The 72,089-nt window shown below is 37.7% G+C and overlaps 2 protein-coding genes and 1 non-coding gene across 9 annotated transcripts; 2 read left to right on the forward strand and 1 right to left on the reverse strand.

Annotated features, from left to right (window-relative positions):
* Positions 1-629: 629 nt before the first annotated feature.
* On the reverse strand, positions 630-30,403 carry LOC137233809 (large proline-rich protein BAG6). 7 transcript variants are annotated; one of them, XM_067757233.1, is made up of 13 exons: positions 29,767-30,403; positions 29,620-29,707; positions 28,818-28,935; positions 21,083-21,282; positions 20,870-20,998; positions 20,165-20,803; positions 19,575-20,103; positions 19,437-19,484; positions 17,971-18,600; positions 16,090-16,722; positions 8,575-8,708; positions 5,756-6,016; positions 630-1,581 (listed from the first exon to the last, which is right to left on the reverse strand). In XM_067757233.1, the coding sequence occupies exons 2-13, from the start codon at positions 29,683-29,685 to the stop codon at positions 1,237-1,239; spliced, it is 3,732 nt and encodes a 1,243-aa protein (XP_067613334.1). In that variant the 5' UTR covers positions 29,686-29,707; positions 29,767-30,403; the 3' UTR covers positions 630-1,236. The 7 variants fall into 7 exon arrangements, with proteins under 7 accessions (XP_067613334.1, XP_067613332.1, XP_067613327.1 ...); XM_067757231.1 differs by having other exon boundaries at positions 16,090-16,725; XM_067757226.1 differs by having other exon boundaries at positions 16,090-16,800.
* A 454-nt stretch (positions 30,404-30,857) lies between these two features.
* Positions 30,858-35,990, forward strand: LOC137254331 (uncharacterized). Its single transcript, XM_067791987.1, has 3 exons — positions 30,858-31,312; positions 31,979-32,299; positions 35,484-35,990. Exons 1-3 carry the CDS (start codon positions 31,070-31,072, stop codon positions 35,988-35,990), a joined length of 1,071 nt encoding a protein of 356 aa, XP_067648088.1. The 5' UTR covers positions 30,858-31,069.
* Positions 35,991-63,140: 27,150 nt separating this feature from the next.
* Positions 63,141-63,222, forward strand: TRNAS-GCU (transfer RNA serine (anticodon GCU)). The gene has a single exon. It is a non-coding gene; the product is annotated as a tRNA-Ser (tRNA).
* The last annotated feature ends 8,867 nt before the right edge of the window (positions 63,223-72,089 follow it).

Consider the following 72,089-nt stretch of genomic DNA (forward strand, 5'->3'; position numbering starts at 1 on the left):
CTAAAAGCTGGAAAAGAATTAGGTAGGTCCTAGGTAGTAGTAATCACACTCCTCATCAATCTAGGGCGTTGATCAGACAATTAAATAAAAGCGTTGGACGCGTCAAATTTCTATTGATAGTCATAAGTAAAACCAACTGAACCTTAATCAGGTTATGCTACGCCTCACATTTTTAGAAATTTCACGCGCCCAACGCTTTTATTTAATTGTCTGATCAACGTCCTAGATTGATTAGGAGTGTGATGACTAGTGCCTAGGATCTACCTAATTATTTTCTAGGTTTTAGTATTATTATTACTTCATGTAAGTATTGTTTTCAATAAAACCGTTTACCTTAAATTTTTTTTTATTATTTTATTTTAAATAACTTTTGAATGGGTGGAAAGAGTTACATTTCGCAATTGGATTCTTATAACTGGCAGTGATGCGCATCCGTAGATACCCCTTTCGACCATATCGGACCAATTTTCGACATGAACAACAAATGGCCTAGACAGTCTTAAATGGGTAGAAAAAATAGTAAGGCGCCGAACGCCGCGCCAATTCGGCGGCGGCGTTTATCGGCAGCGTATATCTCTAGTACGTACCACATCCCAAAGTGTAGAAGAAACAATCTCAACAACTTTCACTTAAAACTGTATTGGATTATATTTTATTTGCCTTATTTTTGTATACTCTATACATAAATGTGAATCTTGTTAGATGTGTTGTAGTTGTTATTCATCTGTTATACTCTCAATAGGGTTGTTGTTGTCTTGCTTAAAGTAACCTAATTTTTATGTTCAATATGCGTGAATTATAGTAGTTTGGTTTTATTATTATTATTTTATATTAATATCGCATGTATAAAGTATAATTTTTATTTCTTTCTATAATTATTCTTTTTGTTTTTTTTTTTGTTGATTAGTAATATCTTTTTTTCTTTACTGTTGTCCATTTCTTTATATTCCGTTGAATGTATGTGTAAAAGCACAAACTTAAAAAAAAAAATGATAAAAATAAAATATTGTTATAATTATTGTTTGTTTTTAACAAATATCAGCAACTCCTTAAGTCATTTAGCTCTTCGATTTTGTTACGTATTTATCAATTAAGTTCCATTTTGAGTTACATTGAATTTGCGTATACATACTATGCATTCTTTTTATTAATGTTAATATTTTTATTTCCTTCTCATTTGCTCTGCAGTCCTTTATCTACATTTGTGTAAAAGCACAAAGCACCAATCTATTAGTTCTATTTATTTATAAATTTCGTAGCATGTGGATATTTATCCGCTTTATAATCTGAATCCTTCTTTAAACGTTCTCGCACATTTAAACGTACTGCTTCTGTGTAGGAGGCATGCACCGCAGCATCGTTGGCGATGGCGTCTGTAATTTCTTCCGCTGTTCGATCGTCAATTACAGCAGCAGCAGTAGTAGATGCACGAGATCCAACCGTTTGTATGGCTTTGCGTACACTTCGTGCGATGAGTGTATTTACATCAGTTGGCGGTCTGTCATTTTGTATCATTTTCCTTCGTTTGGCCGACATGCCTGATATGTACGCATCGGAGAATGGAGTTTGATTTGGCGGATTCTGGTGAAGATAATAAAATAATGAATGATTAGTAGGAAGGAAATGGGCATAGTTCAGTCAAAGATTATTTTGAGAGGCGAAAAAAAATTTTTTTTTTTCTTTGATCCTTCGAAATACAGCCGAAAAGGTATTTTCGTTGTAACCTGGTTATTTGACGTCCGAGTTTTAAACTTGATATATCATTATTTTGGCCTTGAGAAGCTTCACATTTCCGTTTAATGTCCTTTTAAGCTAGGTCAGCTAACAAAATTTATTTAATAACCTTAGTGATGTTAAAATTCGCCACAGTATATTATGTTTAGTTCGTACACATCCCAAATAATAATCATCGGTCGCACGTTCTCTACCCCAGCGGGTTAGGGGGCTTAGAATATACCCGCGGCAGGTATACCTGTCGTAAGAGGCGACTAAAATACCAAATTGATTCAAAGCGTTGTGTAGCGCATCCATCTCAAGAGTTGCCAACGCAATATATAGCTTCTCCAACCCAATTATCAACTATCGCTACTACAACAACAAAAACAATCGCACGTTCTTACTAATTCGAGTTGTTCCAATGTTGAATATGTCGTATTATACTAAGCCCCCGAATTCACATGGTGGATAGTTATTATTGCTATAGCGATAAAGACTCTCCCAAAGGTCTTGGGAGTGTTATACAAGTTCATGGTCCTTTTCCAGATACAGATCCGTTACGTTCCGGTAACAATCGCCATTAAGGTGCAAGCTCGACCATATTAGGAACGATTTAATAAAACCAAATTAACGTCGATGGATATCCTGTCGCCCACCCCCTAGTTCCATGAGAAACTTGGTCGCAAGAGCTTCGCCTGCTAAAGAATTAAGATTCGCCACGGGTAGGTGAGGTTGACAATTGGGGTTGGAGAAGATTTACTTGCGCTTGCAACCCCTTGAAGGGGTTTCATTTCCGGTTTACGGTGGATTATTTTATCGGTACTGATTGCAATTTTTATTTTTGTAGATTAGTATTTTGGTGTTTGATGCTGGTTCGGTTCCGTTTTCGATTCCAATCTCGGTTCCATTTTCAGTTTGGTTAAGGGTTTGGTATTGTTTTTATACTCAGCGTGCTTTGCATACAGAGTATATTAACTTTGATTGGATAACGGTTGGTTGTACAGGTATAAAGGAATCGAGATAGATATAGACTTCCATATATCAAAATTATCAGTGTCGAAAAAAAAATTTTATCTTCACCAAAGTTGGCACACGAGCTTGTCTGGACACAGAATAGATTGGTATTGAAAATGAGCGAAATCGGATGATAACCACGCCCACTTTTTATATATATAACATTTTGGAAAACACAAAAAAACCTGATTATTTAGTAAATAATACACCTAGAATGTTGAAATTTTAGCGTGGACTGATATTGACTCTTGATAAAAATTTGAAAAAAAAAAATTAAAAAATTTTTTAAATGGGCGTGGCACTTCCCACTTGTGATAAAATCAATTTTACAAATATTATTAATCATAAATCAAAAATCATTAAACCTATCGTAACCGAATTCGGCAGAGAGGTTGCCTTTACTAAAAGGAATGCTTTGAAGAAAAATTAACGAAAGGACAACGCCCATATTTATATAAAAGATTTTTAAAAGGGCTGTGGACGAATAAAATAATCTATATCTTTGCAAAAAAGGGCTTTATATCAATGGTATTTCATTTCCCAAGTGGATTTATAACAAAAAATAGGAAAAACTTCAAATTAAAAAAATGGGCGTGGCACCGCCCCTTTTATGACTAAGCAATTTTCTATGTTTCGGGAGCCATAACTCGAAGAAAAATTAAGGGATCGTAATAAAATTGGGTACACAAATTTTCCCTATAGCAGGAAATATTTCTAGAAAAAATAGACAAGATCGGTTAAAGACCACGCCCACTTTTATATAAAAGATTTTTAAAAGGGTTGTGGACGAATAAAATAAGCTATATCTTTGCAAAAAATAGTTTTGAATCAATGAATTTCACGGGCGGTGCCACGTGTTATGTAGAAAAGTAATTTATCTGAAATGAAATTGAAGCTTACGCTGAGTATATTATATTCGGTTACACCCGAACTTAGACACCTTTACTTGTTAGTTCTACACTTGGATCCGAATTTGGTTCCACTTACGATCTGGTATGAGTTTCGGTCCATTTTTGATTTGCTTTGCTTTTTGCGGCCCGATTTCAGTTTCTACTGTTATAAAAAAACTCGGTTTCGGTTGTCGTTCTATGTTTGGTTTTCTTTCAAACTTTGGCTACAGTATTGGTCTCTTTTCCTGTTTTTGCTTAGGTTTTGATTTTACTTCCGATTTCTGTCCCGGGTTTCGTTGCCGGTTCTGGTTCTAGCTCTGTCTACGGTTCAGTTTTCGTAACTGTAAGTACATACCTGTATGTATGTATGTATGTATGTATGTATTTATTTGAAAATTTGTTCCTAGCACAACAATTTTGACAAATTATTTAACAGTGCTAGTCATGAATAGCATGAGCTATAAAAATTGAACATTTATAATAATAATAAATTAGATTAATCAAATTAAATTAAATATAACGGACAATAGTGAAATATTTATGTATGTAAATCTTAAAACTAAAGAAAAGTAATTAATAAATATTAAAAGACAACAGTAGTGATGATAACCTTTGGCTGGTTATAGATTGAATAGTATTTAACAAATAAAGAAAGAAGATACAGAGAAAGGAAAAGGACTTAGAAATGAACATTTTAACAACAAAAATTTGAGATCCAGTTTAAGAGTCGTTAATGATGTTAGCTCTTTTTTGAAGTGCAGAGCATTACTTAAGAGTCGAAGACGGTTTCGGTTTTAGTTTTTTATCGGTTTCAGGTCAAGTGTCGGTTTCGGTTTTAGTTTTTTACCGGTTTCAGGTGAGGTTTTGTTTCGGTTCCCGCTTTGATGCACTCGCTGTGCTCATCCTGTATTCCTCTCTTCTACCTTGTTTTTCTTTCCTTTTTTCTGTAAACCATAACGAATCATTAATCTTTCGACCGGCGCATTCTTTGCACCGTGCTGCAAAACACAAGAACCAGCCCATCAACACCAGGTACTCCGGCAACAGTAGGACAGTACACACGACAAAGCCTAAATCCTTCAAGGCGTATCCATCATTCTCTACGCTTCAGACGGCAGCCAGTTCTATGTACCGAAGCGACTCGGGACTTTTTCCCGACCAGGACTGTAATTTCAGTGTAACCAAATTTAATTCGTTTATTCATTATCACCATCATTATTATAAGGTTCATCTTATCAATCTTACTTAAATTTACCCTTTCTTCCCCATATCACCGTTAACCGATAAGACTTTCTACCTAGGTGTTGCCACTCAGAATGTTTCACAAGGTTGCCACCTATTCGAAATAAAAAAAATTTCATGATATATGCCGATATGGGTATCAAACGAAAGGTATTTCACTCCTCATTACAATAGGGATATTTTTGAGTAGGGTTGCCATTTAGGGTTGCCACCCATTCGAAATTTAAGAAAAAAAATTGCATGTGATCTGCCGATAGGTGTATTAAAGGAAAGGTATTTCGCTCCGTATTACAATAGGGACATTTTTGAGTAGGGTTGTCATTTAGGGTTGCCACCTATTCGAAATAAAAAAAATTGCATGAGATATTCCGATATGGGTATTAAACGAAAGGCATTTCGCTCCGCATTACAAAAGGAAATATATTTAAGTTTTAAGTACGGTTTTAATTTATTATAATAGAAAAAGGCTTTGAAAAATGTGATATAGTGAAACAATGAAAATTTCGCTGATTTTACATAATTTAACTAAATTGCGCATCACTTCAAAATTCTCATTAGAAACCCATTAGAAATTGAGGTTTGAATTCGATTAGAATCCTAGCCCTTTTCTTGATATCGAGAAAGAATTCCCCTTTTTGTCGAGAATGCTATAATTCGTAATATTTCGCAAATCGTCCACTTACCTTCTACCTTAGAGAAATACATTAGAATTGGATTCGTTTTCTAATAGTTTTCTAACCTAAATGTTTGTTGGGAATAAGTTTACTGAATAACTGTTTTAGCTACATACACTGAAGGGTTGATGTAAATTTACATCTATCTTAATTTTTAAATGTCGTTCCAAAACACCGTTAGCACCACTGGGTATAAAAATATTCGAAAACTGTACTTACTTCACTTTGTGTACGTAGATCACGTGCTATTATTGGCAACCAGTCATTCGGGATATTTCTATGCCACGGCTCTGTACCAGGAGTGACACTGGGTAATGTTTCGGCGGGTAAAAGTTCGATTTCCACATCATCATCATCATCTAAATCTATTATGAATTGACCTTGTGGTTTTGCTTCGGATGTTGAGGCCACTTCAACCATTTCAACATCAGTTTCCAAAGGCTGTAATGTAAATAAGGATGGAGGAGAAACAAATGGCCCCTGGTAATTTGTTATTGTTTTAATTTGCAAAAAAAAAAGTTTGAATTAAAGAATATTGAAGAAAATGTTAGCGTTAGCATAGGATCACGACTCAGGTTATTCTTGTTATTATTATTAGGCCCGGCAGCACTGTGACCTTGTGTAGATCTATTGTGCATGACCTTTCAGCCTAATTTTGTATGTCGAGGCTTTTAATGTATTCAGGCTTCTTACTCCATATCACAAGGAGATAAAGAGTCACACCAACTATATGGGAGTCTCTGCCTTGCCAGAGCGACGCATTCGGAGAGAATTTGAACCGGCATTCCATCCTCCAGCTGACAGAAACGACAAATTTGTGTATCGGATAGACTTAACTTACTTAGGTGATATTGTAGACTACAGTGTCCCGTATAGTACCCAGTGAGAGTTCGTAGGTCCTCCCTTTGCCCTGGGTAGTCAATACAGTGAGCCTGAATTGTTTTGTTTCCCAGTTACTTATGGTTTCCCTAAAGTGTGCTTTTGTGAGTCTACAGGAAGGCTCTGAACCATAGAATGTTGCTGTAGCACCCTGCTTTGATAGGTTATATGAATGTTCTTTACCTTCATGCCCTGATGTCCGGGAACCCATCCTAACAAAACCTTGTTTTGGCTACCAGGTCATCAAGGATTTCAATGCAGTCATCGACTAGCTTAGATGTTATTTTATAGGATTGCAAGTAGATGCTCTTCGAGGATTAGCCCCTCCGTAGACATTCTTTACCACAAACATCAGTTGGATGGATTTCTGCCTGAAATATGGTGGGGTGCAGCCTATTGCTATCGATTTCTTGAGGTTCGGCCCATAGATGCCAGTTCTCGTTTTTCCGTCATCGAATTTCGATCGATCTGTGAACCAGACCTCTGAGCCAGGGCCATTATAAGGATTCACCGTTTCTCAGTGGGTTCTGTCCATAATGTACACCACCTCAAAGTTTTGTGAGATTCTGAGCTTAGGGGACATAACGTCACGTGTCATCATGTTTCCTAGCTTCAAATCCGAAATATTTTGAAGTCTTAGTACGCCTAGTGTTGCCTTTTTCTCTATCAGAATAGGGAGGGGACGTATCTCCACTAAAGCACCAAGTGTATCAGCAAGGGATGTTCTCTTCGCACCCATCATGCCAATGCAAACTAGTCCATGCAGTTTGCTTAGTTTTGCTGCTGCCGTTCTTTGCGTGGCCTTCTGTCACCAAACTAGGGAAGCAAAGGTGACTGCTTTACAGCAGTATTAAATGTCCAGTATGCCATTTTTGGAGATATCTCCCATGTTTTGCCATAGAGTGAAGTACAGGCGAAGAAAGCTGTTGTTGTTGTAGCAGTGCATCGCCCCATCCAATAGGTGCGACCGATCACAAATTGTCATCAATATCCTCTAACGGGAGTCCAAGGAAAATTGCAGTTTCAACAGGGGTGGACCATAATGAGAGTGGTGTTAGAGGCGTTGGTTCCACATTACAATTAAAGAGATGATTGGTGTCATGTGGGGACACATTGCAAGCGGGGTATACATTTTGTATGTCGGGGTTGATTCTGGATAGGTAAGAGTTTAACCTGTTAAAGTATCCAGATCGGAGTTGAGCTAGAGTGACTCGTGTTTCCCTGGGGAGTATGCTTTCCTTTTCCACTAGTTTTGGGTACTGTTCTTTGAGTACTGGATTCATCGGGCAATTCCTGGCATAAAGGTCCGACGCCTTTTTGTGGAGTTCGCTGAGGACCTGCTTGTGTTTTTTGGCTTCATACAGCCGAGTTCTCAGGTGCCGTATTTTCTCTAAATGCTTACGGAGATGACTCCCTAAGCCCCTGGCGAAGAAAGCTCTTAGTGCTTTGTTTAGGATAGCATCCATATGAGCATTCCACGTGAGGGTTCTATCTAGTGTTACCCCTAGTTATTTTGCCTCCATTGAGAATTGTATTTTAGTTCCACCCAGGGATGGCTCTAGCATGGATAGTTTCCTTCTCCGGGTGGAAGGCACAAGGACAGTTTTGTTAAGATTAATAGGCAGTCTTCTGGTATCGCACCACCTCTCTATGATGCGAAGGGCTTGTTGCATACGATCTGATATTGATTTCTCGTGTATCCTTGTGATGTAGATAACTGAGATGACCCCATACCTGCATACCTTTGTGTGTGAAATCCCTTGGTTTTCATTAACTGGAGGAGGTCATCTATGACTAGGGTATACAGGAGAGGGGGAGCACACCTCTTGTTGGCATCCTCTTATGGCCGCAATTGATTCAGTTACAAATGGATTTTTCTACTCTTTAACATGGACAACACCCATCTAATAATCCTTGTCAATAATAGCTTGATGTGTTGTGTTATCGAAAGCCCCTGATGTGTCAATAGAAGCGCAGAGGGCTATATTTTTTGATTATAAAGCCATCACAACTCACATAAGTAGAAAGTAACAATAAAGAATATGCCAAAGAACAGTTTATCTTGAAGTGAAGGAAATCGTATCTTGAAGAGTAAGAATTTTCACAAGAAACTAACATTTTCTTTAAAATAATTAATCTTAAAAAATTTTCATACTTACTGTATCAAGTGCAGACTTTATAGAGTCTACTTTTCGATGGACAATAAATTGTTGTGCATCAGCTGTGTCAGTTGTGGATGGAATTACAGTGTTTATGTAGATGCTTAGAAATCGTAAAGCTTCATCCTGGAAATCTAGATTTAAAAAAAGTTAGTATTATTTTTCAAGTTATTTTTACAATGGCTGTCCCTATTCGTCAGGAAAATTTCCGAAATCTGCTTTGTGTTTTTATACTCAGCGTGCTTTGCACACAGAGTATATTGATTGGATAACGGTTGGTTGTACAGGTATAAAGGAACCGAGATAGATATAGACTTCCATATATTAAAATCATCAGTATGGAAATAAATTTTTATTGAGCCATGTCCGTCCGTCCGTCTATCCGTTAACACGATAACTTGAGTAAATTTTGAGGTATCTTGATGAAATTTGGTACGTAGGTTCCTGGGCACTCATCTGAGATCGCTATTTAAAATGAACGATATCGGACTATAACCACGCCCAATTTTTCGATATCGAAAATTTCGAAAAACCGAAAAAGTGTGATAATTCATTACCAAAGACGGATAAAGCGATGAAACTTGGTAGGTGGGTTGACCTTATGAGGCAGAATAGAAAATTAGTAAAATATTGAACAATGGGCGTGGCACCGCCCACTTTTAAAAGAAGGTAATTTAAAAGTTTTGCAAGCTGTAATTTGGCAGTCGTTGAAGATATCATGATGAGATTAGGCAGGAACGTTACACCTATTAGTGTATGTGTGCTAAATAAAAATTAGCAAAATCGGATGAAGAACACGCCCATTTAAAAAAAAAATGTTTTACAAAAAAATTTATATATTTGTATATAAGTAAATACTGTCAACATTCAACTCCAGTAATGATATGGTGCAACAAAATACAAAAATAAAAGAAAGTTTCGAAATAGGCGTGGCTCTGCCCTTTTTCATTTAATTTGTCTAGAATACTTTTAATGCCATAAGTTGAACGAAAATTTCCCAATCCTTGTGAAATTTGGCAGGGGCATAGATTCTAGGACGATGACTGATTTCTGTGAAAATGGGCAAAATCGGTTGAAGCCACGTTTTTTACACAGTCGACCGTCTGTCCTTCCGCTCGGCAGTTACCACGACAACTTGAGCAAAAATCGATATATCTTTACTAAACTAAGTTCACGCACTTATATGAACTCACTTTATCTTGGTATAAAAAATGAACGAAATCCGACTATGACCACGCCCACTTTTTCGATATCGAAAATAACGAAAAATGAAAAAAGCCATAATTATATACCAAATATGAAAAAAGGACGAAACATGGTAATTGGATTGGTTTATTGCCGCAAAATATAACTTTAGAAAAAACTTTGTAAAATGTACCATATTAAGTAGAAGAAAATGAAATCAAAATCCCTTGGGATCTTGGCAGGAATACTGTTCGAGGTATTACATACATACATAAATAAATTAGCGGCACCCGACAGATAATGTTCTGGGTCACCCTGGCCCACATTTTGGTCGATATCTTGAAAACGCCTTCACATATACAACTAAGGGCCACTACCTTTTAAAACCGCCATTAATACCTTTAACCAAACCAAATTTCAAATGGCAATCCTAATCAAGTGTGTGTAAGGAGAAATTTTCGCTGCTAATTTAAGGAGAAAATCTAATAAAAAAAGAACATTTAACATAAAAAAATCTACGGGAATATATTTAAACAGACAGCGAACGGAATAAAGTAAAAAAAAATTGATGCCCGTATCATACAAACACATTCTAGTCACCCCTGGTCCACTTTTATGGTGATTTCTCGAAAAGACGTCCACCTATAGAACTAGGGCCCACTCCCTTTTAAAATAATCACTACCACCTTTCATTTGATACCCATATCGTACAAACACATTCCAGGGTTACCCTAGGTTCATTTTCCTACATAGTGATTTTCCTTATTTTGTCTCCAAAGCTCTCAGCTGAGTATGTAATGTTCGGTTACACCCGAACTTAGCCTTCCTTACTTGTTTTAGTTTTTCTCCATTTTACTACATTCTGTACGAGAAAACAAAATATCGGACGAATAGCCACTTTCATTTACAAATCTGTCAAGCACAAGGATATTTTTCCGGAGGAAATTATTTCAACCCGGTGAAAGGCCTAGAATATTCATGGGGTAAGCATAAGATCTTTGAAACTTGCTACATATTTTAGAGAGCCCGAAGAAAGCGCAAATTGAAGAAGAAACAATTTTGCTAGGTAGCACGGATAGAGGTACTTGGAAAACTACTCCAAATTCGGAAGTTTCGGGGTCGATTTTTATGTAACTTCGTATGTAAAATCTCAGGCGCTGCGCTCACATGTAGGTGAACGCTAATCGGATCAAAATACGGATATGTGGCGCACAGATCGAGATTTAGGCATCCCGTACAGAATTTTGCTACCGGGCTTAAAACTCGTTTCTAGTGAGCTAGGGGCTTGCAGCGGTCGTCCAAACGTAAAGTATAGATTTTTTTCCAAAATTGCTGATGAAAAAATGGGGAATGAGATTTTAGTAACTTCTAATTGAACTACAAAGTTGAAACTAATAATGCCACGGTCAACCTCATTTACTCTTTGCGAATCCGGCTTATTTAGCAGGCAAGAGTCTGGCGACCTAAATTTTCTCCCGAAAGGACGAGGTTGGATGATTTCGAAGGTTCAACGCAATATCAAATCGTTCCCGAGATGGTTGAGCTTGTATCTAAATGGTTTTATTAATCGGAACGCGCCGGATATGTATCAGAGAAAAGACCATTAACATCGATAAAACTCACCAAAATCTTCGGCGAGACTCCTTATCGCTATAGCTATAAAAAAAGAATGCAAGACAAAACAAGTAAGGAAGGTTAAGTTCGGGTGTAACCGAACATTACATACTCAGTTGAGAGCTATGGTGACAACATAAGGGAAAATAGCCATGTAGGAAAATGAACCGAGGGTAACCCTGGAATGTGTTTGTATGACATGCGTATCAAATGAAAGGTATTATTATTATTTAGGGATATAGCCATAAAGGTGGATCAGGGTTGACTCTAGAATGCGTTTGTACGATATGGATATCAAATGAAAGGTGTTAATGAGTATTTTAAAAGGGAGTAATCCTTAGTTCCATAGGTGGACGCCGTTTCGAGATATCGCTATAAAGGTGGACCAGGGGTGACCCTATCATTTGTTTGTACAATATGGGTATCAAAAGAAAGGTATTAATGAGGGTTTTAAAAGAGAGTGGTGGTAGTTGTATAGGTGGTCGCCTTTTCGAGATATCGCCATAAAGGTGGACCAGGGGTGACTCTAGAATGCGTTTGTACAATATGGGTATCAAATGAAAGGTGTTAATTAGTATTTTAAAAGGGAGTGGGCCTTAGTTCTATTGGTGGACGCCGTTTCGAAATATCGCCATAAAGGTGGACCAGGGGTGACTCTAGAATGTGTTTGTACGATATGGGTATGAAATTAAAGGTATTAATGAGGGTTTTAAAAGGGAGTGGTGGTAGTTGTATAGGTGGTCGCCTTTTCGAGATATCGCCATAAAGGTGGACCAGGGGTGACTCTAGAATACGTTTGTACAATATGGGTATCAAACGAAAGGTGTTAATGAGTATTTTAAAAGGGAGTGGGCCTTAGTTCTATAGGTGGACGCCGTTTCGAAATATCGCCATAAAGGTGGACCAGGGGTGACTCTAGAATGTGTTTGTACGATATGGGTATCAAATTAAAGGTATTAATGAGGGTTTTAAAAGGAGTAGTGGTAGTTGTATAGGTGGTCGCCTTTTCGAGATATCGCCATAAAGATGGACCAGGGGTGACTCTAGACTTTGTTTGTACGATCTGGGTATCAAATGAAAGGTGTTAATGAGTATTTTTAAAAGGGAGTGGGCCTTAGTTCTATAGGTGGTCGCCTTTTCGAGATATCGCCATAAAGATGGACCAGGGGTGACTCTAGACTTTGTTTGTACGATCTGGGTATCAAATGAAAGGTGTTAATGAGTATTTTAAAAGGGCGTGGGGCTTATTTCTATAGGTGGACGCCTTTTCGAGATATCGCCATAAAGGTGGACCAGGGGTGACTAGAATGTGTTTGTTCGATATTGGTATCAAATTAAAGGTAATAATGAGAGTTTTAAAAGGGAGTGGTGGTAGCTGTATATGTGAAGTCGTTTTCCAGATCGCGACCAAAATGTGGACCAGGGTGACACAGAACATCATCTGTTGGATACCGCTAATTTATTTATATATGTAATACCTGCCAAGATTTCAAGGGTGTTTTATTTCGCCCTGCAGAACTTTTTCATTTTCTTCTACTTAATATGGTAGGTGTCACACCCATTTTACAATGTTTTTTCTAAAGTTATGTTTCGCGTCAATAAACCAGTCCAATAACCATGTTTCATCCTATTTTTGTATTTGGTATAGAATTATGGCATTTTTTAAATTTTTCGTAATTTTCGATATCGAAAAAGTGGGCGTGGTCATAGTCGGATTTCGTTCATTTTTTATACCAAGATAAAGTGAGTTCATATAAGTACGTGAACTAAGTTCAGTAAAGATATGTCGATTTTTGCTCAAGTTATCGCGTTAACGGCCATGCGGAAGGACAGCCGGACGACTGTGTATAAAAACAGGGCGTGGCTTCAACCGATTTCGCCCATTTTCACAGAAAACAGTTATCGTCATAAAATCTATGCCCCTACCAAAAGGATTGGGAAATTTTTGTTCGACTTATGGCATTAAAAGTATCCTAGACAAAGTAAATGAAAAAGGGCGGAGCCACGCCCATTTTGAAATTTTCTTTATTTTTTGTATTCTGTTGCACCATATCATTACTAGAGTTGAATGTTGACATAATTTACTTATATACTGTAAAGATATTAAATTTTTTGTTAAAACTTTACTTTTAAAAAAAAATTTTTTAAAAGTGGGCGTGGTCCTTCTCCGATTTTGCTAATTTTTGTTAAGCGTACATAAAGTAATAGGAGTAACGTTCCTGCCAAATTTCATCATGATATCTTCAACGTCTGCCAAATTACAGCTTGCAAAAGTTTTAAATTACCTTCTTTTAAAAGTGGGCGGTGCCACACCCATTGTCTAAAATTTTACAAATTTTCTATTCTTCGTCATAAGTTCAACTTACCTACCAAGTTTCATCGCCTTAGCTGTCTTTGGTAATGAATTATTGCACTTTTTCGTTTTTTCGAAATTTTCAATATCGAAAAAGTGGGCGTGGTTATAGTTCGATATCGTTCATTTTAAATAGCGATCTGAGATAAGTGCTCAGGAACCTACATACCAAATTTCATCAAGATATCTCAAAATTTACTCAAGTTATCGTGTTAACGGACGGACGGACATGGCTCAATCAAATTTTTTTTCGATCCTGATGATTTTGATATATGGAAGTCTATATCTATCTCGATCCCTTTATACCTGTACAACCAACCGTTATCCAATCAAACTTAATATACTCTGTGAGCTCTGCTCAACTGAGTATAACAAGTAAAGGTGTCTAAGTTGGGGTGTAACCGAACATTATATACTCAGCGTGAGCTTTAATTGTACATTTCATTTCAGATAAATTACTTTTCTACATAACACGTGGCACCACCCGTTTAAAAAAATGTTCCCCATTTCCTCTTACAATAAAACTAAATAAGTGAAATATCATTGATTCAAAACTATTTTTTGCTAAGTTATAGCTTATTATTCTAGTCTACGACCCTTTTAAACTTGTTTTATATCGAAGTTGCCGTGGTCTTTAACCTATCCCGTCCATTTTTACTAGAAATATTTTCTGCTATAAGAAAAATGTGTGTACACAATTTCAATACGATATGTTAATTTCTCTTCGAGTTATGGCTCCCGAAACATAGAAAATTGCTTAGTCATAAAAAGGTGTCACACCCATTTTCAAAAATTTTAGTGTTTTCCAATTTAATGTTATAATTCAATAGAAAGTAAAATTCTATTGATACAAAGCTCTTTTTCGTTAAGATATAGCTTACTATTTTCGTCCACGACCCTTTTAAAAATCTTTTATATAAAAGTGGGCGTGGTCCTTAACCGATTCCGTTAATTTTTCTTCAAAGCATTCCTTATAGTAAAGGCAACCTCTCTGCCGAATTTTGTTACGATAGGTTTAACGATTTTTGATTTATGATTAATAATATTTGTAAAATTGATTTTATCACAAGTGGGCGGTGCCACGACTATTTTAAAAATGTTTTTAAATTTTTTATCAAGAGTCTCAATATCAGTCCACAGGTCAAATTTCAACAATCTAGGTGTAGTATTTACTAAATAATCAGGTTTTTGTGTTTTCCAAAATGTTATATATATAAAATGTGGGCGTGGTTATCATCCGATTTCGCTCATTTTCAATACCAATCTATTCTGTGTCCAGATAAGCTCGTGTACCAAATTTGGTGAAGATATCTCAATATTTACTCAAGTTATCGTGTTAACGGACAGACGGACGGACATGGCTCAATCAAATTTTTTTTCGGCACTGATGATTTTGATACATGGAAGTATATATCTATCTCGATTTCTTTATACCTGTACAACCAACCGTTATCCAATCAAAGTTAATATACACTGTGTGCAAAGCACGCTGAGTATAAAAAATAGAATTTGGACGAATTGGGAATCGATCGGATTTTTAGTAGCCGATGTGTGAAAACAAATAAATAAATACAAGGCGCGATTTAGTTCCGAAGAAAATTTCGGCCGAGCTTGTCTTCCCGTTTGCGTCGTGCTCCTATTAATTGTTCCTACAAATCGGCGGGACGGGACCTACATGTTTTAATCCGACTCCGAATGGCTTCTACAAGGCAGATGAGTTTTCACTGAAAAACTTTTCATGCTTAGGGGCGACCCCGCTTAGTTTTTTTTTTTTTTTCTTGAACAAAGCCCTAATTGAACTCAATCTTCCATACAAAATACAAATTCTCAATTATCTCATTATTGCTTTATTGAATGCCTAATCGAGTGAAAAATCCAGTCGGTTTTGCTTGGTGCATCGAATTTTATTACCAATGTAACAAATGACAATCAAAAGTAAATTATTTTCAATAACTTACCAAAAATAGAAAAACACGAAAAAATTCTAAATTTTGTTTTCGCTGCATTTGTTGCAAAAGTCAATATGGCTTTTTCAAAAATAGGCATACATTTGGTTAGGTGTAACATCTATGGATAGTTGCCCATTCATTTTATTTTGATTATATTTATAATTAAGAAGGAAACGGCTGCTTTCCATTTTAACTATTTTTTGTAAAAACGAAATATTTTTTGAGGCTGCTGAGAGATTTTCGCTTAATGAAGCAAAAGGCCTTGTATGAAAAAGGGAAACTTAATTTTTTCATTAAATTGTGATTCGTTTAAGATTCTGTGTGAAAACAGTATAAAATAATTAACCATATACATAGTTCAGCGCTTTATTATAAAATATTAAATATTATGCTACTTGCATTTTTTCTACTTACATGATCGTGTAGGCACCCACAACAAACGCATTAAATGAGCCCAATATAATTCAGCATTACTACCACCCACACAAACATTCAAAACACTGTATAAACGCTTAACAAAGTCTTCACAAATCTTTTTCATACGTTCTTCAAACGCTGCTGGATTACTCTGCTCATCACGCACAATCTCAATGAATAGCGGTAACATGTGCCGTAAAATATTAACAACCGAATGGCGCAAATCATACTCGGGTTTCTCATATTGAGGCATTAATAAAAATGATTCACCAAACCAATCAACAGCTCGATTAATAGCTGGCGGGACTGTTTCGTCATTAATTGGTCCACCACCGAATAAACTCTGGTTAACGAAATTTAATAATTGTGTATGTAAATTACGACGATAGGTATCGGTATTGTTGTTGGAAGTGTTGTTTGAAGGTTCAGTTGTGGTTGCGGTTGGCGATGATGGCGTTTGCTGCGATGATGATGATGATGGTGCTGCATTACGATTTGCTGTACCCGGTAATAAATTACGCAAAGAAAAGAAATTTCCACCCGGTAGCCGTGGTGTTAGTGTAGCGGATGGTGGAGCAGTAGAATCAGTGCCCGTACGTGGTGTTGATGTAGGTTGAGCACCACTACCAGCTACTGTTGGTGTAGAACGTACACGTGGCAAAAGATCAGCAAGTGAACGCAATGAACGTGGATTAATTGTATTCGAAGCTAATAGATTAGAAAAAGTTCCACGTGGAGGGTATGTGGATTAAAAATGGCGGTAAAAGTCATTAATATATACTGAGTAACAATATGTGTAAGTAAAGGTGGTTGTGGATTGTTGTTTCAAACATCTACAGGTTAAGTGTTAATTGATTTCCAAGGTAAAATTTTTGATTTACAATTTTAGTTTTAATTGAAATTATTTTCAAATTCACTTTTTAGATAAGTCAATAAGGGAGGATAATACAAAGAGTGATGTAGTTTGGAAAATTATCCGACATTCTATTTCATGAATCAATTTGTTCTTCACCTTATCCTTAATCGTCTCCTTACAATAGCTCTGCACTGTCAACTTCACTGTTGTTGAGAGACAGTGGCAACTGCACCATATGCCTTTTTAAAAAAATTTTTTTTTGTTAATTTGATGTTCTCTGAAACGTCTCCTCCTGCCTAAGCTGCCCGATGGTTGTTAGTGATGTTGACAGGCATCAACAGGCACAGAGGTTTAAGGTAAACCTTCAGCTTGGAAATTGATCGCGGACTGCCTCAAAGGTTTGGATATGTTGGTGCTCTGACGCCAAATACCCTGTTGTTGTTTTGTTGATGTAGCAGTACTTCGCTACCCTTAATGTGCTTTGTATTACATCGCACAGGGTAATTTGCTTCTTGCAGTCGCAAACGTACCTCTGACATCGGATTCCTTTCTCTGAAAACCTCTACAGGAGTTCTCAAACTATTAGGCCCCGCAGTAGGGGTGACAGAACACCCCCTGTGAGAACCCTTTTGTTGGTCATAATTTATGATGTGCCGTCTCCAATCCTAATCGCAATCGGATAGGCTCATGCATCTCTATTCTCTCTAGCGAATTATTCACTGCACCATGCGCTTTTCCTCTATATCTAAAAACGCACATCGCTCTACTCAAGTCACACTCAAGCGCACTTTGAATGTTTTTTGGTCAGCTCAAATTCCAAACTACATCATGCTCTTACATCACAAAATTGAAGTAGTTCGATAGAAATCTTTTAAAAGAACAGCAGCATTATAAAGCAATAAACGCTACAATTGGAAAATAGTTTAGTTAGTATATAGAAAATATATATAAAAAGTGTAAAGCATACTCTTTCCGCCATTTTGAAAACTTAATAACCAATTTAGATATTCCACAATACTCACTTATTATTTGAGGCGTGGCATTATTAGTATTTGTATTAGCACCTGGAGTTGCGGCATTGCTGCCACTACCATTCTCTGATTCGCGTATGTGATGACTATTACAAGGTAGGAAACGATCAAAGGAGGACACCATATTAGCCGGTATAAAGCGTCCATTCCAGCCACCTGCAGGTAAGCCACCAATCTGAAGCTGTGGTCGCGATGTTGAGCGTGTTTGTGTTGATGTGGTTGGTAAGGTACCAATAGCCAAAGAAGCTGAAACAGGACGATGAACAACATTTGCAGCTAAGCCAGTACCTCTTGCTGGTGTTGCATTGTTGCTTGCGTTGCGGTCATTATTGGTATTGTTGGTTGCATCTGCATTACCGCTCGAGCTACTACTACTACTACCACTATTGTTTTCAGTGGCATTATTATTAGCGGAATTATTTTCGATACTATTATTACTAGCTGTTCCTGAAGCTGCGGTTCCTCCTGCTTGGGCACGCTCATTATTTCCATTGTTGGCGCGCGCATTTACTGGTAGACTTACGATGGTTGGTGGTAGTATTTGCACATGAAGTTCGGTATTTATAGGCGCTGAGTTGACCATAGCTTGAATTAGACGCGACATTTGCACTTGTGCATTATCTAAAAAGTATGGTAGAGAGTTTACATAGTAATTAGATGCTGTCACACACTTTTTTGGAAAAATATTTAATTAGTTTTTTAATGCATGATGCAAGTTTTTAATGATCTTAGGTTTCATCTTGAAAAATAGCATTTATATTTTGCGTACAGTATACAAAATAACTGCAGCAGTGTTAAAATATAAATTTGAAACGAAATTAGTAAGAGTTATTGATTAATTCAAAATTGATATACCCCAGAAAACAAAGAGTATATGCGTGATATGAGTGCGGTGTTGATTTTCTAATTTCTATTTTAAATTTGTACTGTAACTGATATAACTATGAGCTCCTGATTGTTTTAACCATCCTAGCTATGAGCTCCTGATTGTTTTAACCAGCCTAAAGTTAATTTATTTAATAATTTAGGTAACATTTAAACACCGTGACATGAATTTCACCAAGGCACATCAGCATTCAACATTGTTTAAATTTTTCCCAGATTACTAAATAAATTAGAAAATAAAAATTGCTTCAAATAAATGTTTTCATACATTTAAAAGCAATCCCCATTTAATTCATACACATAACCTGTTTCAATTGTCCAATTTCTATACTAAACAAATAACTAAGTAAACAAACATATTATATACCCCTAAATAATAGGCGCATACCGGCTTTCAAGTTTTTAGCATAAGAAGAATGAATAAAAATTCGCTCCTATGACACTCATGCTAGTGAACTGCGTATGTCTAAAACCACATAAATTTTTTTTTAGTAAAGTGCAATCATTTACAAATGAACAATAACGATGTGTATCATTTGTAAGAACTTAAAACAAAAACAAAATAAACCTACTGCCAAAATATAGTCCATGTCGCGGTCGGAGCATTATAGTATTATCATCTACAAAATAATATACATAAATTTCAAACAGAATAAAAATTTAAAATACAAAAAGGAATAATCAATTCGAACACACAAGTGTATAATTACCATTGCTTTGTGTAGCTGCATTCGCTGCACCCACAATAATTGGTGTGCTGGGTGTGGTTAAAGGGTCGTCAACAGGATCTTCAATCGAACTAGCACCACTAGCGTTTGCACTTGAATTTGTGCTATTATTTCGATCATTTTCGTTCCTGTTGGTGTCGTTGCCATTATTAGTTGCCGCAGCAGCTGGAGCATTTCCTGGCGTTGTTGCGTTAGCATTACCATTAATTGCTGGAGGATGTATATAGCGTGGTGTTATATAAGTACGCCCACGTGGACGTTGTTGTGCATTGTTGTTGCCTCCTGTTGCGGCAGCAGCAGCAGCTGCGGCTGCAGCAGCTGATAAATAATTATTAGAACTTACATAACCGCTTTGTTCAACCAATATAGGCCGACAAGTAAGGAAACGTGGTGCAGGTTGCGATATGTCCAACATTAGATCTGATATGGCATGCTGAGCATGTGACATATAATGTAGTGCCTCCGAAACACGATTATAAAGTCGTTGAGCATTTTCACGTTCCGTTGTTTGCTGTAAGTTAAAATCAAGGTTAATGAATTATCTCAATTGTTTAGGTATGCACACCACCCACCTCCTCCTCGAAAGTTGGATCATTATTTAATAATTCATAAAATTGTTGTATGAAAGGATTTAAACGTATTTGCACTGTACGCATTTGATCAACCACTTCAGCCAATACACGCGTATTAGTGCGACGGCGTGACGGATTCTCATCGGTATTAGTACCCTGTGTTGTAGACGTATTAGATGTATCGGCTGCTGAAGTATCTGGTGTAGTTAGATTTGGCGATGAGTTAGTATTATTTGCAGTTTCAGTTGCCGACAAATCAGATGAAACGCTAATATTAGCACCCACACTATCGTATGCATCATCAATAACGTCTTCAATAATTACAGCAGCTGAATCAGCATCATTTACCGCACTACCCCCACTATCATTTGTATCCATATTAGTTGCACCAGCTGTTATAGTGCTGTTTGCAGCACCAGCTTCGCCGCCTTCATTCGAACCGAAAACGGTAGGTAATTGCACGACAGTTACATTGGTATTATTGTTACGACGTAATGCTGCAGATACAGCATCCGACACCATTTCAACTATATTTTGATTTTGTGGTATATCAGCAGCAGTAAAGCCCACTTCAACGACAGTAGATTCCATGGTCCAACTACCACGTGCCAAAATATCCAAAGATGTGTTATTGAGACCCTATTTAAGCGTTATTATATATAATATGTAACTCTAAAAGGGGTTTAAGGTGCAATTTATAAATACCCTCTCCGGATCTTCCAAATAAGCTGCAATATTATTAGCACAATCCAACATATGACGAGCTACAGTAATGCGATTCATACTAAACGATGAAGAAGCAGCGAAGGGATTTGGCTGTTGTCCGTTATTTTGCTATTTTTTTTTTTTTTTTTTTTGTTTTTTGCAAAGAAACAATTATTTAAATAAATAAAATTTTGAATATTTTCTTATATTTACAGCAGCGTTCATTGGTATTGCCATTGTACCAAGCACCATGCCATCCAATGCTCGAAATAGTGGTGAATTTCGCATGCCACCACGATTATTAGAGCGTTCGCGAGTATTAGGTGTATCATTCGAAGACGAATTGGAAGTTGATGTGCCACGCTGTGATGGTGGTGGACGTTCAGCCACGTGCACCACCTTACCGTCGACATCTGAAAGTGTTGGCTATGTTATATGTGCTTATTACAAAACGTATAACGAAATTATTTGATAAGCTTTAGATTACAAAATTACTCAAGAAGAAGTTCTGACACCCCACCTGTCAAAAAAAATTCTCAAAAAAGTAGTTCACAGGGAAAGTTTTCTTAAATTGTACTATATGATCTACTCGCCTAGTCATTTGCGCTATGCGGGCGCTTAAATCTTTACCGAAAACGATTTTTAAGAACAGCTCTCGAAAAATTGTCTAGCGTCGTTATATTACCTTGTTGATTCATCCCTAAAGACTCTCAGCCAAAGATAATACCATTGATGCAGGGTTAAGGGTTATCATCAGTTCATTGTAGACTTTCAAGAGAGTTTAATGCTCTTGATAAACAGTTATACAATCAATACATCGCCCGGTATGAAGTTGAACCTAAATCCAACCCGAAATCTTTTTGGAATTTCATACGTTCAAAAAAGGGTTGCACAAACATTCCCACCTGTGTGACTTTCGATGATAAGCATTCTCAGTGTTTATCTGATACCGCTAATTTATTTGCCGATTTTTTTAGTTCAAATTTTGTCCATGACAGTGGAAGTGCCTCAAATACCAGTTGTTCTCCAAGTTCTCTTGACCTTGGAACAATGACGGTATCTAAGCTTGATATTATGAACAGCATTTCATCTTTACAACCCTAAACAAAAACAGATTTGGATGGTTTTTCCCCATTTTTACTAAAAAAAGTGCTGTTCCTCCTTGTGTGCCTTTAAAGCATATTTTTAATCTTTCCCTTGCCAAAGGTGATTTTATTGATCGGTGGAAAATTGTATCAGACTCTCCGATGTTCAAATCTGGTAACAAAAATGATGTACGAAACTTTAGGCCTATTTCTAAACTCACCACCTGCTCTAAACTTTTTGAAAAGGTGGTGAACGATAAACTGTATTTCCTTGTAAAAAAAAAAAAATTGATCCGCATGAGCATGGGTTTGTCTGCGGTCGCTCCACAGTTAGAAACCTTGCTGAATTTTCCAAATATTGCATCTCAGCCTTTAAATCTCGTCATCAAGTTGTTGTTGTTGTTGTTGTTGTAGCGATAAGGTTGCTCCCCGAAGGCTTTGGGGAGTGTTATCGATGTGATGGTCCTTTGCCGGATACAAATCCGGTACGCTCCGGTAGCATAGCACCATTAAGGTGCTAGCCCGACCATCTCGGGAACGATTTATGTGGCCACATTAAACCTTCAGGCCATTCCCTCCCTCCCTACCCCCAAGTTCCATGAGGAGCTTGGGGTCGCCAGGGCCTCGTCTGTTAGTGAAACAGGATTCACCGCGGATAGGTGAGGTTGATAATTGGGTTTACTTACTTACTTACTTAATTGCTTGGGTGAGCATAAGCATACACAATGCATAAAGGATGCAGTAAACAAGTGCATTAACTGCATACGAGCAAACAAGCAGCTGAATCTAGGACTTGACGAAAACCATGATACTCTGGATAGAACTTGTCCCGTATACCAACAAAAGCTAGATGCAAGGAAAAGGAAAGTTGTTTATTAGCAACCAAAGAAAATCCTTACAGCAGCGCAAAAGTCAAAATATTATTCAAATCGAGATAGCAATATATACAACTTGGAATGCATTTATCTTAATATTAGTAGTATCAGAGCAAATAAAATCGAGCTGGAACGTCTTATTGAAATAAGAAGACCAAGTATTGTGTTATGTACGGAAACGTGTACAACAGAACATATCTTAGATTCTGAACTTAGTATTCCGACATACAAATGCATTCGTTGCGACTCTCAAAGTAGGCACACTGGCGGTGTTGTCATGTATGTGAATGAAAATATACAATTTAGCATAGTTTGTAATAAAGCTATCAACATGAATGTGTGGTGCATTATTGTAAAAATATACAAATGCGCGTTAAAATGGAAAATCGGTGTACTATATCACTCACCAAGTAGCAGTGACTCCACCTTTATTACTTATCTAAATGAAATCATCACTGAACATCTCAAGGAGGCGGATAATAATTTAATAATTGGTGATTTAAATATCAATGTAAATGTATCGTCAACATACTCAAACCAGCTAACAAGTTTATTTGCACAAATGGCAATGATACAAAGGATAAACTTCGACACAAGGATAACAGAGTACTCGTCTACAAGAATTGATTTGCTATTCAGTAACAATGATAAAGTTAAACCAGTAAATATAGGTGAACATCGCATTTCTGACCATGAGACAATCCACTTCAAAGTGCCAACAACAAAGCTTTGTAAAATGAGAAGGTATGCTACTGTTACATGTTGGGAGTACTATAGTGCTGAAAATCTTTTAACTTTGCTACGAACATGCGATTTCAGCTTTATGTCAATTTCCGGAGTAGAAACTAAAACTAAAGCCCTAAACGAAGTTTTAACTGTGGCTATGCAAGCACTGACTTATATAAAGAGGACCCAAATACAGATAAGAAATAAGTGGTACGACCGAGAATTAACAAACCTGCATAAAAGAAAAATAGAATCTTATAAAACTGCTCGAAATACTGGATTTTGGGACGAATATAACGTCATTAAGAAAATATATAAAAGAACCATAATTTATAAAAAAAAGAAATACATGGAAGATAGAGTAAATCATAACAATGGCGATATGAAACGTATGTGGAAGTGTCTAAAAGACCTCGTCGAGCTTAATGATGTTAAAAAACATATCACTAAAATTGTAATTAACGGTGAATGCCTGGAAAATGAATATGATATAGCTAATGCCCTAAATAACTTTTTTATACAAAGTATTGGTGAAATTAATGATAGCATCGAAGAAATTGTAAATGGGGATGAAATAAGCGCAAATCATAGTAATCCATTTGAAACATTTAAATTTACTGACATTGTAGTGGACGATATTATTATTATCACAAAATCACTTAAAAACAAATATGGCGGCGACAAGCTTTTATCGGAGGGTGTCGTTAAAGATGCCATGACATATACTGCTAATTTCTACAAAGACATAATTAACGAATCCTTAAACAGCGGTATTGTACCTAGTTACTGGAAAATTTCAACAATAATACCTGTTGAAAAAGTAAAAAATACAATGAAACCCGAGGAACTACGTCCAATTAACACGTTACCTACAGATGAAAAAATTATGGAGACAGTGGTGAAGGATCAACTTGTGGCATACTTAGAGAAGCACAATGTGATTATCCCAGAACAATCGGGATTCAGGAAGAGCCATTCTTGTGAAACAGCGTTGAATATGGTAATTGCAGATTGGAAAGAAGACATGGCGGACAAAAAATTTACGGTGTCTGTCTTCTTGGATTTAAAACGGGCTTTTGAAACTGTCGATAGATCTGAGCTATTGGACGTTATGTTTAAAATTGGTATAAGAGGAAAGGCTTTGGAATGGTTCCGGAGTTATTTTGGTGACAGAAAACAGAGAACGATAATTGGAAAGGAGGTTTCATCAGTGGTGGATGTTAACATTGGTTTACCACAAGGCTCGGTCTTGGCGCCAATATTGTTTACATTGTATATCAATGATATCAAAAGATGCTTAAAATAGTGTAAAATACGTCTATTTGCGGATGATGCATTGCTTATCATAAGTGAAAAATATGCAGAATGTGCCATGCTGAAAGTACAAGAAGACCTGGACTCGCTATACAAATGGTTATGCCTTAGAAAACTGAAATTAAATGTCGAAAAAACTATGTTCATGATATTTTGTAAAAACACTAATATCATAAGTAACAATAGTTTAAATAATATTGCGCTGAAGGTAAAAAACATGGAAATCCAAAGAGTAGACAAAATTAAGTATTTAGGAGTTTTGATTGATGATAATCTAAATTTTGGAGAGCATGTAACTTATCTGGAAAGGAAAATTGCACAGAAAATAGGCTTCATGTATAGAACATGTAAACATATCAGTCAAAGTCATAAAATATTGGTATATCGTTCAATTATTGAACCACACTTTATTTATTGTCCTACTATTCTGCTATTAAGTAATGATATATATATTAAGAAACTTCAAATACAGCAAAACAAGGCAATGCGATTTATTTTAAAATGTCCTCCAAGAACGCCAAAAATTGTAATGCTCAATAGATTAAACTGGCTTAGTATTAAACAGTCAGTTAGTTATTTCACATTGAAATTTATACACCAACTTAGGTTAGGAATGTTACCGAATTACCTGAGTAGTAAAATACATTATAATCATGAAATCCACAATTATGGAACAAGAAATTGCAATAATATAAGACTGCCTAGAATAAGAACTGAGTTCGCCAAAAGGTCTCTTGAATATTTAGGGTATAAAATGTATAATGAGTTACCTTCTGATTTGAAAGACTGTGAAAATATTAGTAAGTTCAAAGAAAAATTGTTTTTATATTGTACGTCACTAAATGTGACATGAGTATTTATGTTTAATCTCTTATTTTAACCTAAACTAGGTCTTAAAGACCGTAATAATAAATAAATAAATAAATAAATAAATAATTGGCGCTTAACCGTCTAAACGGTTATGGCCGTCCAACAAGGCGCGCCAGTCGCTCCTTCGCTCCGCCAACCGGCGCCAATTGGTCACACCAAGGGAGTTTAAATCGTTTTCCACCTGGTCCTTCCAACGGAGTGGGGGTCGCCCTCTACCTCTGCTTCCATAGGCGGGTTCCGATAGAAACACTTTCTTGGCCGGAGCATCATCTTTCATTCGCATAACATGGCCTAGCCAGCGCAGCCGCTGCGTTTTAATTCGCTGGACTATGTTGATGTCTGCGTATAGCTCGTACAGCTCATCATTAAATCTTCTTCGGTACTCGCCATCGCCAACGCGTAGAGGGCCATAAATCTTTCGAAGAACTTTTCTCTCGAACACTCCCAAAGCCGCTTCATCTGCTGTTGTCATGGTCCATGCTTCTGCCCCATATAGCAGGACGGGTACGATAAGTGACTTGTAGAGTATGATTTTCGTTCGCCGAGAGAGGACTTTAATTTTCAATTGCCTACCTAGTCCAAAGTAGCAATTGGGTTTGGAGAAGCTATATATTGCGCTGGCAACCTGAAAGGTTGCGCTACACATCCCCTTGAATCTGGTATTTTAGTCGCCTCTTACGACAGGCATACCTACCGCGGGTACATTCTGATCCCCTAACCCGCTGGGGTCTCGTCATTTAGTCGATGTTGTTTATACAGACTTTTCGAAAGCTTTCGATACCGTTGTACATAGCATTCTCTTATTGAAGTTAGAAGAGTGTTTCCATTCAACTCTTCTTTCTTGGTTAAACTCTTACCTGTCTAATCGAGTCTCATATGTTGAAATTAGTCATACTAAATCGTACCCCTACGTTGCCACTTCTGGTGTGCCTCAGCGTAGTATTCTTGGCATTTGCTATTTCTACTTTTTATTAATGATATTAAAGCTTGTAAAGCTTGTTTTAGTACTTCAAAATTCAAAATTCTTACTATATGCGGATGATTTAAAAATGTTTAATGAAATAACCTGCTTGTCAGATACATTATCATTGCAAAGCGATCTAAATAAGCTATCTGATTGGAGTGTGAGAAATAAACTGTCGCTCAACACAAAGAAATGCTTCCAAATGACTTTTGCCAAAATTGTAAATCCAATTGTCACTACTTACACTATTGCTAACACCCCCTATCTAATGTACATGAGTATCGGGATTTAGGTGTGGTTTTTGATTCAGGCTTCACCTTTGTCAATCACATCAATCATATTGTACCTAAGGCAAATTCTAACTTCGGCTTCTTGCGTCGTTATGCGCGTGATTTTAAAGACCCATACACTAAAAAATCACTTTATAATTGCCTAGTATGATCTAAGTTAGAGTATGCCTCAGTAATCTGGAACCCTATTTATGCTTTACACTCCGACAGGATCGAAACAATTCAGCCGATTTACCCGGTTTTCTCTGCAACCTCTTCATTTTGTTGAGCCATTCCCATCGTAAGAGGTCCGTTGCCTATTAATTAACCTTAAATCGCTTAAGTCGATGCGCATAATGCACTCTCTCATGTTTGTTTATGATATAATTTCTGGCATGATAAATTGTCCTAACCTTCTCGAGCAAATTGTCTTTAATGTGCCCCAAAGGGTCCTACGCACTCAAGTTCCGTTTCACGTTAAAACGCTTAGATCTAACTATTTATTGTACGCACCCATTACAAGGTCGCTTGCAGAATTCAATCGAATTTTCATCTCTCAATCTAGATTTTGCTCAGTCCAGATCCATATTTTTGGCTTTTTTGCAATCAAAATATTTTTTAGTATTATTAAGTTTTATCTTTAAGACATTTTGTATTTCTGGTCCGTAAGGTTTTGTACCATTGACTGGTATGATGATAAATAAATAAATAAAATTTGGGACGATTGCAACGCAACTATGGGTAAGTTGATCATCGAAGTCAACTCTGTTTGACTTCACCTCAAAGTAATCCTGTACTCCTCTCGGTTCAATACCACTGGAAGAATTTTCATCAACATTTTAAATCCAAAGTTGAACATTGGGCGATGAAGACGTTGTTATTTTAAATTTAGGCGGGGTGAATGTGTTAAATTTAAAGCTTTAATGTTTTATTATTATCCTGTTATTTAATGTCTGTTGTGCTATAAAACATACATGATCTTATTGTGCTAATATATATTTCTTTTAATGAATGAAATGAAAAAAAATGAAAATTGTCTTCTGCCCCTTCATTTTGTAGCAAATAACTTATTCCATGAAGGTTTAAAAGAGTATTATCGAAGTTTGTTTACACTGCTACAACAACATGGTTTTTCGCCAGATGTGCCTGCCAGTTTAGCACCACATCTAGATTTTTACCATTAAGCTGTTGTTTGTGTAAACGCTTTGGTCCATACCTCAACTAAACAATGCTCTTGAGCAAACTGAATAATCGTAGTTAAGAATTCAATGCAATCGTTCACCAATATTTTCTTCCTATTTCAACATGGTACTTTAAATTTACTTTATGCAGTACCAAACGACATGTTGGTTGTTTTTAAGCTCTTTCGCTCTGGTACTTGCATAATTTGCTATCAGACCGCCCGTCGTAGAACATTTAACATCCACATCTGTGAATGCAGTCGCCCATTAGAACAAGCATGCCTTAACATTGGAACATTTATTAGTTCAACAATTTTCTAAGTATGTTAAGTGTGGCTTATCTGAAACATCAGAGCTTCGAATATTGCCGGTGTAAGGCGTGCCAGTGATAAGAGGTGAATAACATCTACATACCCGAAGATGCGGGCAATCAAAAATTTTGTTCCGGCAGTAGGGCTAGAACCACGTGGTACAGGTTCGTATGAAATGGAAAGCCTTACAACTATTTCTAAATTTTGTTGGACATACATTGGGGTTTGTATGTATATCTATTTATAGCTTTGAATTGATGAGCTTCCGCTTAGTCATAACTATCGACTTTCCACTGTACTGCACCACTTTAATGCGGAAACATAAAGGTTAAGCATATTTCACATTGACTCACCATATTCTTTCAATTGTTTCTCATCGGCAAGAACACGTCCACAATAAATGATACGCTGCTGATCTGCTGCGATATTGGTCTTCTCTGCAATTTTATCCTTGAACTCACGAATTGTCAGCTTTAATTATAAACAATATTTTAATAATATACAATCAAAATTGTCAATGTGGTAGTAGTGCAGTTTACGGTACCCACCCTAAAGTTGGGCCAAGATTTTCGAGTGAGGTATCAAAAGACGCGTATTAATCTCGAGAACAATAATCCGAAGGCGGAAAAGAAAAATTGTATGTCCGGAGATATTTGCAGTTGAAGTTGGCGATTTTAATGTGGTTGTTGTTGTGCATATACCCACAAAAAAAAATTGTGCATCACCGTGGCGGTAGCCACGGCTATACCACACACCCGGACTTGGCATGGCGTAGCCCAGGGTTATTTTTTATAAGCGCGGCCGAAGGCCGCCAACGCAGAAAGGTGTTCTGCGCAAAAATACTATGGATCCCACCCCCGGTTTCGGAGGGACCCGGGGTCTTTTTTCGGTGTTTCGTTAATATCTTTTGAACGAGTAAAAAAAGTAAACTTCCGCTTTCGGATTCTTGATCTAGAAGTGAATACGCGTCTTCTGATACCTCACTCGAAAATTTTGGCCCAAATTTCGGTGGGTACCGTAAACTGCACTATTACCGTCAATGTTAGCTGACAGGCGATTTGTCTCAACCCCATTCGTCATGGGAGTGGTCCACCGCCAAGGTACATCTATAACTTTTCTTAACACAAAAAAAACCTTGCTCATTGCCTAACTTACCTCATTGTCAATACTAAAATCATGCGTTTGTGCATCGAGTGTTTTTACTCTTAAATTTATTAACATTTTGCGTGGTGACGGCTGAGGCCTAACGAGACAATAGAAAAATTATGGCTAATGAATGAAATCGAAAGCACGAGCGCTTACAGATGCAAATACTTATTTGTTGCGGCACAAACCACAGCAAAATAAATTAAAAAAGGTTATCTCCCTTTAATTGCACGTTGTACGTATTTATAGCGTATTTTAACTAAATTCCAATTATTTTGTTGGTGCTGGTTGGAGGAAAAATTTTTTTATTTTCCAGATTTTTTTACATCAGACGACGACGACTGCGAAACGTTGAAAATGTCAAATTCGCGCAATTGACGTTTCTTTGACACCTTTTATTTACACGTTTTTTCTTTGAACTGCAACGTTCACTTCCAATATACCCGCTATCTCGCTCAAACTACTGAAAAACTGGTAATCTACAATACGAGAAGCAGCTGTCGTCCTCTCACACACACACTTCAAATGGGAGCACCCCTAAATGCATTTACGGTTAGGAAAAAATTTCTATTGGTGAAGCGAAAGGCGACAATTTTACACTTTTTTCTTCAGAATTTCTTCATAAAATTATAATTTTTTATGTTGTCGAATTCTTTAAAACACTAAATTTGCTAAATATTTGATTTCTAGTGCAGTCGTACACTTTGTTGCGTTTTTCCAATTATAATCCTCTAGTCCAAAAAAATTTGCATTAGACTTTTGTTCCGCACACGAAATGATGCCGTATGTGAAATATTTTGCCAGCTCTTTCTACTGTGCATTAGCCCCTAAAGGCATAGTTACATAAAGCTTTTGATCGTATTGCATTTATTTGACTTCTTTAAAGCGCTGGCAAAGTTGACATACCCACAGCCGTATAAAACAGCTTATCCAACCAACCTTATGGAAATCAATATTCCACAAAAAATAATTCTCTAAGTCATAACGTATCCAAAACAATGAATAAAATCTACAAAAAGTTATTGAATTCACCAGCTCAAATAGTTTTAGGTTATGGATATGGCGAGAAACCAAAAACCAATTGGTTGGATATGCTATGGTTATAGCGTTGGCGTGATGGTATGTCACCATTAATCGATTACATTGCTTTCCATAAAGCGCCAAATACACGACACGAACATTTCCGCAAACATTCCGCAATCTTGTTCGCAGCTTTGGCCATACACCATACGAACTTTTGCCGAACATTAGTTCTCTTTCAGACAGCGATGAATACGGACAACAATTGTGCTGCAGCAATATTGCTCGCTGTGGCAATTAAGCGTAAAAAAAGAGAGAAGATCGCAAAAAAAGAATTTGGTGCAAAGAATGGTTTAAAAAACGAGCAGTTCTTGGACAAAGTGAGCTTATTAAAGAACTGGAATTCACGTCACAAAATGATTTTAAAAATTACGTTCGTATGAGCAAGGCAACATTTGACCAACTTTTACAAAAAATGTTGCCACTCATAACGAAACGGGATACAATGATGAGAGAAGCGATTCCCCCTCAACACCGCCTTGCTTTAACTTTGCGCTTTCTAGCTAGTGGCAATAACTTTGAAGACTTAAAATTTTTGACAGCAATTTCGCCCCAAACGATTGGGAAAATAGTTACAGAGACTTTTGATGCCATAATATGTCAATTGAAAGATTTTATTAAGGTAATTATTTATTGATTAAATTATTTGTTTTCGACTAAACAAGAAAAGTTTCATGTGTACATGTGTGTCTGAAAATTATTGGTTTTTTGAAGTAAAAATAAAAATAAATTATTCGTCCGTTTCAAACGATGCAAAGAAATTTTGTAAGTTTTCTACCGAGCTCGAATTAATGGATGATGTATGTTCAACGATTCGTACGTTTTGTGTGACTTGAGGTGACATTCTACTACTGTTTATGGACGAGCCGCTACTTAAAGGAGTCGGAACTCTTATTGTATAATTCTGTATGTGTTGGGGCACCGCGTAGTTAAGTTGCGTAGACGTGCGCATTGGGTTTTGCGGAATGACATTTGGTGTTAATATTTAACTTGGGTTAAAAACATTTTGGATTTGAATCGCGTGTCTAAATTCCAATGCTCCCAAGCAACCTTGAAATAAAACATTTGATATGATTTTTCGCCTAATCGTTTTCTGGGAGGCCTCCATTTCACTATATTTCGAAGCCCACGATTGAGCCAAGGAGTCACCTTCTGTGGGTTCGCGGCTGTTGGCAAGTCTCTCGCATGCACTTTTAATAATTGTATCTTGTTCAGAAACTTTTCTTTTGCTTGGTCGAACAGTGAATTCCTAAAAAGAAAGATTTATAAGTTTTTCATTACTTTTCAGCTTCCACAAACAGAAAAAGATTGGAAGGTAGAAGCGAAAAATTTTGATGCACGCTGGAACTTCCCAAATTGTATAGGCGCAATTGATGGAAAACACGTCAATATAACAAAGCCACCTGGATCTGGATCTTTTTATTATAATTATAAAAAAAATTTTTCCATCATTTTAATGGCAGTGGTTAATGCTAATTACGAATTTTTGATGGTGGATGTCGGCACAAATGGAAGAGCGTCTGATGCTGGTCTTTTTAGCGAAACAAAATTTTTTTCATCTCTAAAAAATAAAACATTGAAAATTCCTGACCCTTGTTACGGTCTGCTGTTATGGTCTACGGTTACGGTCCACTTGGGAGCGTTTTCGTGCGAACACACCTAGTGACTGGGGATGGGCGAAAGTTGCGATACAAAAGTATCGAAAACAAAAAAAGACAGACGGGCGATCACTAGCGAAAATTACCATGAGTTTCCGGCAAGATAAAAACGTGGAAGGGTGAAAAAATTTGGTGATCACAAAACATCCTCGCCGGCTGTGCACATACGCAGGTAATTGTCCAGAAACTAGGAAAGAGTCGATAGCGCAAAGCACCGAAACCGTTCTTTCCGACAAATATCGTTTCTACGCGTCTATTTTGGGTGGTAATAAACTCTGCACTGGTTGTGTTGTGTGGACACAAGGTCCAGTTGAAGTAGGTCGGCGTTCGCAGTCACACTTAGTGAGATAAACCTCTTCCTCTACGTTTACGAAGGACACTACCACCTGCGGAAAAGCGTCCGACACCACCTCCGCCTCCAGGGCCAGCAGTACGCTGCCGCGTAATACAATCACCGTCAAAGAGCCAAGTCATCCGGCTCGTACAGGGTAGCGCGAAGCTTTATCGCCACCCGGTTACCTCGACCCAAAGCGCCCACCACCACCAACGGCGCCTACTATTATCACGGGCATCACCATCAATAGTACCTCCCCCAACCCTTCCACTAGCGCCAACCACGAGCGCAACAACCACCAGACGTACCGCCACCACCAGCTACAACGCACACAGCGGGGCCGCGAACATAGGCCTGCGACCACTAATGTTAACACTTGCAACAAGCGGTACTACCGGCTATAACAATACTAGCCGCATCTTTATCAGCTACGTCCATATCGGCTATAACAATACTAGCGCATCTTTATCAGCTACGTCCATACCGGCTATAACAATACTAGCGCATCTTTATCAGCTACGTCCATACCGGCTATAACAATACTAGCCGCATCTTTATCAGCTACGTCCATACCGGCTACAACAATACTAGCCGCATCTTTATCAGCTACGACCATACGGGCTACAATATACCAGCTACAATGACAACCACAGGGCAGCGAACATAGGCCTGCGGCCAGGCCAATTGCGACAACGAATATCAGCGTTCCAATACTGAACTAAATATACGTATGTGTAGCCTCAACCTTGTTCTTTAGCAAGCTGCATCCACTTGTAGTAAAGTTAACTTATTATACCATGCAAAAAAAAGTAGACGTAACGTAAAGTGAAGTAAGGACGTTTAATTAACTTAGAAGCATAAAGAAAGAAAAAAACAAAACATATCTTAATGGTCATAGGTAGGCAATTTGTACTGCCCGTGAAACAAAAAAAAAGTTTCAGGTATTAAAAGTTGCTTTGCGTTACAGTAAAATTTTACTATTACGTTTTAATTAATGCAATTGTTGCGGATATGTTTTTGGAATAAGCAAAAGGTATTGATATGGTTTCTGTAAAGAATAAAGTTTTATTGGTAATTCAAGTTCAATTGCATTATCAGTTAAAACGCATTAAATTTATATTAAGGGATGCAATTAACGAGTAATGCAAATTAACTTACATTATCAACAAAAAAAAAATATATATACTATTTTCTATAATCTATCAGTAAACTGTTAAATTTAGCGATAATGTAAGGTAGAGTACATGCAAATTTTTATTGCTTACTGCCATCTTACTAACCGCAGCATGCCCGTGTAAATTGTGAATAATCAATATGGCATCTACTTTATTGCTTTTTTTCATTATCAACCTCAACTCAAGAAGTGAATGCATTGTCGAGTTTAACTTACAAATCATAAAATTTGCAGTGGAACTTAAATTGCTTCATTCTACATGAATATATGTCAAAAATAAATTTATACATATTAAAGTAATATTATTATATACATACATGAAACCTTTCAAATCTGAATTATTTTCTTTGTTCTTTCATTTTATTATTTTAATTTTATTTTTTTGACTGAGTTGAACTAAACACAAAACAATACCAGCACTGACTGGTACATGCAAAACAGTTTACGTTTCACCTGAACAAGTAAAACGATTTCATTAATTTCACTATAAATTTAAAAGTTCACTTTTTGCTTGAACATGTAAATGATTTCGTTAATTTTTCTATGAATTTAAAAGTTCACGTTTTACTTGAACATGTAAATGATTTCGTTAATTTTTCTGTGAATTTAAAAGTTCACGTTTTACTTGAACATGTGAAACAATTTCTTCGAGGAGTATGATTTACCCCAAATTTAGTCCTAGTTGAGTTTATGACAAATTTTCTTAGTACATATTGCATATTAGTGTCATTATACTATGCGTTATACCGAATTGATATTTTGTTAAAACTTAAAAATGAGTCTACTACAAAAACATATTAATTTTGTAAGGGGGCCCCAATTATCGGGAGTTGTATCCAAACTGTACAGCCCTAAGATAGGTTTATGAATGAAAAGAGAAAGGGCATTTAACCAAATTTCTACTTTGTATGTAATCTATCTACTATTCATAAGCACATTTACTTACAATTTTTTTTGCACCAAGCGTTTATAACCCTTGTCAAAAAAAAAAAAAAGGAGGTGACATAAATATAGGTATAGCTTTAAATATTTCTTTCATAGCATACATACTTTAGTAATAATAATATCTGAATAAACTTGTAATTAGAATGGGAATGCTGGCGCCTACATTCTTTTAGAAGGCACTTAGGTAAAGGGTGGGACATAGCACCGGGCGTCGCAACATCACCCGCGGCGCCCCCTATATATATTCGGCCCTTTTGTTTATTTTCCTTTCCCTTCTTTTATTTTATTTTTTCAGTTTTTTTTTGTTATTTGACTTCAGAGTAGTAACCGGTCATGTCCGGTTCGGTATTTTTTTGTTGCGTTAGATTTCTTTTTGAATTTGAATTTTAAGTTTTGAATTTAACGGTCTGTCCGTGGCATCCGGTTCGACCGGATGTCGTTTTATTTGAATTTTAAGCGTTTTGAGCCGGTCTCTGCGCTTCTGTCAGGTTTTTTTTTTCAATTTAACAGCTGTTAGTTTTGATAGGCATGATAGGAATTTTTTTCTGTCTATGGCGCAGGAACAGTAAGGTTGGCAAGGACCCGCCCTAGCCGACAATGACTAGCCACTGTACACCAACGCATCATGCCGACCGTCTTCCTTACTGCTTCCACCAAAAATGCGTTTCCATAACACCCTCAGCCGCTTCCAAACTGCGAAGAAAAACTACCAATTGTATTTGTAGCTGACGATGCTTTTCCCCTGTTAGAAAATATCATGAAGCCATTTAGCCACAACACACTCAAGGAAGAAGAAACAATTTTTAACTACAGGCTTTCTCGGGCGAGAAGAATTGTTGGAAACTGTTTTGGAATTTTAGCATCAAGATTTAGAATTCTCCTACAAACTATTAATTTATCACCAGAAAAAGTCACGAAAATTGTGTTAACCTGTTGCTACTTACATAACTTTTTACGGAGGCAAAATGAGGAGACGTACTTTGAAGGTGGATTCGATGTTGAAGAAACAGATCCCGGAGCGATAGAATACGCCGATTGGCATAATGACCATGGACTTACAGCTCTTCAAGCTTCAAGTGCAAAGAATGCATCCAATTTAGCAAAAACTACTAGAGAAAAATATTGTAATTATTTTAATACAGTGGGAGCAGTTCCGTGGCAGAACAATATATTAAATATAAGAAAGTGAATCATTTACGGAATAAAAACAAAATGAATGTTTGTATTCACAAAAAAAAAAGAAACAATAAAATTTTGACTTTTTTTGCATTGTGGTAACGCCTGCCAAAGGTTCTTCTTGATCTTTCAAAAAGCATAGCAAATCATAGCACCAAAGAGTAGGAACATATTCATCCTCAGCACCAGCACCAGACTTCAAACTATCGCTCTTTTTTTTTGATTCACGCCGGTATTCCGCCCGCAAACTACTTACTTTTTTTTTAACTGTATCCTTTGTGGCATCAGGATCTACTTCTTTTAATTTTTCGATTAAAGTCGCATAATCATTATTCTTTTTAATTCTATTACAATAATCTTTGCTTTTTACTTGCCACAATGATGGCAAAGATTTATACATTTCAATAAACTCACTCAGAAATTTTTATTGTCCATTTTACTTTTCCGCGCACGTCTGTTCCGTTCAGAAATTACTACGATTATGAGCTATTTCGCCATACACGCACGAACAGTTCGCGCAAATGTTCGCCAAAAATGAAAATATTTTGATTTTTGGCGAACATTTGCGCGAACTGGCAAACACCACCATACACGACAGAAAAGGTCGCAGAAACATGACATAACGGTAATGTTCGTGTCGTGTATTTGGTGCTTAAGGTAAGTTCGATCAGCTCTTTTATGGTTATAAGTCACCAGTAATTGGCCCTTTAACCTAAAAATCGTAAAATTTTCATAAATATGAAGAAAACGCAAAGAATTACAAACATATTCCACAAAAAATAAGTCTCTTTGTCAAAACGTATCCAAACCAATAAATAATATATATATATATATATATATACCATACCAAAACGCCGTAGCCATAACCATACCATAGCCAAACAATTGGTTTTTGGTTTTTCGTCATATCCATAACCTATAAATATTTCAATTGGTAAATTCATCAACTTTTTGGATATTTAATTTGTTGTTTTGGATACGTTTTAACTAATAGCGTTTTCTTTTCTGAAATAAATTGTTGCCTACGTAAATGATAAAGCCTTAATAGAGTTACTCCTACCCCAGAAAATTGTCAACATTTATAGTGCATACAAAGAACATTTCAACTCACCATATTCACTCATATCATAGTGTAAACAAGAAAATTGCGCATTGCGCATGTAAACATTAAATCAGCTCTTTTTTATGGGCAATTCTTACGTCATCTTCCTTTAGCTCTTGTTTTTTCTCTCTTTCTTTCATTCACTCAAACAGTCAACTGTGACGTACATGCGCAGAACGAAGCAATTTTGAACTCTTTTGAACTCGTGAATGCGCAATCTGGGTATTTGATTTGTGTGAGCGAATTGAGAGTTTCACAGAGTTGCACGTCCACACCGCCATTTTATACAGGGTAAAAGTGTAACGCTTTTGCGTTGCGAGCACGCAAAAATTTTCACAAAAGAACGAAATACCCCGTAAAGGCGGTGCCTGTTTTTTAGAATATAACAACAACCCTTGCGCGGCGTACAAAAAGCGTAACACTATAGCCAGAAAAGAAAACGCTATAAGATACTTATTATTTGTAAAATTTGTTATTGTTGTTGTAGCGATAAGGATACTCCCGTAAAGCCTTGGTAAGTGTTATCGATGTTGATAGTCCTTTGTCGGATGCAGATCTGGTACGGTCCAGTAACAAGCACCATTAAGGTACTAGCCCGACCATCTCGCGAACGATTTGGTATGACCACATGAAACCTTCTAGGCGACACCGCCTTCCCACCCCCTAGATCCATGAAGAGTTTGGGATCGCTAGAGCCGCGGCTGTTAAAGAAATAGGATTCGCCACGGGTAGGTGAGGTTGACAATTGGGTTGGAGAAGCTATATATTTCGGTGGCAACCCCTTGAAAGGGGTGTGCTACACAACCCCTTGAATCAATTTGGTATTTTAATCGCCTCTTACGACAGGCAAACCAGTCGCGGGTATATTCTAAGCCCCTAGCCCGCTGTGGAATTTATTCGTAATTTTTTGCATTTTCTTCTTATGAAATTGTCAAATATTTTAGGTTAAGGCACCAATAACCGATGCCAATTGATATGGATAAGTAAAAATATGGTTATGACTATGGCGTTATGACTATAGTCGACGGCGATTAAAGTCATCAGACTAGAAGGTGTGAAGGGTAAAACAATTCGTTTCCGCGGTAGTCGGGCGATTAACACTTGGTACCAGAGATTACCGAAATCAAATCCGGCAAAAGACTGCGCGCCTTCGCAAAGCTCCCTTATACATTTGGGCGAGTTTTTGCGGCTACAACAACAATAACGACGTGTGCCACTATGGCTTAGCTTGGATCCAATCAAACTCATACCTATATTAACTAAAACCTTAGCTACTTATGTTATTCATGTCCTGCATGTGAGCGGGCTCCACACGAAATAAGCTATTTTCTCAGTTACAATGTGGAACCTAGGCATCTAACAAATATCACCCAAGAAGGAAATGTGTTGGCGACTGTATAAAGTTAAGTCAACACTCTTAATGGCACAGCTCTTTCAAAACTTCACTTTCACTAGCAGATTCTGATGACAACTATTTTAGTGGTAATGCCTTTGTATTGAATGAAGTACTGTTCCAAAAAACCAAATTGACAATTTACCGACAGCCAGATAATATTGAAAAACGTGCATTATAAATGCCTATGAACTAGATTCGAAATAAAAAGAGTACCCGGTATAAATATGCGTACCCCTATCCGCGACGACGCAATATACATTCTACTGCAGGGCTATGCCGAAGTGAGAATAGGAATATCCTGCCTAAAAAACAAAGCAACAGGAAAAGGGAAAATATGGTCAGACGAGCGCAAACTGCAGATTGGAATTTAAGAGTACTCTGCCCAGCCCATGTTGTAGGTAACCCCCAAATCACGCCAAATGAGCAAGCTTAATATTGAATTTAAGGCTTTGTCTAAAGGAGACTTCTCAAAAGTACTGTGGAGTTTTCAACCCCCTATTTCCGCTAGGATCTTGGGGCCGCCAGAACCTCGCCTGCTAAGTAAACAGTATTCGCAACGGGAAGGTGAAACCTCACCATTGGGTTGGATAAGCTTTGAGTTGCGCTAGCAGCCCGTTTGTGGAGATTGCGTTACACAACCCATTGAATCATAGCGGCCCTGGAGGATGGATCAGAATCATGGGCGATGTCGAAATAAAATGGTGAAGGTCCTTGTAGTACTCTGAGAACGGTTGTTGGTCCTTCCAGTGATGTCAACGAGGTGTGTTGCAGGAAATTTAGAGATGAGCTGTATGTATCTTATGCAGTTAGGAACAAAATGATGATGCATCCCTGTTGAACTTAATTATTCATAAGCAGATTTAGCAAAAATATCAAAGAAAACATGTGATGAGCTTTTGTCTCTTTCATCTGGACATAGAAAACCTACGAAATTGGGACAGAAAAAGAAAGACGAGACCAGAGAAAAAGAAAAAGGAAAATTAATAAAAAAACAGAAATAAAGATAGTGGGAACGAATGAGGCATAGGTTAGATAAGAAAGAGTGAAAGGAAACAAAAAAGGGAGAAAGGACTCTGTGCTGCTGAAGAGTAGCTTAAGACATCTCACGCCAGGCTGATCGATAACACCAAGAAGGCGGATCTGGTCCTACTGACTACGAGGTATGAAATCATGAATTAGACTAGGGCTAAGCCGGAAGCGGTAAAGAAGCTATACTTAGAAACTAAAGCTATAAGATTATCACTGATCAAAACTGTATGATATTCTGCACTTGCCTCTTGTAGACCTAGTGGTCACGAACGTTGTGTTAACAAATGCAGCTGGCAATTATACCTCGAGGCAGCTTGAACGCAAACCGAACGACCTCACCAGTATATCATCATCTTACATTGAGGGGGGGGGGGGGGGGGCACCTGATCCTATGTCTGCGCTTTAATGGAATCTTGAAGCCACAATAGAGGTAGAAAGTACGGGTACGGAAATGGTGGAGGATACCATCAGTATTGATGGTTCCAAGCTAATGAAAGCGGTAGGCTCAGCGATATATTGTACTGAACCGAAGATATGCAGATCGTACAAGCTGCTATAGGTGGCCGTCGTGGTGTGGCGGTAGCGTGCTCCGCTACCCCACCAAATATCCTGGGATCCCTTCTCGGGCGAAGCAACATCAAACAGTTAGAAACAAGTTTTTTCAATTAGAAAAAAAAACCTTTTTCAAGTGGGATCGCCCCTCGTTACTGATTTAGTAAATACTTCCCGTGTATCTTTGCCATGAAAAGCTTCTAAGTGAAAACTCAACTGCCGTGCAGATGCCGTTCGGAGTCGGCGCAAAACATGTAGAACCTGCACTGCCAACTTTTATGAAAAATAAAAAGGAGCACGATGCAAATCGGCGGAGAAACTCGGCCTAAATCTCTTCGGAGTTATATCGCACCTACCTACTAACAATAAAATAATCAGCTGCATTGTTGAACTGCATAAATTTACATATCAAAGGCTTCTGACCCAAACACTGCGGCAGTGCAAACCGCAGACTCAGACAAAGTCAAAAGAAAGTAAAGAAAGCTTCAATGAAATAAAGGAAAACATCGACTCGGCGGAGTTAAATAATATCTACTGTGGAAATGTAAACTTATGTTAATTGTAAATTAAGCGTGGAAATGAGTAAAGTACTGCCACATGCAACATGATTCCGCTGCCAAACAAATGGCGAGATGCAAATCTGCGAGCACTCAGCTCGACGTGCAAAAGATTTGAAAAGCTGTTTAACAAGACCGACTGTCGCAAACAAATTTGTGTTTGCATAAAAATACACAATTGAAAAATGTTAAAATAAAGGTGGAAAAACATATCTATATACATACATGCTCGTGTTGAGGTATATGGGCTAAGCGAGTATAATGCGCCAGGAAATGTGCAACTTTCATGGTTAACAATGTTGAACTAATGACAAGGCATATGTATTTTTGCGGGTTTTGGAATTCACATGACGTACATAATGTGTATCGGTTGGATATGACACCCATGCAGGAAAAATTGGCGCTGGAAACATTTCCGATTGAAATTTGGCGCATTGAACAAACGATGACGGGAGTAGCTGAATACCTGAGGCGGCCAATAATCGTAGAAAACTTGGAGGAGAAGCGAAACGTCGACAGCCTGTTAATGGATAAAGTGATAGTAGCGGATTGCCGTAACAGCAGCAGGGAGCATAGGGATGCCGACAGCTGGGCCTCAGTTAGATACATTCCTTGGGGTAGTAGTTGTCTGTAAAAAGGCCAAGGAGACTGCGAACCTCAATTAGTTGCATATCTGAGCTCCGCCGTAGGACGTGGGCAGTGGTGTTCTTACCTTTGTTTAGGAAGACGCAAACCATCCATCGGGCAAGACCATAGCCGAGCGGTCATAATGTTTTATGCCCAAGCGTCGATCATCTTTCATTTGGTCAGTCGGCGGAGTATTTATCTTCCGATGACTCGCCTAAGAATAATAATAATAACTTGGCGGAATATGCTTTCGGAAATATTCTGCTGCTTCATAATTTTTCCTGCAAATTTGCGCACCCACATGCTTTATGCCGACTCCGAACGGGATCAGCTGAAGTAGAAAAATTTTTGGAGACATTTTTGATGGCAGGAATATATCTGAAGGTGTTGACAAACCAATATCGAAGGGCGACCGCATTTTAGAAAAACTTTCTTAAATAGATATCAACGGGAATCAAAAGGTCGGCTGGATATATATTTCGTATTGAGTCTACTGGTCAAATTAGATATTTTCAGCAGTACCTACTTTCCTAGAGATTTCGCATTATAAGAAATACTGAATGCCTGCTGCTAGAAGAATTTATGTTAAACTTTGAGATTTTTTCTTTGGCTGAGGACACTAGCTTTGTGTATGAGATATTGGCGTTGAGCCCTGATGTTTTACCATCCCTTCAGATCCATTGTTGCTCCTCACATTATAGTTCCAAAACGAATTAGTAAGCGTAATATATCACTTCCTTCCTGTTAAGTTGAAAAGGTATGCTGCATATAGCACGAATCCAGAGGAGTGGCGACAAGACACCGTCATGTAGAGTTCCCTCCACCGTCATGTAGAGTGCCCTACCTTCTCTAGCGCGCATCTTGAAGCATGGGACTTTGGAATTTTGTTTTGCTTCTTTACAAATATCAATAGGATCTTCATTACAAAGAGCAGAAGGAAAAACTTATAACCCTCCAAGTGAAACAAAATTAAAGTGTTCTCTATATCCAGGAATGCAGGCAGTATAAAAAGTATAATTTTTCATAATTATCCGATAGGAGAAATAATAGGTCTGAAGCCATAATGAAAGGTCCTATCAGCTTGCTGACGGTGGACTTTTGTCTTTCAGATAATATTATTGACAGAGTCCTAATACGATTTGTGGGCTCTCTCCCAAGCGCATTAGCATATTTTTATTTTACGCTCGACCAAAATCTGAATTTTTATTTAAGTTTTCAAATTCTCACTGGGATTCTTGGAACTTTGGTATGAATGCTTGCTTATAAGTCTGCGCACAGCTTTACTGGTACGTAAAATTAGTGTTAAAGTTGAAGTACATTTAACTTCACAGAGAAGTATATTTATTTAAATTGCATAAAAATTTTCTTTACATATGAGCCATCTGGGAATTACCCATACTGAAGCAGGCGTGGGCGGCTCAAGGAAAAACGACAAGTGAATTGACGAAAGCAATGCTTAAAGAAGTAAGGGAAATAAAAATGTATAGAATTATTGAATAGCTTCCACCTCAGTTAGAACCATATGTGGCTTAAAGTAGGGACTTTAACGTTTTAGAGTCTACTTATTAGTCTGATCTTGCGCTGGTAGTACTGGGATCAGCTGAGAAAGCGCGGAAGCTGGATTTAATTACCGAGAGAGATCCTCCAACGCAGTTGTCAACGGCTCTGATTCTCAGCGATCACAGCTGCCCCTAGATACTTTGCTACCACAACGGACCATACAAGTACCCAATGCGCTGCTACCCCTAATTTGGGGTAACTGACACCAAACTTAAGTAAAAGTTGTAGTAATGCCTAAGAAAAGCAAAGGTATGAGATTTCGATATAAATAGAGATGTTACGGTTACTCCTGTTAACATGACGCCCGGCCATCTAATATCTGTCCGTGAAGATAGAATTGTTCAAATTGTCGATGAATTGTTCAGGATGTTGTTGTTGTTGTTGTTCTAATGCCGAAAGCACGCGTAAAAATCTAAAGATGCGACTAGTACGATAACAGGGGAGGGTACTGATGACCAGCTGGTTAATGTCCTCTTGAAGGCAAAGGTTGACAACACCGCCATACCGACAACGATAACGACAGAGCAAGACAGGAGAAAAATAGGGCCTTACGACGTTGTTCTTGTTGTTTTTGTAGCGATAAGGACACTCCCTTTGCCGGATGCAGATTCGGCCTCGGCTGTAAAAGAAACAGGATTCGCCACAGGGAGGTGAGGTTGACAATTGGATTGCGCTGTCAACCACTTGAAAGGGCTGCGCTACACAACGCCTTAAATCAAATTCGTCGCCTCTTACGACAGGCATACCTGCCGCGGGTATATTCTAAGCCCCCTAACTCGCTGGGGGAAGCCTTGCGACGACAGTGGCTATAAGGAGGAAGCGCAGCTCAGGCCTCGGTGTTGGTTTTGTGGCGGGAAAGACACCTCGTCCACTGCTGCTCCAAAACTTTTCGCCGCGATCTAAGGCGACATACAATATAACCTATCCCAATATGTGATTGTCTCATTATATGTGTCCTGATATATGGCTCGGAATCATGGATGACGTTGAAAGAAGTTGGCATGCCTTTAGAGTTTTCTAGAGAAAAAGTCTTCGGAAAGTTTTATGGTGATGCAGATATGAACATAGTACAAAGAATTAACCCAAAGGCTTCCCTGGCTAGGACGTTCACGCACAGAAAGTATTCCTATCGCCAACAGAATTCGGATGCAGAGGAAGGAAGAGACCTCCGCTGAGCTGGGAGGGGGAGATGGGGAAGACACAGTTCTACTATTGAATATTGGTGTCAGTTATCGCGAAACTTCCAAAATATATCAGCCGAATAAGATTCAATAAGTTAGGCACCAAGTTATTCTCAACTATATTTTACCAAACTGGTGCTCCAATAGATGCAAAGAATGTATGAGTTGTTAGAGACAGTGTTCCTCCTTGGGAAATATACACAGGAAGACATCCGAAGGAACAGCAGTCTCGCTTCGTAGACTCATTCAGCATTCGAGTGAGTTACATGAAGTTCAGACTTGTAAACTTTAATTGCCACTGAATTTTTCGCAGAAATATGAGCTAAGCTCATTTACCTGCATATGTAGATTTAAAATATTTATGCACATAAAAATTTACTTTCCGTTTAGGCGATTTGAAAACGCGTTCCAAACCTCAGCGTCAGCTTCCTTCAAGTCAATTTTGGCGGATTTTATCTTGCAGCAATGCAATATCTCACACTCGTAGATGCCTTTCATGAAATCCTTTGCTGATTTTACAAAAACTCTTTGATTTTACTACAGAGAGCTTTCGAACAAACAAACAAATAGTGAAGGTGCCGCCGCATGAGTTAATATGATTGAGTATTTTACCAGGAGCTTAACGCACACTTAAACACATAAAACTACCCGCAAGTGGAGGTGTTGGTGGCAAAGCAGAAATAAAAACAAGTAAGAAAGTCTAAGTTCGGGTGAAACCGAACTTTATATACCCAGCTGTGCACTTTAAACGCTGTTGTTGTTCGCTTTGTGCGGTTAATAATGTTATAGGGCTGCGTAATAATACATATATGGTTCTATTCTGAACTTATTTTCGTTTTTGTTCGACTTATGGGATTAAAAGTATTCTGGGTCAAGCCCATTTTTAAAATTTGTTTAAGTTTTGTTCTTAGCTCAACCATACCACTACTGAGGTAGAATATAAGTCGAATGTAATTAAATACCATAGAGTTATTGCAAACTTTGTTAAGGTTAGCTTAGGTTAGAGTGGCCACCGGTGCGAGCACCAGGGCACTTAGGCCCAAAAGGTCCCATTGTAATACCACGTGGATCTCTTCCCTACTCAAACCAACAGGTCGATTCAGCAAATGTAAGGAATTTCTTAGGTTCCAACTTAGCCAGATCACAAAGATCGTCAAAGAAGGGAGATCCCGAAAATGTCTTCCTCTTGCGCCAAGCGCAGGACAATCGCACAGAAAATGCTTGACTGTTTCTATCTCCTCTTCGTCTTTGCAGCTCCTGCAGTAATCATTATAGGGAGCAGCAAGCCATTGTGCATGCTTCCCGATTGCTATGTGGTCGGTTATAAATCCCCCCTTCAAAGAAGAAGGAGACTTCTTCTGCGTCTCGCGTTCCATTCAGGCCACACGAGCTTAGTGTGGTAGCAGTATTAGAGATTGCTCCATCTCACACCCACTTCCCTAAGGAAAATGCCTTTCAAACTGAGCTTGCAGATAGCTAGCGGCTTGCTCAATCCCTTCCAAGACGACGAAAGCGGAGGTGCCCCCTCTTGCAAGTTCGTGAGCCATCTCATTGCCCGATGTATCGGAGTGTCCAGGCACCCATACCAGACTGAGGGAAGTTTGCTCAGCGATCTCGTTAAGAGATTTGCCGCACTTCTCTACTGTCCTGGACTTACGTGGGACCGATCCACGCGACTTTAGTGCAGCCTGGCTGTCAGGGTAAATACAAATTTTATTATAGCCGTGAACAGCATTTCTCACGTGATCAACGGCATCATTTATAGCAGCAACCTTCGCCTGAAAGACGCTGCAATGATTGGGTAGGCTAAAGGGTAGATTCCACCCTAGTTGAGGTGCAAAGACCCCGCGGTCCACCTTTTTATTCAGTTTGGCGCCGTCAATATATATCTGCAGCCTATCGGTCAGGTCCGGCGGCTCCTTCAACCAATAATCACTATCCGGGATAACAACTTCGTACTTCATATCGAAAAGTACAGTCGGGCGCAATATTCCGGCGAAGGCGAATCCAGATTCTTAAGGTTTGCTGCATGGCCATCCACATTGTCTCTCTAGCCGGACAACTCTCGCAGCCGTAGAGCAGAAAAGGCCACACATTGCTTGGCCATTAAATTTATTGGTTAAGGTTAGACCTTTAGGAAAAGTGGGCGTGGTCTTTAACCGATTTTGATTATCTTCACTCAGTCTATATAATTTGGTAACGATAGTGTCTCTGCCAAATTGCAATATCTTTAACGGCTTTTGATTTACGGCTTGTTAAACTTCCAAATTTTCTTTTTCTAAATGTGGGTGACGCCACGCCCATATTAGAAGATTTTTTGGAATTTATGTTTTACCTCATAAAAAAACCCACCTACCAAATTTCGTTAGATTAGCAGTGTTCGGTTTTTAATTATCTCATTTTTTTTCATTTTTCTAACTTTTCGATATCGAAAAAGTGGGCGTGATTATCGTCCCACTCCGCTCATTTTCAATACCAATCTATTCTGGGTCCAGGTAAGCCCGTATACCGAATTTGGTGAAAATATCTCAATATTTGCTCAAGTTATCGTGTTAACGGATGTACAGACGGACGGAAGGACATGGCTTTTGATATATTGAAGTATATCTATCTCAATTCTTTTATACCTGTACAGCCAACCGCTATCCAACCAAAGTTATAATACTCTGTGTACAAGTACAGCCGGGTATAATAATGGAAATCAACCTAACACCGCCTTAAGAAAATTTCTTGAGGTAGAAAAAATCGTACAAAAACAAATAAGCATAAAATATTTCAAAGAAAAACGACATCACAATTCCACACCACTTTCCCTGTCAGCATTTTATACTCGTACATGGGGCTTTTAATATCAACTCATCTCAGCGTCACCGATTTTGTTGAAATTTAGAAAACTTTTGTTAGAAAAAGTTTTCAATGATTGTTTTTTGCAATTTTACCTTCCAGAGAACCGTATGATATGCATTATTTTTCGACCGGGGTAACTTTTTTTTATTTCTAAACTTTGCTGAAAATTGGACATTATTTTGTACCCTTTGAACAAGTTTACCATGATTATTGTCAACTAGCCATAACGAGAGATATACGTTTTTGGGAAACTTTTCAAATTTCGTTGAAATTGTCGAAATATTTTTGAATAACTTCCTTGTTAACTTTTCCTTGACAGTTTTGGAATTTTTATATCTCACCTTGAACAAATTGTCTACAATTTATAAATATATAATTTTTTTCACCTCATCGAAGATTTTTAAAAATTTCGGATTTTTTTTTTTATATTTTTTTATGACTTCGTTTAAAATCTACTGGTTTAATTACTTTTTTTAAATATTTCTCAATAACTTTTTGGATTTTGCATCACCGACTTTGCTAAAGGTGGGACGTATTTTTTAAGTTTTGAAATAAATAAAGACTTGTCCTACCTGGGTCGGTTTTTTTGAAATTTTTTTAACTTCGTCGCAAAACTAAAATTTTTTTTTCAATATTTCCGACTTGGGGCCTAGCCTCCAAATGGGATGGTAGTATACATTTTTTTAAGAAAACATTCAGAGAAAATGTATAATTAATTTGAAAATACAAAATAAAATATATCTCAAACATATTTGAAACCAATTTCAAGATAGTGAGTTCTTCAATAAAATTCCTGGGAACGGCAAAAAAAATGGGCTAAGACGTTCTTCAAAAACAAATTCTGATATAGAGCGTTTTCCTTGAAAAGATAGGGCACTTTCGAAACGTAAGCCCAGACAGTAAACAACTTATCAGATATCACGTAAAAAGTAATTTTTTCCATTTTTTAAATCTGAAAATGCATTAAAAAACATAATTGAAGATCATGACGCAATTTGGTATAAAGTTATTAAAAACAAGTAAGGAAGGCTAAGTTCGGGTGTAACCGAACATAACATACTCAGTTGCCAAATTACAACTTGCAAAACTTTTAAATTACCTTCTTTTGAAAGTGGGTGGTGCCACGCCCATTGTCCAAAATTTTACTAATTTTCTATTCTGCGTCATAAGGTCAACCCACTTACCAAGTTTCATCGCTTTATCCATCTTTGGTAATAAATTATCGCACTTTTTCGGTTTTTCGAAATCTTCGATATCGTGGTTGTAGTCGTTCGATTTCGTTCATTTTAAAGAGCAATTTGAGATGAGTACCCAGGAACTTATATACCAAATTTCATTAAGATACCTCAAAATTTACTGCAGCTATCGTGTTTACGGACAGACCGTCGGACTGGCTAAATGAAAAATGAGTTGAATGGTTAAATGAGTTTCTTTTTTCGCCCAGATCATTTTGATATATAGAACTTCATATCTATCTCGACTAGTTTAGTCCGTTACGGGGTACCGTTATGCGAACAAAATTAATATACTCTGTGAGCTCTGCTCAGCTGAGTATAAAAATAGTTGCTCAGAGAAATTTGAAAACTTTATATCTCCCTATTGGCAGGGTGTCTAAGTATCATCGAAAACGGTAATCCAAATTCATTGAGAGGTTATGTTTGTGTGGAAAGCCCCATGTACACCAGAGATGTTCCAAATATTCGCATTCGCAGGGGTTGAGACGCATACCATGAAGTTTCCCAGAATTCCTCTTGGAAACAGTTTCGTACAATGTGAATGCCCTCAGTGAGTGCCGAATGGGAACATATTCGTTCAATCGGACAGTTTTTAATCAATCCCTTTCATACCACTTGCTTTCTCGTATGAAGAGGCAAGAGGGGGAAATCCCTGTCCCTAACATTTGCAACACTACCGACAATACGTCCGCGTAGAAAGCTGATGAATACAGCCCTAAAGATCTGCAATGAAAGTAATGAATCCAGTTCTAATATTCTGTATTTGAGGCGTTGAGATGTCCTATGGATATCAGTGAGGCTCGTCACTTGCGTATAATTTCCTCTTGGCTAAAATTGGAATCGAATGCCTAAGGCAGCCTTATTGCTATGATGGTCGCTAGAGTCACGCTATTACGAAGCAATCTATCTGCTAGGAAGTTAGAAAGCCTGTAAGATTGCCTGACCTGCAGATTTTTCTAGTCAAGCACAGCCCCAAACTTTCTACGAACACATGCAAGGGCAATAGGTAAAAAAAGCCAATTTATTCCTTCCTGAGCTACGCCGCTCGCTGTATCTGAAATTCCTAAGCAGTAGCTAGCCTTAATACCATCCCAACTTTTATCAGACTGCTCTTTTTGTTTAACACCTTTCAACAAAATAGGGCCACGAACTGTAACAATTTCTCCTAAGCTAGAGATAAATGAGACTATAGGTTTTTCGCATCCGAGATTATCTAAACCCTCACAGTATCAGCATACGTAATATGCACCTCAGTACGTAGGTATGTATAACTATTCAAGTTTCGAACAAAAGCTGTGTAGGATTTCATCACTTTATATTTTTCCTTTTTCTGAGGTAAGGTTAGATAATTAGTTAGACAAGCTGAATTGTTGTGGTCCCGGTAATGCTAAATTTTGTGATTTCTGCCAAGAAAGGCTTCTCAGTGAAAAATTATCTGCGTTGCATTCGGAATAAGCATAAAAAATATATTCCCCGTCCCGCTAATTTGTATGAAAAGTTAAAAGAAGCACGACGCAAATTAGAAGAGAAACTCGGCCTTTAATTTTTACGGAGGTTATCGCGCTTTACATTTTTTCAAATATATTTTTTAAATGTGGTAGGACGCCCCACTATTTCCTCTTGGTATACGCTCCTGAACGCATCTTTCGCTTTACTGCATCCTTTGGGATTTCGCGTGTGCTTACCGTTGAAAAGTTTGCCTGCTGAGGCTCTTGGTTGTGGCTTTGAATTCGTGAGCACACAAGTGCATTGCGCCGTTAAAAATAAAGAAATTTGCGGAAATTTGATTTAAATAATATTTGTTGTTGTGGTTGTTTGTGAGCCTGCAACTTACACCAATTGTGGTAAGTTTTTTCCCAAGGATATGGATATGTGCACACATATATATTTCCGCTTTGCCACCTTGGATTAGCTTAACCGGCCTTAAATCTTGCATGAATCTTTTTTATATAAATAAAATATGATGCCCCTGCCGCGCACTTTCAGAATTAATTTGGTCTCAGTTCACTGAGTGAAAAGTGTACCACAAGATTTGGAGGAAGATGGGGATGATAAAATGGTACCTGTATTTTTTCATTTCGAAGGAGTACAACGTTAGTATAGAAAAACAGGATATGGCAAAATTCGGATTGTTATTGGGCAAGCAGTTCCAGTAGCGCTGCCTTGTTCAATCAGGTCCCGTATATTTTCGCTCACGCTCTCTAGACAACGTTAGCAATTTTGGCGTAAGATACGGAAATCAATCCGTGCGGCACATGCTGTTGCTACAAAAATGTAAGGAGCTTCGGAAGGTCAGTCCATATCACTTGACTTAGGTTTGCCGCGTCGTCTCAATATGACGTCCGGTTGCATGCAACTGTCTGTTTTAAATCAAGCGGCTCGCTGTATAAATTTGCAACTATCTATTGAGGAAGGTTGATGTACTCGCGAAGGCCAAGACGGACCTCACCAGCGCAATATGTGTTGGCAGGATTGATTTTTGTGGAAAATAGAATTTTGGTGGCAATTTTTTGAACTTTTAGGTTAAGGCCGTGCTTCTCTTTCAATATTCGTTGTTGTTCTTGTTTTTGTAGAGATAAGGACACTCCTCGAAGGTTTAGGGGAGTGTTATGGACGTTGATGATCCTTTGCCGGATATAGATCCGGTACGCTCCGGTAGCAAGCACCTTGAAGGTACCTCCCATTTATTATGACCAAATTGAACCCTCGATCCCTTCTTGAAGAAAATTTGGTGGGAGGGTATGTTTTGGTGTCCAATTAGGCATTTGTTGGACCACCCGGATTGGACCACTATAGCATATATCCCTTATACAGCCGAATTTCAGAAAAGAAGTTTTTTTTTGTCATATCTTCCACAATTTTCCCGATGAAAGCTTAAAATATCACCAGATGCTTTAATATAATTCACATGTTATTGTCTGAAAAATCATAGAAATTGGTCCTATGTAAATTATTTGTCCCATACAACCTATTTTTCATATACGGTTTTCGTCATTTCAGCCTTATTTTAAGAGGTAGAAGCTTCAAGTTTCACTAAATGCTTACGTATACGGCACATATTACTGTCTGGAACACTCGTAGAGATCGGCCGTATATATAGTAATTATACCATACAACTTACTCTTCAGATAAGAGATTCATTGTCATAGCAATCTCGTAACAGAAACGCGAGTTTTTGTGTGCCAATTACCGATCTATTACACTGGCCGACACAGGGTCTATTGCATGGGAGTTTATGCATGATGAATGCTCCATCAGTAAACAGCTAACATATGCGCGTTCCAGTGTCTTGCGGAGTCCTGGTGAAAACGCTCGCCCTGCTCTTCACTGAGATTGCCCAAATTTTCAGCAAAAGGGTCCAGATGGTTATGGAGAAAGTGCATCTTGATACTCATGTTTACACCCAAATGTTAAAAGTATAGTATCAGTTGGTGTATGTGTTAAGAGAAGTAACAAAATTTCCTGTTTCTTATAAGTTGTTTACAAACCCAGACGATCTCGTCCTATGCAGATTTTTCAGTTGGGTTCATGAGGCTCTGGATCACAAATTAGTTTTCTGGTCTGTGGGCCATCGAAAATACCAGCTTTGACTTTTTCAGAATTTAGTTTTGGAAATGATTTAGAAATGTATTTGAAACATTCCCCACTTTTGTCTAAGGTCTTTACATATTGTTTCATCAGACCCAATTTGATATGCAGAGGAGGTAATATTATTTAGCAGTAGTCTGTTGGTTGGTGGGGACCAATGCAGTTAGAGGGATCTCTATGGTTTATTCATGTTATATTTACCACATAGAAAAACCACTCGTAATATAACAGGAGTTTGGTACTTGAAATGAGGTCTGTTTTTATACTCAGTTGAGCAGAGCTCACAGAGTATTTTAACTTTGATTGGATAACGGTTGGTTGTACAGGTATAAAGGAATCGAGATAGATATAGACTTCCATATATCAAAATCATCAGCATCGAAAAAAAATTTGATTGAGCCATGTCCGTCCGTCCGTCCGTCCGTCCGTCCGTCTGTCAGTTAACACGATAACTTGAGTAAATTTTGAGGTATCTTGATGAAATTTGGTATGTAGATTCTTGGGCACTCATTTCAGATCGCTATTTAAAATGAACGATACGACTATAACCACGCCCACTTTTTCGATATCGAAAATTTCGAAAAACCGAAAAAATGCGATAATTCATTGCCAAAGGCAGTTAAAGCGATGAAACTTGGTAGATGGGTTGACGTTATGACGCAGAATAGAAAATTAGTAAGATTTTGGACAATGGGAGTGGCACCGCCCACTTTTACAAGAAGGTAATTTAAAAGTTTTGCAAGCTGTAATTTGGCAGTAGTTGAAGATATCATGATGAAATTTAGCAGGAACGTTACTACTATTACTATATATGTGCTAAATAAAAATTAGCAAAATTGGGTGAAGAACACGCCCACTTTTTAAAAAAAAATTTTTTAAAATTCAAATTTTAACAAAAAATTTAATATCTTTACTGTATATAAGTAAATTAAGTCAAAATTCAACTCCAGTAATGATATGATGCAACAAAATACAAAAATAAAAGAAAATTTCAAAATGGGCGTGGCTCCGCCCTTTTTCATTTAATTTGTCTAGGATACTTTTAACGCCATAAGTCGAACAAAATTTAACCAATCCTTTTGAAATTTGGTAGGGGCATAGACTTTATGACGTTAACTGGTTTCTGTTGAAATGGGCAAAATCGGTTGAAGCCACGCCCCGTTTTTATACAAAGTCGTCCGTCTGTCCTTCCGCATGGCCCTTAACACGATAACTAGAGCAAAGATCAACATATGAACATGTGAACTTAGTTCACGTACTTATCTGAACGCACTTTATCTTGGTATAAAAAATGAACGAAATCCGACTATGACCACGCCCACTTTTTCGATATCGAAAATTACGAAAAATGAAAAAAATGCCATAATTCTGTACCAAACACGAAAAAAGGGATGAAACATGGTAATTGGTTTGGTTTATTGATGCGAAATATAACTTTAGAAAAAACTTTGTAAAATGGTTGTGACACCTACCATATTAAGTAGAAGAAAATGAAAAAGTTCTGCAGGGCGAAATAAAAAACCCTTGAAATCTTGGCAGGTATTACATATATAAATAAATTAGCGGTATCCAACAGATGATGTTCTGTGTCACCCTGGTCCACATTTTGGTCGATATCTTAAAAACGCCTTCACGTATACAACTACCACCACTACCTTTTAAAACTCTCATTAATACCTTTAATTTGATACCAATATCGTACAAACACATTCTAGAGCCACCCCTGGTCCACCTATATGGCGATATCTCGAAAAGGCGTCCACCTAAAGAACTAAGCCCCACGCCCTTTTAAAATACTCATTAACACCTTTCATTTGATACCCATATCGTACAAACACATTCTAGAGTCACCCCTGGTCCACCTTTATGGCGCTATTTCGAAACGGCGTCCACCTATAGAACTAAGGCCCACTCCCTTTTAAAATACTCATTAACACCTTTCGTTTGATACCCAAATTGTACAAACGCATTCTAGAGTCACCCCTGTTCCACCTTTATGGCGATATCTCGAAAAAGCGACCACCTATACAACTACCACCACTCCCTTTTAAAACCCTCATTAATACATTTAATTTGATACCAATATCGTACAAACACATTCTAGAGTCACCCCTGGCCCACCCTAATGGCGATACCTCGAAAAGGCGTCCACCTATAGACCTAATGCCCACTCCCTCTTAAAATGCTCAGTAACACCTTTCGTTTGATACCCATATCGTACAAACATTCTAGAGTCACCCCTGGCCCACACTAATGGCGATATCTCGAAAAGGCGTCCACCTTTAGACCTAATGCTCACTCCCTCTTAAAATGCTCAGTAACACCTTTCGTTTGATACCCATATCGTACAAACATTCTAGAGTCACCCCTGGCCCACCCTAATGGCGATATCTCGAAAAGGCGTCCACCTTTAGACCTAATGCCCACTCCCTCTTAAAATGCTCAGTAACACCTTTCGTTTGATACCCATATCGTACAAACACATTCTAGAGTCACCCCTGGCCCACCCTAATGACGATATCTCGAAAAGGCGTCCACCTTTAGACCTAATGCCCACTCCCTCTTAAAATGCTCAGTAACACCTTTCGTTTGATACCCATATCGTACAAACATTCTAGAGTCACCCCTGGCCCACCCTAATGGCGATATCTCGAAAAGGCGTCCACCTTTAGACCTAATGCCCACTCCCTCTTAAAATGCTCAGTAACACCTTTCGTTTGATAAATTATCGTACAAACATTCTAGAGTCACCCCTGGCCCACCCTAATGGCGATATCACGAAAAGGCGTCCACCTTTAGACCTAATGCCCACTCCCTCTTAAAATGCTCAGTAACACCTTTCGTTTGATACCCATATCGTACAAACACATTCTAGAGTCACCCCTGGCCCACCCTAATGGCGATATCTCGAAAAGGCGTCCACCTTTAGACCTAATGCCCACTCCCTCTTAAAATGCTCAGTAACACCTTTCGTTTGATACCCATATCGTAGAAACATTCTAGAGTCACCCCTGGCCCACCCTAATGGCGATATCTCGAAAAGGCGTCCACCTTTAGACCTAATGCCCACTCCCTCTTAAAATGCTCAGTAACACCTTTCGTTTGATACCCATATTGTACAAACGCATTCTAGAGTCACCCCTGGTCCACCTTTATGGCGATATCTCGAAAAAGCGACCACCTATACAACTACCACCACTCCCTTTTAAAACCCTCATTAATACCTTTAATTTGATACCAATATTGTACAAACACATTCTAGAGTCACCCCTGGCCCACCCTAATGGCGATATCTCGAAAAGGCGTCCACCTATAGACCTAATGCCCACTCCCTCTTAAAATGCTCAGTAACACCTTTTATTTTGATACCCATATCGTACAAACATTCTAGAGTCACCCTTGGTCCACCTTTATGGCGATATCTCGAAAAGGCGTCCACCTATAGAACTAAGGATTACTCCCTTTTAAAATACTCATTACCACCTTTCATTTGATACCCATATCGTACAAACACATTCTAGAGTCACCCCTGGCCCACCCTAATGGCGATATCTCGAAAAGGCGTCCACCTATAGACCTAATGCCCACTCCCTCTTAAAATGCTCAGTAACACCTTTCGTTTGATACCCATATCGTACAAACATTCTAGAGTCACCCCTGGCCCACCCTAATGGCGATATCTCGAAAAGGCGTCCACCTTTAGACCTAATGCCCACTCCCTCTTAAAATGCTCAGTAACACCTTTCGTTTGATACCCATATCGTACAAACACATTCTAGAGTCACCCCTGGCCCACCCTAATGACGATATCTCAAAAAGGCGTCCACCTATAGACCTCATGCTCACTCCCTCTTAAAATGCTCAGTAACACTTTTCCTTTGATACCCATATCGTACAAACATTCTAGAGTCACCCTTGGTCCACCTTTATGGCGATATCTCGAAAAGGCGTCCACCTATAGAACTAAGGATTACTCCCTTTTAAAATACTCATTACCATCTTTCATTTGATACCCATATCATACAAACACATTCTAGAGTCACCCCTGGCCCACCCTAATGGCGACATTTCGAAAAGGCGTCCACCTATAGACCTAATGCCCACTTCCTATTAAAATGCTCAGTAACACTTTTCGTTTGATACCCATATCGTACAAACATTCTAGAGTCACCCCTGGCCCACCCTAATGGCGATATCTCGAAAAGGCGTCCACCTATAGACCTAATGCCCACTCCCTCTTAAAATGCTCAGTAACACCTTTTATTTGATTCCCATATCGTACAAACACATTCTAGAGACACCCCTGGTCCACCTTTATGGCGATATCTCGAAACGGCGTCCACCTATGGAATTAAGGGTCACTCCTTTTCAAAATACTCATAAGCAGCTTTCATTTGATACCCATATCGTACAAACATATTCTAGAGTCTCCCCTGGTCCACCTTTATGGCGATTTCTCGAAAAGGCGTTCACCTATCGAACTAAAGCCCATTCCCTTTTAAAATACGCATTACCACCTTTCATTTGATACCCATATCGTACAAACACATTCTAGAGTCACCCCTGGTCCACCTTAATGGCGATATCTCGAAAAGGCGTCCACCGATAGACCTAAGGCCCACTCCTCTTAAAATGCTCAGTAACACTTTTCATTTGATACCCATATCGTACAAACAAATTCTAGAGTCAGCCCTGGTCAACCTTTATGGCGATATCCCTAAATGGCGTCCATCCATAGAACTATGGCCTACTCTCTCTTAAAATACTCTTTAATACCTTCCATTTGATACACATGTCATACAACCACATTCCAGGGTTACCCTAGGTTCATTTTCCTACATGGTGATTTTCATTATTTTGTCTCCATAGCTCTCAACTGAGTATGTAATGTTCGGTTACACCCGAACTTAGCCTTCCTTACTTGTTTATACTCAGTTGAGCAGAGCTAACAGAGTATATTAAGTTTGATTGGATAACGGTTGGTTGTACAGGTATAAAGGAATCGAGATAGATATAGACTTCCATATATCAAAATCATCAGGATCGAAAAAAAATTTGATTGAGCAATGTCCGTCCATCCGTCTGTCCGTCCGTCCGTCCGTTGACACGATAACTTGAGTAAATTTTGAGGTATCTTGATGAAATTTGGTATGTAGGTTTCTGAGCACTCATCTCAGATCGCTATTTAAAATGAACGATATCGCACTATAACCACGCCCACTTTTTCGATATCGAAAATTTCGAAAAACCAAAAAAGTGCAATAATTCATTACCAAAGACAGATAAAACGATGAAATTTGGTGGGTGAGTTGACCTTATGACGCAGAATAGAAAATTAGTAAAATTTTGGACAATGGGAGTGGCACCGCCCACTTTTAAAAGAAGGTAATTTAAAACTTTTGCAAGCTGTAATTTGGCAGTCGTTGAAGATATCATGATGAAATTTGGCAGGAACATTACTCCTATTAATATATGTACGCTTACTAAAAATTAGCAAAATCGGAGAAGGACCACGTCCACTTTTAAAAAAAAATTTTTTTTAAAGTAAAATTTTAACAAAAAATTTAATATCTTTACAGTATATAAGTAAATTATGTCAACCTTCAACTCCAGTAATGATATGGTGCAACAAAATACAAAAATAAAAGAAAATTTCAAAATGGGGGTGGCTCCGCCCTTTTTCATTTAATTTGTCTAGAATACTTTTAACGCCATAAGTCGAACAAAATTTAACCAATCCTTTTGAAATTTGGTAGGGGCATAGACTTTATGACGTTAACTGGTTTCTGTGAAAATGGGCAAAATCGGTTGAAGCCACGCCCCGTTTTTATACAAAGTCGTCCGTCTGTCCTTCCGCATGGCCCTTAACACGATAACTAGAGCAAAAATCAACATATGAACATGTGAACTTAGTTCACGTACTTATCCGGACGCACTTTATCTTGATATAAAAAATGAACGAAATCCGACTATGACCACGCCTACTTTTTCGATATCGAAAATTACGAAAAATGAAAAAAATGTCATAATTCTGTACCAAATACGAAAAAAGGGATGAAACATTGTAATTGGTTTGGTTAATTGCCGCGAAATATAACTTTAGAAAAAACTTTGTAAAATGGTTGTGACACCTACCATATTAAGTAGAAGAAAATGAAAAACACATTCTAGAGTCACCCCTGGTCCACCTATATGGCGATATCTCGAAAAGGCGACCACCTATACAACTACCACCACTCCCTTTTAAAACCCTCATTAATACCTTTAATTTGATACCAATATCGTACAAACACATTCTAGAGTCACCCCTCGCCCACCTTTATGGCGATATCTCGAAAAGGCGTCCATCTATAGATCTAATAAAAAATACTCATTAACACCTTTCATTTGATACCAATATCGTACAAACACATTCTAGAGTCACCCCTGGCCCACCTTTATGGCGATATCTCGAAAAGGCGTCCATCTATAGATCTAAGCCCCACGCCCTTTTAAAATACTCATTAACACCTTTCATTTGATACCCATATCGTACAAACACATTCTAGAGTCACCCCTGGTCCACCTTTATGGCGATATTTCGAAACGGCGTCCACCTATAGAACTAAGGCCCACTCCCTTTTAAAATACTCATTAACACCTTTAATTTGATACCCATATCGTACAAACACATTCTAGAGTCACCCCTGGTCCACCTTTATGGCGATATTTCGAAACGGCGTCCACCTATAGAACTAAGCCCCACGCCCTTTTAAAATACTCATTAACACCTTTCATTTGATACCCATATCGTACAAACACATTCTAGAGTCACCCCTGGTCCACCTTTATGGCGATATTTCGAAACGGCGTCCACCTATAGAACTAAGGCCCACTCCCTTTTAAAATACTCATTAACACCTTTCATTTGATACCCATATCGTACAAACACATTCTAGAGTCACCCCTGGTCCACCTTTATGGCGATATTTCTAAACGGCGTCCACCTATAGAACTAAGGCCCACTCCCTTTTAAAATACTCATTAACACCTTTCATTTGATACCCATATCGTACAAACACATTCTAGAGTCACCCCTGGTCCACCTTTATGGCGATATCTCGAAAAGGCGTCCACCTATAGATCTAAGCCCCACGCCCTTTTAAAATACTCATTAACACCTTTCATTTGATACCCATATCGTACAAACACATTCTAGAGTCACCCCTGGTCCACCTTTATGGCGATATTTCGAAACGGCGTCCACCTATAGAACTAAGGCCCACTCCCTTTTAAAATACTCATTAACACCTTTAATTTGATACCCATATCGTACAAACACATTCTAGAGTCACCCCTGGTCCACCTTTATGGCGATATTTCGAAACGGCGTCCACCTATAGAACTAAGCCCCACGCCCTTTTAAAATACTCATTAACACCTTTCATTTGATACCCATATCGTACAAACACATTCTAGAGTCACCCCTGGTCCACCTTTATGGCGATATCTCGAAAAGGCGACCACCTATAGAACTAAGGCCCACTCCCTTTTAAAATACTCATTAACACCTTTCGTTTGATACCCATATTGTACAAACGTATTCTAGAGTCACCCCTGGTCCACCTTTATGGCGATATCTCGAAAAGGCGACCACCCATACCACTACCACCACTCCCTTTTAAAACCCTCATTAATACCTTTAAGCTGGAGACATTGGTGCTTTATCGGTAACCGTATCGGTAACCTTTTAACAGCTGATTCGACCAACCTTATGAGAATCAATGCAATCGATTATTGGTGCTGCTAAGGTCGTAACCCTATCGTAGCCAACCAAATGGTTTTTGGTTTACCGTCGTAACGATAAACAGCTGAATACGTTAGGGATACGACTACAGCGATACGACATACGGCACCAATGACTCCCGTTTTAATTTGATACCCATATCGTACAAACACATTCTAGGGTCACCCCTGGTCCACCTTTATGGCGATATCTCGAAAAGGCGACCACCTATAGAACTAGGGCCCACTCCCTTTTAAAATACTCATTAACACCTTTCGTTTGATACCCATATCGTACAAACATATTCTAGAGTCACCCCTGGTCCACCTTTATGGCGATATCTCGAAAAGGCGACCACTTATAGAACTAAGGCCCACTCCCTTTTAAAATACTCATTAACACCTTTCATTTGATACCCATATCGTACAAACAAATTCTAGAGTCAACCCTGATCCACCTTTATGGCGATATCCCTAAATGGCGTTCACCTATAGAACTTTGGCCCACTCCCTCATAAAATAATTTTTAATGCCTTTCATTTGATACACATGTCATACAAACACATTCCAGGGTTTCCCTCGGATCATTTTCCTACATGCTTATTTTCCCTTATGTTGTCAACATTGCTCTCAACTGAGTATGTTATGTTCGGTTACACCCGAACTTACTTGTTTTATTTTCCTATAAGCGTAAGGACTCAACACAACTTTTACATACTAGGAATTCAGAGTTTATTTTCAGTTTCATATAAGCTCGTTTCACAAGGTCTGACGGATTCAAACGGAATTTCTTGAACATATACGCGCCATAAATAACATAAAACTGTTTGTTACGCAATGGACTACGGCAGTTATTACACCTGCTATGGTAATATGTCAATTGAGAAGTGTTTTTTTTTGTATGATACCCGTATTTCAAGAGTCGAGCTGCTAGAAGAAATTCGAGGGCATATATGAAATCAGCGACCCCATGAATTCGGCTGTGTGGAAGACAGTCCCGTCTTTACTTGTTGGTCCAAAAATTGGCAGAGCGGGATCTACAAATATGATTTACGCCGACTTCGAATGGCATCGGCAAGGTCGATCATTAAGAATACCCAGAAACCTTGGCATCCCAGCAGACATCTGATTGATGAAGCTATACCGCCCAGGGGCTTAAAGAGTAATCTCCGCAAGCATTATGAGGAAATACGGCATCGGAGGACACAGCCGTATGAAAGTAAAAAAGCACGAGCTGGTCCTCAGTGAAATCCACAAACAGGCGTCGGTCCTCTATGCCGGAAATTGCCCAGTGAATCCAGTACTTAAAGAACAATACCCGAAACTAGCAGAAGAGGAACGCACCCTTCCTAGGGAAACGCGCGTCACTCTAGCTCAACTTCGATCTGAATACTGTAACAGGTTAAACTCTTACCTATCCAGAATCAACCCCGACATACAAAATGTATGTCCTGCTTTTAATGTGTTCCCAGATGACACAAACCAACATCAGCTTCTTAAGCTTGTCAGAAATACACTTTGAGTGTTTGTCAAACCACTGCCGAGAAGCGAGACCGATAAGAAATTTTTTTTCTAATTAAAACAATTTTTTTTATTAATTTTTGAACTTGCATTGTTCGGGATTTGAACCAAAGACCTTCGGTGTGTTAGGCGGATCACGTTACAAACCCACCATTCCGCCTTTCCTTCTTTTCAAATTTGGTAGCAGGTTTTCAAAATTTGATTCATTTTCTTAACCCAAGAGTAATTTTGGATAGGATACTATCCTGGAAGGAAAACGCTCATGAGCGTGCGAAAAAAGCAACGGTGGCACTGTACAGCTGTAGGGGTGCTGTTGCGCGAAGATGGGGACTATCACCGGATATTATCGTATGGCTCTACACTGCTGTCGTTAGACCAATCCTTTTATACTGGGCCTTGGTCTGGTGGACGAGCCTAGATACTAAATCAAACCTACGGGCACTCCAGAAGGTACAAAGAAGTGCTCTATTGTGTGTGGGGGGTGCTCTAGTGTGTTTGGGGGTGCACTCCGCACCACCCCTGCGGAGGCGCTGGACACTCTTTTTAATGTGTTGCCAATAGATTTAATGGCCAGGCATTGTGCGGCTTTTCTTCTCTGCGGCTGCGAGATTTATCTGGCTGGATAGACAATGTGGATGGCAATGCCGCCATCGTTAAGAATCTGGATTCGCCTTCGTCGGACTATTCCGCTCCGAATGTCTTTTTCGATATGAAGTACGAGGTTGTTATCCCGGACAAGGATTATTGGTTGAGGGATCCGCCGGACCTGAGCGATAGGCTGCAGATATATACTGATGGCTCAAAACTGGATAAAAAGGTGGGTAGCGGTGTCTTTGCACCTCAACTAGGGTGGAATCTATCTTTTAACCTACCCGATCATTGCAGCGTCTTTCAGGCGGAGGTGGCTGCTATTAACGAGGCCGTTGAGCACCTGAGAAATGCTGTTCACGGCTATAACCAAATTTGTATTTACTCTGACAGCCAGGCTGCACTAAAAGCGCTTGGTCGGGCTCATGTAAGTTCAGGACAATAGAGAAGTGCCGCAAATCTCTCAACGAGTTCGCTGAACAAACTTCCCTTAGTCTGGTATGGGTGCCTGGACACTCGGATGTACCGGGAAATGAGATGGCTGACGAACTTGCAAGAGGGGGCACATCTGTCGTCTTGGAAGTGTTGAGCATGCCGCTTGCTACCTGTAAGTTCACTTTGAAAGGGATTTGCCTTAGGAAAGCGGGTATGAGATGGAGCAAGTTGGATTCTGCTACCACACTAAGCTCGTGTGGCTTGAATGGGATGCAAAACGCACGAGACGTCTCCTTCTTCTTGGAAGGGGGGACTTATCTCTGGTAGATCGACTTATAACCGGCCACATAGCAATCGGGAGGCATGCACAACGGCTGGGTGCTCCCTATAATGATTACTGCAGGAGCTGCAAAGACGAAGAGGAGATAGAAACAGTCAAGCATTTTCTGTGCGATTATCCGGCGCTTTGGCACAAGAGGAAGAAATCTCTGTGATCTCCTTTCTTTGACGATATTTGTGAACTGGTTAACTTGGAACCCAAGAAATTCCTGACGTTTGCTAAATCGACCTGTTGGTTTGAGTAGGGGAGAGATCCGCGTTGTATCACAACACGACCTTTATGGGCCTAAGTGCACTGGTGCACCGGTGGCCACTCTTACCTAACCTAACCTTCTTAACCAATTCAGTAGATTTGCAGCGTACTTACAAACCTACAAATGTCGTCAAGTTCGCGAGTATTTGGTATTCACAAATATTTTAAATATTCTATTGCTGCTAGTCAGCAGGTTTTTAAACAAACTGTATTGAAGCTCGGTATTCCATCATTAATAATGAAAATGTTTATTATTTGCTCATACATATATACACGTGTACATATTTACGTTCATGCGTAAATCAATATTTATTAAGTACATACATACATACACTTTGATTGCTTAAAACCATGAGAAATTACTTTGATAAGCGCAACAAATAATTATCTTTTCAAACAATTAATTAAGGAACATTAAATAAAGAATTTGTTTGTTTTTGTAGACCCATTTAAAAGTTCTATGCATTACTACAACAAATTATTGTTTTTTTTTATCTCTAAATGTTTTATTGTTTTGTCTTTATGTTGCACTTTTTCACGTTCATTGTGCTGAGAATATGATGACAAAGACGAAAGAGAATTCAAATATGACGAGGTGGCCGAGTGGTTAAGGCGTTGGACTGCTAATCCAATGTGCTCTGCACGCGTGGGTTCGAATCCCATCCTCGTCGCACTTAAAGTATAGTAAATGCTTTTTTTTTTAATTCAAAATGAATGAAATATCAAATCAATATTTGTAATTTTAATAATAATTTGATGTTTAATTCATGTTTTAGGATTCGACTTGATAAAAGAATTCGCGCTGCTTTGGTCATGCGATAAGAATAGCGGCTGAAGCAAATGAAACAAAAACAACATTTGTACTACAGAAAAAAGAGAACAAACTGTTTTTTTTTTAAGCTGCAAGGTACATAATTATCATTATTAATCTATATATCTATATAAATCTTATAAAATAAAGTCGCTAAATGCCATGTATGCACATAACTTCACACAGAATGCTCCGATTTTAAAACGGTTTTTTGCATTTGAAAGCTTAGCTACGTGAGATGGTACAGTTAATATAATTTGAAGATATATATTATAGGGGCGTGGCAAATTGCCAAAATGTAGTAAAAAAACATAAAATTTTTGTTTACACAGCTATAACTCATAAACGGATGGATGCATTTAAAAAATTCTACTTTTCAGTAAAACTTTGAACTATTTACCTTCGATCTGCATCAAAAAAATACTTGATTCCTTTCTAATATTTGCCAAATTGTTTAAACAAAAGTACCATTTTAACCAAAAAATGTGTTTGTGTGGTTGTTCGCTGTGAACTGTTCGCGCTAATTGCTTTTGAGTGAGGATGATGCGACACATACATACGTACATACACAGCATTCGCTGCGTTATTTAACTTCGGGCGTAGGTTTATAGGTATGTATGGATGTACATCACTACATAGTATAAAAAAAAGTCGCTTTTTCTGTCCCTATGTCCCTTTGAATGCTTAATCCTTCAAGAATACGCAACGGATTTTGATGCGCTTTTTTTTAATAGATAAAGAGTGATTGAAGAGGAAGGAACGGATGAACATATTTGGCTGAAAATTGGTGGAGGGGTAGCTTAAAACCAGGAGACAGACATAGGATAATTCTTATTCCGTTCTGGCTAGGGTCTTGAGATCAAAACGTGGACCTGGGTAATCTTGGGATATGTTTGTACAATATGGGTATCAAATGGAAGCTGTTTATGAGTACTTTGATACGGGGTATTTTTAGTACCCGCGGGTAACTAGGGTCTCGAGATATAAGCGAAAACCTAGACGCTGAATGTGTATAGAATATGGATAACAAATTAAAGCTGTTGATGAGTGCTTTAGTAGAGGGTAATTTGCATACCCCTGGGTGACTAGGGTCTCGAGATATAGGCCAAACCGCGGGCCCGTGTACTCCTAGACAGAGTTTATACAATATGGATATCAAATGAAAGCTGTTGATGAGTGCTTTAGTACAGGGTAGTTTTCATATCTATTGGTGACAAGGGTCTCGAGATATAGGGCAAAACGTGGACCCGGGTACCCATAGAATGTGTTTATACAATAGGGATAGCAAAAGAAACTGTTGATGAGTGCTTTAGTAGAGGGTAATTTGCATACCCCTGGGTGACTAGGGTCTCGAGATATAGGTCAAAACGTGGGCCCGTGTACCCCTAGACAGAGTTTATACAATATGGATAGTTTTCATACATATTGGTGACTATTGTCTCGATATATAGGCCAAAACGTGGACCCGGATACCCCTAGAATGTGTGTGTGCTGAGAGCTTTAAAGTAATTTTCATTGTGAAGTTCGATTTAGTCGCATCAACCTGGCAATACTGATAAATATGCATGCGAAGCCGAAATAAAGACATGAATTAATAATACCCACATACCTATTTACATACGTACTATTCGATTTGCCTGAAATTTGGTATATAAATTTGCCTATATTAGTATTTACGATCCTTTTTCCTGGAAGTAGACCAGAAACGGATTGGGACTGAGACTCGGAGTGGGACTGGGATCGGAATGGGACTGGAATAAAATAGATACCACCCTCTTGGACTGGCAATAAATGATGAAGAAGAATGAGAAGAATTTGAGATAAGAGAAAAGAGGGAAGGAGACTGAGTAAAAAATAGAGTGAGACCAAGATAGAGATAGATGAAGCGAAAAAGACGGAGGGAGGAGTGAATAAAAGGATTAAGAAAAAGTGAAGAGAGGGAGAGCAGAGTTAGACGGAAAAAGCTTATTAAAATGTGTGCAGATAGACCAAATTTAGAGCAGAACAATGTCTTCCGGGTCTGCTTGTCTATATATATAAAAAGAAGTGTACATTTTGATTGTCACTCCATAACTCGAGAACGGCTCGACAGATTGCCATGACATTTTTAGGAAAGATACAGTAAGGAGAGATGAGGGTTAGTTGATTTTGATATACAAATCGGTTTAGCTATATATATATAAAAATCTAATTCTGTGTGTGTGTGTGTTCGCTATGGAAACGTATTTCCCACACATCAATCATCACCAAATTTTGGTTATGGGTTCTTTCGATCAACGGGAAGGTTTCAGGCTAAAAATAATTTCGATATATAAAAGGGGCGTGGCACCTCCCATACAAATGGAATCTTTGGTACTGCATATCTTTGAAGGTATGCATGCCAGAACATTGAAATTCAGTAAGGAGTTATATGAGGTCAATCCCTAACACCACCAAGAAAAGGCGGAATTGGGAAAAAGGGGGCGTGGAACCTCCCATTCAAATTGAATCTTTGGTACTGCATAACTTTGAAGGTATACATGCCAGAACATTGAAATTCAATGAGGAGTTATATGAGGTCAATCCCTAACACCAACAAGAAAATGCGGAATTTGGAGAGAGCGGGCGTGGCACCTCCCATACAAATGGAATCTTTAGTAATGCATAACTTTGAAGGTATACATGCCAGAACATTGAAATTCAGTAAGGAGTTATATGAGGTCAATCCCTAACAGCACCAAGAAAAGGCGGAATTGGGAAAAAGGGGGCGTGGAAGCTCCCATTCAAATGGAATCTTTGCTACTGCATAACTTTGAAGGTATACATGCCAGAACATTGAAATTCAGTAAGGAGTTATATGAGGTCAATCCCTAACACCACCAAGAAAATGCGGAATTGGGAAAAAGGTGGCGTGGAACCTCCCATTCAAATGGAATCTTTGGTACTGCATAACTTTGAAGGTATACATTCCAGTAAAATGTGGAATGGGGAAAAACTATGGCTGCCGTACAAACTTAAGTTATTTTAACACCTAAAGTTTGACTGCATTGTTGAGTTTAGCTGTTATGCCTTTTGGACGTTTAGTAATATGTCGCTGTTAAAAAAATTGTTTAGCTTCAGTCTATTTACATATTCTATAAAAATCTAATTCTGTGTGTGTGTTCGCTATGAAAACGTCGATCATCACCAAAAAGACGAAAGTTTTTCATATTTCAGAACTAAGATTTTGAAATTTAAATGTTTTTGTTTTTTGGCTATGCGAAAGAACTATCTTAGCTCCCAAAAATGATAATGTTAACAAATTCAATGATCGCTTTCAAAATCAATTTCCTGGTGAAGTGACGAAATATAAATCGATCGACACAGTTACAGATAAAGATAAAATTGTGAATTATCCAAATGAATTTCTATACTCCTTAGAACCAAAAGGAATGCCTGCGCATATATCAACTTTGAAAATTGGCTCACCAGTCATGCTCCTTCGGAATGTAATCAAAGCAACAATCATCAGCGGTAAAAGCAATACAATAATGTAAAATAAGATACAATAAGATACAAGAATAAAATTTTTTAACAGAAAATTTCACCAAATATGCGTACAAAATTCAATTCAATTTACAGAACAATAAATTAAATTATCAACAAACAAAACAGAAAAAATAACGGAACATCCATTCGATCTCGGGCGTTACAACGTTCGCCTGGTAAAGCTAGTTGGTTTATAATAATAATGGTACCCATACCTGTATTTATGTTTGTATTTATTAGACCGTTTCGTATTTTTTCTTTCCCCTCCAGAGAGGTGTTTCCATTTCAAATTTGATTTTCATAATTCAAAATTCGGTTTTTGGTTGGAATTATGAATTTAGTTTCGATGCTTATTTCGAAGATTCTGGATTTGATAAAGTGACGAAAACGGTGGGCTCTAAAGAAAGAGTCGTCGAATTGGCGCTTCGGCAGGAAGACATAAATTCTGGGAACCACCGTTAACATCGAAAACCATTCAGGGGATTCAAAGGAGACGTGTAGACCAAACCTCTGCTCTGGTGCTCTGGTGACCTCAAGTGCCACACTGAAGGAGGTGGTTGGATTATCTAGAAGGTTCGACGTGGTAACATCAAATCGTTCCCACGACGGTCGAGCTAGTGCTGTTTTCCGGAACGTATCGGATAAATATCGCACAAAGTGCCACCAACATCGATAAAGCTCCCCAGAGCCTTTCAGGTCTCAATTTCGCTAAAAGTAAAAGAAAGAAAATACTATCAGTCACAAAGTAAAGATCTCTGGCCTTGTCCTTGATGCCAGCCGAATGCAGCGACGGAGATTCAGTGACAAACTGTGCGAGTTTAAAACACATATGGACAAAGTGCAGCAAAAAAGGCCAGAAAAAGGAGAACGAAATAATGTGCTTCGCGTAACAAGCGAATGAAGTCTTGATTTTTCTTCGTTCTCCCATTTAGCATCTGTTATGGCTAATCAGGAACGCATATTAAAGGGTAATAAAAAAAAGGTAATGGGTTACAAAAACTCGTGACATACGACGTGTGAACGTACTGAGCGGAGCTCGACAAGGTGTTGCAATTAAACCACAATAGAGGTAACTTTCTGGTAACTAATTTCTGGCTTTTTGAGAAGAGCTTCGTCGAGCTGCTATCGGTAACAACCGTTACTGATAGGTTATTGTTTTTTTTATCAGCTTATACACGATTGAGACTTATTATCATCGATTTATTAGTTTGTTTTCGTGGAGTCATTGGCTTCTTATTAGTTTCTTATCGGCTTGTTATCGACGTGTTACAGATGTGTCATCGATTTCATATTGAAATTTTATCGGTATCTGTTTCAGAACAAACCGATGAGTCGTCCATAAGAAATCGATAGCACGCCCATAATAAATTGTTAACACTCCGATAAGTATTCGATAACTTCTCGATAACATATCGATATCTTTTAAATAAGTAATCGATAACTTTTCGATTATACATCGATAAGCAAAGGTTAGCACCCCGATAAGAAATCGATAACTTTTTGCTACTAAATCGACAACTTTTTGATATCGAGTCGATGATCTTTCAAAAAGAAATCGATATTTTTAAGCACATCGATAACCTTCCGATAAGTAATCGATAAACTGTCGATAATCAATTGATAAATCCCGATTAAAACCGATAAAATGTTGGTGACTCTTTAAAAAACTTAATTACTGATAGCAAATTTAAACCGCTTCAGTAACAAACAGATTACTCGTCTCTACCTCGTCAATAATACATCTATAACAAACCCATTACTTGTCGATAACAAATTGATAACACGCCTTCTGGTGTTGCTTCCCGTTTCGGTTTTTACTTCCAATATTCGCTTTCTTCACCCCTCCTTTCTTTTTGCTTTTGTGCTACATTCTGGGCTCCTCGATTCTATGAGCAAAGGTGTTTACAAATAAAAAAATTAATTATACTTTAAATATAATAGCAAATTTATATCTATACATGTATATACATTTGTACATATCCGTGGCTAAATTTCACGTTGCTATTCAATAAAAGACGTCGAATAAATTTCCACATACATAACTTCTCAATGTGCATTTGTATATACACTGTAACTGTTTCTTTATCATTTGTTTTTATCTCATAGGTGTGATAAAATTGAAATATTTTGTGTATGGCAAAGAACTCAATGCTCACCGCTGAACAACCGCGAAAATAAAAGGGCACCGACACACAAATTTCCAAGTTCAAGTAAAAGCCAAGGAATAGAGTTTTTTGTATGCTTATTTTTTGCCGAAGTGTGAGAAATGAAATATGAACCATTATGTGTAAATAAACTAGTAGATGTGGCATACCACAAATTGATCGCGCGATATATCCACTTAATGGTCGTTATGATGACAAACGGAAACAGTAAAAAAAGCAAACACTCCATAGGCATCTTGGAGAAAAAATGTATTATTTCAAATGAATACGTATAGGAAAAATTGCAAATAAATTATTTTAAAGATGAAATAAGAGAATATATGGATGTATGTATTATAAAAAAATGTTAAAGAATTAATGCGCAGAAAATTTGTTCTTAACCAAATGTAGAACCACTGAATTTAAATTTTGAATCTAAGGAGTCGGCCTTTGTTCGAGAAAAAATTTTCTCCTGCCTTATCTCTTATAGTGTTAACTACTTTGTACTCTTTACTTTAATTTTTAAAATAATATTTAATTGAGTTTTCGTGTTAACTTAAAAATTTTTGAATAACTTCAAAAATTCTGATTAGTATTAAAAATATTTAAACTCAAAAATAAATAAAAATAAATTTTTAAAAATAAAATCAATATTTGGCTTATTATGAAATATATTGGCGATTCTACAAACGGACCTAGAATTACGAACTTTAAAACCTAGTTAACTTAATCAAAGAAAAGTTTTCGAAAATTATTAAATAAATGACACTATTGAAATTCTTGTGCATGTAATATATCTGTGCTTGTGTTCCTAGTACATTTGTGGACCGGAAGCATTACAAGTAATAAGAATGCTTAGAAGTGCGCTACACATTTAAATGTTTACAAATTCTAGGAAAATTTGTATATATTCAACATTAAACAATCATTATTCTAACTATACAAAGACAAAACAAATTGTTCATTAGAAAATAATGAAATTAAACTTAAATATACTTCAATTAATAAGCATCATTCTGTGCAAATTTCATATACAGTCGCTGTTAGTTGTATATACGAAACGTAAAGAAAAAAAAAAAAAAAACTATGTGTGGAAAAACAAATTAAAAACATGAAGTGCTTATAACAGCTTACTAGTAAACATGCTAAGCATTTTATGCAACATAAATACAAAATAAAATTTGTCTACGATTTGTTAATTAATAAAGAACTCTAAAAATGTATGTGTAAATAAAATAAAAAACATTTACAACATAATACTCTTAAAAGCAACGATTGGGTTATCCAAACCACAACAACAAAAGCTACTACAACAATTTTGCACGCAATACACACAAGAACAGATTCAAAATGAAGACATCATGAAAATGAAGAGATTTATAAAGAAAACAACAAAGCATATTGCATATTTTAAAACCATTGCGACATAAAACAAAACAAATATTAATTTCAAGAAATTTTTCTACAATCATCAATCCACTACTTATTAATTTTAATATTTTTTTATTAAATTTAATTTTATGTAAGTATAATTTTTATTTTAATATTAAATTAAAAATTTTTCAATTATAATTTAAATTAAAATTTTAAAACTTTTAAATTTTCAAATTTATTTTAAGATTATTTTTATATTTTAACAATTTTATATAAATTATTTAAATTTACTTAATTTTTTTTTTTATATAAAAATAAATATTTTATTTAAATTGTTAACTCCCTTTCCAAAAAAATTCTTAAATATTTTCTAATTTTCCAATTTTTCATTTAAATTTTTTTTATATGGTTCTACGTTCACCAGTACGAACTCGTAATTTTATAAATTCGGAAAATCAAAATAATAACTATACAAATAACACAAAGACTCACAATTCAACTCAAAATTCTAACATTAATACAACACAAAACAACATTTCTAATATAACACAAGATATTTCAACACAAAATAACTTTACAAATGTTTCTTCTACTAAATCTATTAAATTACCACAATTTTGGCAAGAATCTTCCGATGCCTGGTTTTTACTTGTTGAAGGACAATTTGAAATCAACAATATCAATGATGATAATTTAAAATTTCAAAATGTTTTTGTTTCTCTTCAACGAGATACCATATCTAAAATTTTAGACGTTATTAACCCTCCTCTTCTTTTCAATAAATATAACACAATCAAACAAATTTTATGTGTTTATGAAATCACTTATAGGTACTGACTCCATTGTAAGTCAAGAATTACTTTTCAAATTATAGATTCGTAAAATGCCACAAGAAATACAAATCCATTTAACTTCTAGTAACAATCAAAATAAAGATGAAGTAATTATTTTAGCTGACAAACTTTTTGATCTAATCAACAAACCTCATGCTTCCAAATCTCCTGTAGTCTCAAGTATAAATAATAATATTTTAGAGCAATGCGTTAAAAATTTAACTTTATTAACCTGCTTTTTTCACGTTGCGTACACGCCGGGCTCAAAACCGAAGTTTCTAGCTCGTCAGCAAGTTACTTCAAAAGGAATTGCTTAATTTCCTATTACGCTAGAGTTTTAAGTCGATTGCAAGCTTTTTAATTTGGGTGAAATTCATAAAATATCTTGATCCGTGCGTTGCTAAGTGGAAATTTATGGATATCAAGTTGCATCGTCAACGAATTTTGAATAATGGTTTAAGTTCCAGGGACCTAGCTTTTACGGAAGTTACTTAAAGCTTTATGGCGAAACTCCATCGGGTTTTGAGCGAGTTTTCTTATTGTGATGATCCGTGCGCCCCTATCGGAATTTTTTTCCAACATATTCATTTATAGTTTGACCTAGAGCTACAGTCAAAGCTTCAAGTATCTAGCTAAATGGGAAGTTACTTAACCCACCTAACAGTTTTTTGATTAAGTAGCATTGTCTTCAGGTCATGAGCCATGCGCTCAATGGGAAGATACCAATTTAAAAGTGTAAAATTAGTTTATTATGTAGGCGTTATCATCCTTATTAGGTACCAGGACTTATGTTATAAAATAAGTCCGTTTTTTTAGAAAATGCTAGAAGTTTCCTAAGAGCCTAGCTTAATGGCTGCATCGAGATCTGA

This window comes from Eurosta solidaginis, chromosome 5 (assembly GCF_040869045.1).
Source record: "Eurosta solidaginis isolate ZX-2024a chromosome 5, ASM4086904v1, whole genome shotgun sequence".
NCBI classification, from domain to species: Eukaryota; Metazoa; Arthropoda; class Insecta; order Diptera; family Tephritidae; genus Eurosta; species Eurosta solidaginis.

Excerpts from the sequence above, each read along its gene's own strand:
- LOC137233809 (XM_067757226.1), bottom strand. The coding sequence starts at position 29,685 with ATGTTAATAAATTTAAGAGTAAAAACACTCGATGCACAAACGCATGAT. Across the intron at positions 20,104-20,164 it reads ATCCAACTTTCGAGGAGGAG|CAAACAACGGAACGTGAAAA; the intron begins GTGGGTGGTGTG and ends TTTAACTTACAG. Across the intron at positions 16,801-17,970 it reads TGCCACGCCTCAAATAATAA|CTTCGAATACAATTAATCCA; the intron begins GTGAGTATTGTG and ends CTAATCTATTAG.
- LOC137254331 (XM_067791987.1), top strand. The coding sequence starts at position 31,070 with ATGAGCAAGGCAACATTTGACCAACTTTTACAAAAAATGTTGCCACTC. Across the intron at positions 31,313-31,978 it reads AATTGAAAGATTTTATTAAG|CTTCCACAAACAGAAAAAGA; the intron begins GTAATTATTTAT and ends ATTACTTTTCAG. Across the intron at positions 32,300-35,483 it reads ACCCTTGTTACGGTCTGCTG|CCGCTTCCAAACTGCGAAGA; the intron begins TTATGGTCTACG and ends TAACACCCTCAG.